Genomic DNA, 72,089 nt, shown 5'->3' on the forward strand with positions numbered 1-72,089 from the left:
TTCGCTCGCCGCTTACGCGCCTCGTCCACACTGGAATATTTTGTTTGTTCGCGGAAAGCGCAGCATGTCGCGTCCTCGCGAGAAATCTTTGGCCGGTCAAACATTTTCCCAGCATATGCGTCCGTTTAGCCAATCACATCGTTTCTATTTTGTTGACGCCCACTGATTTATACTAAATGAAAAATGGCGCCAGTTTGTAGTACACTTAGAAGATTAAAATTAAATAACGATATAATTGTTTCATTATTACTAAGTCATCATAGGAAAAAAACAAAATATAACCGAAGAGTTTGGGTTAGGGAAGTATTTGCAGATAGGGAGAAAGACGGTGATTATCACAATTTAATACCCAAGTTAAGACTGTACTATGAGTTGTATGAAGACCCTTTATATATTGAATATTGTCGTATGACCCCAAAACAATTTGATTTTCTTTTGAAATTGGTTAAAAACGAGTTGCAAAAACAAAATACACGTTTTAGGAAAAGTATCTCAGCTGAAGAAAGGCTCTATTTAACTCTCGGGTATTTTCAAATACGCCGAATTTGGCGCTGTCGCGGAAAATAGTGTTCGCGAATACCGCGCCTTCTACGACGGGAAGCCTACAATAGGCGGCGGGTCATTCAAACTTCGAATGTCCGTCTGTTGTAGATTTTAAAAAAGAGGAAGTACTTAATGTCATTGATTTCTTTAAAAGGGGCAAAGCCCCGGGTTTTGATGGCATTTCTATCGAATTTTTTAAGATTATGTTCTTGGTCTGTCCCTTGGTTTTCGTGCGCCTCTACAATGCATGTTTGACTCTTGGGCACTTCCCAAAAATTTGGAAAGTGGCAAGGATTGCATTGATCTATAAGGAGGGGAGAGATAGGCGGAACGCTCGATCGTACCGACCGATCTCTCTACTGTCAGTAGTGGGTAAGGTTCTTGATAAGCTCCTATCAAGAAGACTGTACTACTCTCTTCATAAGAGAGGTCTCATGAATTCAGCCCAATATGGGTTCAAACATGGCCGCTCCACGACGCATGCTCTTTATAACATCGTCGATTGCGTTAAGCATAACAAAGAGAGTGGTCTGCACACCAGTCTAATCTCCCTAGACATAGAGGGGGCCTTCGACAATGTCTGGGTTCCGGGGGTTCTATCAAGACTCCGACAGGTTGCTTGTCCAAAGAACTTGTATTATTTATACAAAAGTTTCTTAAGCAACAGAATTGCTTCGATTGATGTAGGCGGTAGTGTTGTTAGTAAGTCACTTACCAAGGGGTGTCCACAGGGTTCTTGTAGCGGACCTCTCCTCTTCAATTTAGTCATGGATGGTGCTCTTAGTCGGGTTTACCCGGCTGCGAGTGCTATTCAGGCCTTTGCAGATGACCTGCAGGCGATGGTTTGGAGTTCCTCGAGGCGGGGCCTTGAGGTTCTTGGTAACGAAGTTCTGGATACTCTCAATCAGTGGAGTTCAATTTATAAATTGAAGTTCTGCGCTAGGAAGACTGTTGCAATCACCTTTGCGAAAACAAAGGTGATGAATCGGCTTCCTATTTTTTCTCTTAGTAATGAGAGAATCCTTAATGTCAAAACCGTCAAGGTTTTGGGCGTTACCTTGGATCAAACTTTATGTTTCTTGCCTCACTTAGAGGAGGTTAAGAATAAGGTAACTCGTCTCGTTCAATCCGTTGCATGTTTTGCAAAGGTCGAGTGGGGTCTGGATTATAGAGCCTTGAGAGTGGTATATAAAGGCTGTATTGAGCGTATTGTCACCTACGGCGCTGGCGCATGGTAGCGCGAGATTGAGAACTCTTTGATGGTTCGAAAGCTCAGGTCAATCCAACGGATTGCGGCTCTCAGAGTCTGTTGTGCATATCGTACAATATCGACCGATGCGTTATTGGTAATTACCAACTTAACCCCGATAGAAAACGTTGTAAGTGAGGAAGCAACCATCTTTAGGTCTTTTTACCAACAGATGTGCGCTAAACACTGTGAATACAATGTCATAGGTGGAAATTTTCTTTACCCGGGCGACCCTTGGGCAAGGCACCCAGCCTCTCGTGTAGAGATTTCAAGTGGGGATGCTCTTCCCACTAATGCAGGTTTAGAGATCTTTTCCGATGGTTCGCTAACGGAGAATGCCGCTTCTGCGGCATTTGTGGTCTTCTCTAATGGATTGGAACTCATGTCAAAGACATTTCGTCTAGACATGAGTTATAATCCTAGTATATATTATATAGAGCTTTACTCCATATTGGAGAGCATTAAGTGGTTCGCTAGGGAGCGACCCCACGACGAAGAGGTATCTATCTTTAGTGATAGTTTATCTTCTCTACGAGCAATTGGAAATCCTTCCAACCTTAATGAAATGTGTGCTAACATTAGGGAGTTGATTAATAATCACGGTGCTAGAATCACCCTTAATTGGGTTAAAGCACACAGTGGTATTCTAGGTAACGAGAGAGCGGATGCGTTGGCCAAGAGCGCATTAACGAATCAGGTGATCCATTCTATTAAACCCGATAAGGGCAGTATTAAAAATATTTTGAGGGGCATTACCAAGAGACATTGGCAGAGTAGTTGGAGCGACAGCGATAAAGGCAATGTTACAAGGAATTTTATTCCTAACGTGGGCGACAATGCGATCAACCCTAACCACTTCTCAACGCAGATTCTTAGTGGTCACGGCAAGTTCCTAGCTACTTGCATGGTTTAGGTCATGTGCTCAGTCCTGCCTGTGTTTGTGGGTCAGACACAGGCAATTCTGAGCACTATTTAGTTAATTGTCCTTTCACTCTCCATCTGGTCCCTAGGGGCAACCTTGGAGATATGAATCTCACTGAAAAGATGGTTGTCTTTGAGAAAGTTATGCGGTTCTTAACTAGTAACTTCGAGGACATTTGTCCGGGTTGATACTAGTTTTTTATTGGTTTTATTTTTACTCGCCGTTTTATTAGTTTTTATTTTCTTCACCCTTCTCTTTAACAGGGTTTTTATACATGTTCCTTGTGCTGTGGTTTTACTTTTAAAAAAAAATTAAAAATAAATTGTGGGATGCGTGATGATGAACATGCGTGAAAAGATACAAATTAGTTTGTATATCTTGTGGTACCCCCAGTAGTGCCTAGCGGAACTGGGGGTATATAAATACTATAATCTGATGTCCGTCTGTTGTATGTTCATTATCATAAATTAAATTAAATTAGGACCACATACTTTTCAGATATTAGACTACGGGTGACAGCTATAGATCGCTCTCGCTGGAATTTCGTATAGGAAAGGCAACTGTTGCTGAAATAATTCCCGAAGCATGCGAGATAATCTGGGATAAATTACAACCATTGGTGTTGGCTCCCTTAACAAAATCATCAATGTTGAAGAGTGCCCTAGACTTTTTCAAGAAATGGAACTTTCCAAGTCGCGCGCGTGGGTGCTTAAGATGGAAAGCACGTTGAGTTGATAGCTCCGCCTAATTCAGGGTCCAATTTTTTTAATTATAAAGGCCATCATAGTACAGTTTTGTTAGCAGCATGCGATGCCAATTACAAATTTGTGCTTGTGGAAATTGGAAATTACGGTCGGATTAGTGATGGAGGTGTACTGGCTGCATCTGATTTGGGGAAAAAAATTGAAGATGATAACTACTATCCTGATCCTAGGAAATTTGAAGAAAATGGATAGGAACTGCCATTTTGTTTCGTTGGAGATGAAGCGTTTCCGCTACAAAAACATTTAATGGGCCCATATTCTGGAAAATTCCTTCCCGATGATAAAGATATTTTTAATTATAGATTATCTCGTGCAAGGCGATGCATTGAAAATGCTTTTGGAATTTCTAGTGCAAGATTTAGAGTCTTAAAAAAAGCAATCCCCCTTGAACCCCTAAATGCCGAGTTCGTGGTAAAAGCTGTTGTTTGTCTAAATAATTTTCTAATAAAAAATGATGAAGAAGGAAAAGATAATTATTACTGTCCTTCAATATTTTCTGATTATTTTGACGAAAAGGGTAATTTGGTTAAGGGTACGTGGCGAAATGATCCCAATAACAGTTTTTTAAGCTGCAAAGGCAGGGAACAAGAACGCACAAAAAAATATATTTTATTAATAGGGACAAGTTTAAAGATTATTTTATGGGTGAAGGACAGCTGCCTTGGCAAGGCCGGAAATAATTCAAATGCAATAATGGTTAGCTTCGATGTATATAAATTAATTTTGTATGAAAAAATTGTCATTTGTCTTCCCATTTAAAATTTCTGTCACCGTCGTTAATTTGAAATTTTATAAAAATAAGTATAATAATATATAAATGTAAAATAGCGTATATTTTCCATATTTAAAACTACTTTCACCTCTTCATCAATTAAATGAAATTTGATAATAAAAAAGTATTGTAAGTAGTATGATAATAAATAAATTGCCTAAATTGTACTAAATGGACCTAATATGATTTGGGCAATTTATTTATTAAGTTATTTTCAATACTTACTTTTATCACAATACATTTGTAATTAATTTGTTTCAATAAAATACGAGTAATATTAAACATTAGGTACGCAACCCTTCTTTGGATTCTTCATCGATTAAGTCATCAATGACTCCTATAATTTGTTGTTTTGCCGGCGTTGATTTTTAGATGTAAGTGATTTGAGGTCTTCTTTTAGACTTAAAAGAAATAACTCAATTGAGTCACTTTTATCTGGTTGTGGTAGAGTACATCCGTTGCCAATTTTTTCATTGTTCTCCTTGAAAATTTGGAGGAGAGTTTGTTCATAGGCATCCTTTTTTGTCACTTTAGATTATTTTGGCGGGTGGTTTATCCAAATCAATAGTGGAAGTATTTCCTTGGGTATTTTGTAAGGTATTTGATAATGTAGATGTTGGAATAGTAGTAGTAGAGGTTGAAGTAGCAGGAGTAGAGGTTCTGGAGGTAGAAGTAGAAGAACATGAAAAGCTAGCCGCAGCCGAAGTTGATCGGCTAGCCTGAAATTGTTTCTTTGATAATTCGAACAAGGACCCTCTCATTTCCCTACTGGTCACAGCCATAACCTCTTGGTCCTCGTCAAGGTCAGAAAGATTTTGCCACTCAAGAGTATGCGTCTCAGTTAACAATTCACCATTTTCAGTATTTAGTACTATGTTTGGAGCTTCAATTACACATGACATATTACTCGTTGATCTAGGAATAATAAATAATATACAAACTGTAATAGGGATATTATAAGTAATTAAATTATGGCATTAGAATATTACTTTCTTGGCTTTATGGTATCCTTTAAGAATTCCATTGTTTTTAAATGTTGCCATGATTCCCGTGGCGTGTATTCGCTCCCACTTAACTGACAAGAAGCTATTCACCACCGAAAACTACAGCTGCGCCACCTAGTCACACTGCCTAGAACTATATTAGGGTGATACGGGTAATGGCGTTATGCGAAAATGCGCATTTTATAACATCAATTAAAACATTTTACTAACGATTTTAGCATATTTTTTAAAGGTGTATATACGACATTTATTTATTTATTTTGACCTGTCAATAGGTATTGAATTCGTAATAGAGAGTTTAATAACACTATGAGTAGACCTTGGAGAATTCATACACGGGATCAATTTGAATTTTAAAGTTTTAAAGGTATGTAGGAAATTTATTGTTATTATCTTCTCATTAGAACAAGCCCAGATTGTTCTAATTTCATAGACTAGTAGCTTCAGCATTTTCAAATATGATGTATATTGTATTTTAAATAATTTTATTTGGTATATTAGGGAATCGCTCCATTCTTGGAATTTTTAAGTATATTGGAGAGTAGTCTACTCTTGATCCATAGAAGGTGTGCGGATGCTTAAAGGAAGTCCGAAAGTATCTTTGAAATTTTTTCTTTCGAACGAATAAGATGTACTTGTTATTATTGAAGTTACGCAATACAATCGAGCCAAACAAAAGGGGAGCCACACTCTTTAAAGTTAAAATTTGAAGTCAGTGATGGAAAACACAGCATTGAAAGTGTCCATTGTTCATGCAATAGTGGGTAAATATATTTTTTATTAAAACCCAAACGTTATTTTCTCACCATTTACTCGAATTGTAATATTTTTAAGGGCAGTATTACTACAAAAAGGTACTTCTGCGCCTACAATCCGCCATATTAATCGTTTGTTTTGAACAACAAAGTACGCGACAAACCAAGCTGCAGGGGTAGCGACTGTGGCGCCGCCTATACCCGTTTCGCTAGCGAATAGCTTTTTTTCTCTCACAAATTTATCCCTGAATGCCTTCCATCGCACTTTTAATTCCTCAACTGGAAAAAGTATAACAAATTAAACTTTTAGAAACCTTCAAATATTAAACACATAAATAAAGCCTTGACTAAGCTTACCAGTATATCTCATTCTTTCGGATATTCTAATCCACGCAGCCTCCTTCGATTGTTTTTATAAATATGGAGGCTTGTATTCCAAAGTTCTTGGAAACTTTTCACCTCATTTATAAGATATTCCTCATTAATTGATGGTTTTAAATTGTTCATAACTGTACAATTTTAGTTGTTGATTCTATCGAATAAAATAGACAGACCGTCACAGACGCCTTGACAATGAAGTCAAAAGGAACCACGTGATCAAATTGGACGCTCATGGGTGCATCTCTGGGAGATACGCGCGAGAAATTTTCAGCCCATATTTCAGTGTGGACTAGCCGCGAAAAAAGGATGCGATAACACGTAGTTAGCATAGGAACGAAGCGAGCGAAAATCCTCCGGTGTGGACGGTACTTAAGATCATTAAATACCCTTAGAGGAACATTGTGTCGTTTTATGACAAGTTTCTTTCTTGAATTCGCCAATAGAGCATACTGGATAATCAGTTATGTCAGCCATTTTCACTACTGGATCACAAAAATAAAATTATGGCATAACATCAACCGAAGAATGTGCGCGTGCAACAAGGAAAACAAAATCCTGAATTTTTGATAGATGGAGCCAGTGCGGCTCCATCTATCAAAAATTCAGGATTTTGTTTTCAAATTTGTAGGAACAATTCAAATATTTTTTTAGTAATACATAATAAAATACTCTAATAAAATAATGTGTTTTTGGAAAGGTCTCATTGCGTACTACAATAACAACTGTCGGACAGTTTCCATAAATGGACCCAAAATGGCACCCCCCTCAATTATTTGTTTTGCGTATATAACTCTATACTTTACGAACTATACTATTTACGTTAAATCGGAGTAGCCAACCGTTTTAGTCAGCCTACATTACATACTTGATGCGAGTTTTGACAAGTTGACATAACAATTGAGGAATTTATTCAATAAGTTGTAAAGGGGTACCGAAATGGTCTTTTACGAATTCAATTTTTCTGGGGTGTCATACATTTCGACATAAAAAATAACTACTTCATATTTTTAGAAAACACTTTATATTCGCTATTCGTATAGCTATAGTAACATTACTGTCAATTTTCATTAAAATCCGTTGACCCATGGTACCCTTGTTGCCCAATTCTTTGTGGAATGACCCCTGTCAAAAGCGACATAAGTCACTTTTGCCCCTGTACAAGAATTCTTTTTGTTCTAGTATGCTATCTTTTTAAACATGGGGTGAGCTTAAAGATAAGATTATCACTGTTTTCGAGATGATTGTCAATTATTTTAGAACTGAAAATTATAAGTTTATCCAACATTTAAATTATATCTACATATAAATATCACTTTAATCAGCGCTCCGCGGGCAATTAACCAATCGAATTTCGAATATATTGGTTTATTGACTAAATAAATGGCTGTGCTATTCCTGAGGATTGCACGGAGAAACAAATGTGATTGAAAGAAATAATTGTTAAGGTTGAGTAGCAAGCGTCTGGGAAAATACTTTTGACAGTGGCTTATCAAATAACACGTTCTTGAGTGGGATTTGCGCGAATCATTATCGTGGTGCGTCAAGTTCGGCTTATCGAGAATCCAAACGTCCAAGTACTTATATGTTGAATCAGTTATTGTCTATTTCTTTTAACTAGTAGTAACTCACAACAAAACTAAATGACTTAAAACTGAGTTATTCTATCAACTCTTAATTTGCTGTCGAGACGGATAAAGACATATGAAATGGTCAAGTGTTAAGAGTGAACCTGTTGGCACTGCATTTATATGAAATATACCTGCGTTTCTACTATTTAAAAAATAATTTCAAGGATAAAAGAGGTAATAATTCAAATATTTAATGCAGATAGAGGGTGAAAAAAAGCGCATTACCTTTCTAGTTGCGTATTTAATATAATGTTTTTACTACATATGTAGATAAAATTGCCAACTTTACATTTGCAATATCTTCTTAGCTATACCGGTTTTTAACTCATCTAAAAAATGGGGAAAAATAAACATTATTTTGAATGAAAAAGTAGGCTTAAAATTCCGTGTACATGAAAAATGCTGTCGATATATTGTACGGCTGTCGTTTCTGGGCTGAGGGGACTTTCATAGTCTCGAGTTTAGTAATCACGGACGATAAACGCTTATGTTTTTTTTAAATTATTGTATGATAAGATTGTTCTTTATCTCTATTGTTTACGTATTAGTAACCTTATGCCTTCAAACTGCTTGCAATGATATAAAATATCTTTTTGCATCTATTAATTGAAACGCCTCCCTTGAACTTGATGTGGCTGTAATTCTTCGATTAATTCGTACTATTTGGAAAAGTACATCAACCATTACCTTTCTGTGGAACTGAAGTAATTGATGCTTTTTGACAAGTACAAAGTGAGGCACCAGTTTTTAAATTAGTTTTTAGCTTTGTAAAATTTTGAGAAATTTAATTACATAAATATTTAAGATGGTGGACTGAACGGTTAATTTTGAAATATATGAAAAATATAAAAATATATTCGATAGATTTCAAAGTTTCTTCAGGAAGCTGGATATAGAGGTTAAACCACGTATTCTAAAGAAAATGCAATGAAGTTAGATTTGGTTTTTAATATTGTTTAATTTTGCTCTTATTTCCATAATACCAAAAAGAAAATTTTACTCTGATCATAGAATTATATTTCCTGGGAATATTAACGAGATTTAACTGGGAGACGCTCCCTGTAAAATTTGGTAGATGTCAAATTAAAAAAAAAATAGAAATATAATCTTTAAGTACGTGAAACATAAAATATCTATTGTGGAGTGGAGAAACGAACTACAGTTTATTACAAAAAAACCCGGTACTTACATGAAAAGACAAATGATTGAAACATATATCCAATAAATTTTTTTTTTAATGTGACTCATAAAATGTGTAAAGCGCTATATCAAAGGCTTCATTCGTTCACTTTCCAACTCTCATTTAATGTCACTAATGGATTTTAGGAAGCGCTTACCACTGTAATTTAATTTGTAAAATTCCTTTGTAAAGTCATTATTATTAGCATTTCATTGCGAATGGGGTATTCGATTGTTGACGGCGTATGCGTAATCGTTGAAAGTGAAAAATATTTAACAAGGGGATATTATTAAAACTTCTTCATAGAAGAATTACACATTGAAATTCATTTCCATTCCAAAGATGTTTAATAACGCTTTTTAAAATTGAAATAAATTTCCTTGTGTAATTATTCTCTGAAAACAAAATTATACTATAGTTTTTTAGCAATGAATAAAAGGATGTCAGATTTTCGGTTGCTCCGGACTAATCCTGTTTATAGACTTGCAACAATTTACAGCGATAAAAGAACCATTGAATTCGTAAAATTTTACCTAATTGGCGAGTTCAGATGTTCATTTTTACCTCTCCGAGGCGACAAGTCCCCTAGGAGGGGTATTACTATCACCGTGTCTGTCTGTGTGTCTGTGTTGCGAAAAACCATGTTTGCAGTTTAAAGGTTGGCAAGACCACCGCGTGACGGTGAACGTTAACGGATAAATTTGCGGTTGGGTTGGGTTGTCATTTCTTCGTTAACGTTCACCGTCGCGGCGGTTGCAACTCAGTTTTATTGGAAATTTTGTTATTGTAATGTTTAGGTGTAGTGTGGGAATGATGAGTTTGTGTTATGGCGGGTGTTGAGATGGTTGTGTTTGCGTTTTCTCTGTATGAGTGTTTTCTCTCCAACTTCTTCTTGTTGACTTTTGGGACGGGCCGAGTGCTGCGGGTTACGATAAACCTCTCTACGTCCAAATGGCAGGGTTTCCACCAATTGTTAACGGTATTCGTCTTAGTATCAATTTGCGAACGCACAGGGCGGGATTTGAACCCGAGCCCTCCTGCATAACAGGCGAGTGTTCTACCACAGAACCACCGATACATGTTACGGCTCAATGAATATTATAAGCTCAGCTGCTTAAGCGGAAGAGTATATTAATAGTTTTTAAAGTTTAATTTTTTTACGTATGAAAATGTAAAGGTCAAATCTTGTTTTAGCGCAGTCAGCAGATAGGATCGTTAAAGGGTAGAACCCGTGGGTGGTTCACCTAGTTAGTTTCTTTCAGTCGTATATTTTTATCTATTGTATGTTTAGCGTATTTAGTTTTCAAGCGTAATAGTTCATGTACGAAGAAAATTTCGAGTGGTATGCATCGTGCTCTTACATTTATGTTGGTCTGGCTTTTAACTGGGTCGTCATTACTTCGTAATTTATTTTAAACGTTTTCTCGACGGAGATGTTTAATGTAGTTCATCAATTTTGTTTATGTATAAGGACCCTAACTATTCCGTCTACGGTCATTTACTGTACGTTGTAAGCCGTGTATTGCTAACGGTAAGATGTTTTTCGTTTTTCCTTTCACATATTGTTTTCAACTTTCGGTATTTGGGTTTACATAATCTTGATTTCAAAGTATTTGGATTAACTTGTTTCTTTTTTGAATATTCTTTTATATTTTTCTATTGGTTATTTTTGTTGTTGTTTAGTACGTCTAACTCACTGTGTGAATACTTATTTTATAATATTCTGAATAAATTAAACTCTGTTGTTTCGTCTCAATTAATGTTACTATAATTAAAATGTTATACCAGGCGGGATTGAACCGGGATAACGTTTTAAGTAAATAACTCTGAATTGCGGAGATATATCTTTAAGGGTCATCTCGAGAAATTAATATAACTAGGGACAATTCTTCCGAGGAGAGGTATATTTTGGCTTGCCAACTTGTTTGTTTTTAAGGTGATCTACGTGAATTAAGTATTAACCCCCCCCCCAAAATAAAACAATGTTACAAAAGGAATACTAACACAAACATAAGAAATCGCGATATTATTGTAAAGTTTGTTTTAAAATATTATCCGGGTTTTCTCTCTAATATTTAAATGGAAGAAAACCATCGCGTCTTCATACTTAAAAGGAAGAAGCAGACGCCTGTAGGAATATGGGAGGGATTAATAATCCATAATCAGCTAGGCTTATACCCAATATCACCACCTACAATCGCTGCTAAGTGAGCGAGAATGGCGGCCATACTGAGCAGCAATGGCGGCGCGATTCTATATTTTGTGGGTAAAATCTGGGAGTAGTTCCTTGGGTATTTGGTGTGGAACACCACAGAGGTGTACCGACCTGGTTAAGGGGTTAATATTTAACCGGGTGCCCAGCAGGCTATCATGTAAGGGGTCGCCAAAACACTCCTATATTTATTTCAACCATTGATAATTCTGATTTTTCGTTCAATAGAATTTTAGTAATTCTTTATGAGGGAGGGGCGCCATTTTGAAACATTTTAATTGTATACCCAACACCTCCAAAATTGGTCGCTCCATTATATCGCTTCAGATAGCTCTGGGGCTATTTTGTGAATTCTTGCTTTAATTGTGATGGGGACTTCCATTAAGAAGGCGTTCAGGTAATATTATCTTCAAAGCGTGAAAGTTACTCTGACTTCTTAAGGGAATATAACCTGCAAAGCAATCTTTATGGAAGACCCATTCAATTTTCCAAAATTCCCTGTACAGGGGCATCAAACATTTTTAAAGCCAAAGGCAAGAGCGGCCAGAGGTGCAAACGTTGTTGTTCCACACCATAAACCTGGAGTTATATTCCCTTTAATTTTAAATTTTAAATTAAAGGCTGCCTTCCATTTTTTAGCGCCTATTTACTTTAGTTAATGCACGTTAGGTAGCGCCATGGTAACGTGTGGATTTTTACTTAATTATTAAATTGACAAGAATTGCGTCAACTCTCAATTCGAGCACTACAGTTTAAATGACGTAGTGCGCCTGAATTGGTTCGACTACGACCAAAGGCAGTTGAATACTTCTTACTTGATAAACCCCTGATATTAAACAAATCAAGTTTATATTAATTTTTAAATTATACACTCTCTTTAGAAACTTTTACTGGGCGCCGCCATTATCGCACAGGCAACGCTCTACCGCGGAAATTTAATCACCCTCCCCGTAGACTATACGGTAATGGCGGGTGATTAGGGAGGCGCGTTTAAGAGTATGCAGCAGCCACGTTCGGAATTCCTTAAGAGGCTCTTTAGAGTTACTAGTGGTGGTAATTGGATGGTATCTCGAAACACGCGCGCTTACTTGTGCTAAAATATTACCTTTATTTTTTTGATACTGCTTACTAGTCGAGAAATTCATTTTAACAAGATTTGATCCTCATTTAATTTCCAAAACAGGTCCTTCGAACTCCGTCCTTTTTAAAATATAATTCACATTAATAATTACTTTAAAGATAAGATCTGATATCGTTCGTAAATGGTTACTTGAATTCGAAAACACGTGAAATAAGAGTATAAAGAAAAGAAAGAGCTATAATCAAGTTAAATATGTTTGATTAAATTCGGTTTTATCAAGTTTTTGTTTTTAGCTGCGGCTGAAGAATGTTGTACTTAAGGACGGTTTTCTTTCTGATTGGACTGACATTTTCTTATGGATACGCTGAAGACGACTACGACTACATTGTCGGTAAGCACTAGTATTCATTTTCGGTTATTTAATTTTAATGCTTACAGCTTTGGAACCGGTAAATTTCACATAATGATATTATGCGTATACAATTGAAATATATTTTTAATTAAGAAATACTTGGTGAAAAAGCTTTTCAAATTACTTCAATCTTTTCTTTTCAGAAATAAAATAAAATTTGTAAAATGAAGTATAGGGTTGTTCACAAATACCTTTAAGCAAAAAATGATCTGTTTCGACAACCACTCTCCGCGTTACGAAGAATAAACATTGGAACCCCCCCCCCCCACCACGAGAATTATGTAAAAAGTAATCATACCACCCTTAACTATAATTAATTCAAAATTAAGACAATTAATTTATTATTTAACTTAAGTAAACTAAACATAATGTTGTAAATGAGAAAAACTATTATTCATTTTATTCATTTGCTAGCAAAACCTTAACGAACTCCTAAATGGTCGTTCAAACTAGCACCAACTCAACCCGTTACCCTTATGGATTCACCCCAGGGTTCTTAGCCACCTAAGTAAAGCTACGAAACCCCAAACCAAATTTGACTATGGCCCCGGGGAACTTTCCTCTCCTGCCCATGTAGCCGATCCACCTCTGGTTGTGACAAGCAGGTTTTAACCAACAGTGACTTTTTCAGTTGGAGCAGGTTCTGCTGGAGCTCCTTTGGCAACTAGGCTCTCGGAAATAGAAACAGCCAAAGTGCTTTTGATTGAAGCCGGTGGAAAGCCTTCCGAAAAAGCAGAAATCCCACTTTTGGCACTCGATCTGCAAGAAACGGCCGAAGATTGGAACTACACAACTGAAGCTCAAGAATTCGCTTGCCAAGGATTCCTGAATAAAGTGAGACATCAATAATTTAAAAAAGCTCTTCCAGGTTTATGTTTACATGTTTAAAAACAAATTTATCACTATTTACAAATGTATAATATACGCTTAGCTTGTAGTCCGACTTGATTTGGTAAGCTACTGAATAGATTTGAATATCTCTAAATGTGTTTATTCAACCTTCGATTCCGTTTTAATTGTTGCAATTTCCTTATGATTTTATACGGACAACTCTTAACGCAAAAATATTTTACCTTCGTACTATGAAGCACCTATTTATTTACGCATAAGAAGAATAGCTTTGTAGGACACTTTGAGTGGGTGTTATGGCTGAAATTTCATACGACATGAGAGTGAAAAGAAAAGTCACCAGCGTGTACCACAATTGGGTTGAAAGACGCATGCTTCACAGAACCAGAGATTTAGTTTTTATTGGTAAGGAGCTTACTCTTCTAACATGAGGTCTATTCCGAGCAATGTTAAAAAATCTACTCAATATAGTCGTTTTCCATAAGTATAAATAAATACATTCTTTGTACTTGATGTTTCCGATTGATGAAAGCAATATTTTTGCTTTACTGGTTTTATGTTACATATTTTTCATACTGATAATAACAAATTAAAAATGATATGAAATTGAAAATTAGGCTATATTTATGACTGACTAAATGAACTGCTTTGTTTTAGAAATGTTTTTACCCACGTGGGAAAGTGCTAGGAGGTTCCAGTATTTTGAACTACATGGTGTACGCCAGAGGGAACCGGAAGGACTTTGACGACTGGGCCGCGAACGGAGCGACCGGATGGAGTTACGACGACGTTTTGCCCTACTTCAAAAAATCGGAAGATATCAGAATCACCGAAAACATTGAACCAGGTATGTAAATGTGTATTAAAATGTATATATTATATTATGAGGAACTTAATAATAACGTTTTGTAATTATAGAGTTTCATGGCAAGAATGGGGAGTTAACGGTTTCTTCCCCAGTTTACCAATCGAAACTTGTAAACGCGTATTTAGAAGGTGGAAAAGTGTTGGGATATCCAACAATAGATATTAATGGAAGAAAACAATTGGGTAAGCGAATACGGTACATTTTGCATAATTAATTGAAATGGACTAAATAATTCGCGGAATGGTTCTCTCTGACCTATGTTATCGTTATTACTTTGCTTACAGGGTTCACTCCAATTCAAACTACAACCAGGGACGGATTTCGATGCAGTACCGAAAAAGCGTTTCTTCGTCAAGCATACCAAAGGAAAAACTTTCATGTCATTACAAACGCTTTAGTCACGAAAGTAAGTAAAACGTATTTGATCTAATTGACCTATGTTTCTACAAAGTGAAAACATGAATATTTAACTGGAATTCACTACGACAACTGGTAAAGATATATAAAAAGAATACTTTTGATACCTTATTTAAAATTACAACGAAAATATTGCTCTCGTTGTTTTGATAATAAAAATTTTACTTAAATGGAACGGTCGTCGGAGATTTTATCTCCTTTCAAATAGCTTTCAACCGTATTGTTCTATAATCAGAGTACCGAAACATTATGCAAAAAGTCGACACGGTTTGTTATAATTATGGCTTAGTGATGGAAGAATGCTCGCCTTTACATTCTTAATATTAATTTTTGTAAAACGTGTTTATTTGTATTTAAAAACCTTTATTTTCTCGCCACTAGGCTTAAGATATTTTTAAATTTTTTTATATAAATTTTTTTTAAATAGAAAATAATAATGAAAATATAAGCAGTAGAGAATCGAGTGAGAGGCTATCAAGCAATCCTTTTCCCAGTGAAATAAGTTGCGGGCATTCCGCCTCGTTTTATTGGTCGCAGGTGTTGGTGCGAAAATAGGCTCCGCCTTTCGCTACTGAAGATGCAACCAAAGGGTTATTATAGAGTTGAATATTCCTGTTTGAAATATTAAAATCATGAAACACACATTTATGTAACTAGTCGCTAGATGACTACGCTTACAAATCACAATTCTAAAAACGTAATATTTTTTTTAGTTATTAACATTGCTCTATTTTTTCTAGATCGATATCCAGGACAAAGTAGCTCGTGGCGTTTTCTATAAAGTTGACGGAGAAATCCGTCATGTTAAAGCCAGGAGAGAAGTTATCGTGTCTGCTGGAGCAATCAATACTCCTCAACTTCTCATGTTGTCCGGAATCGGACCCAAGGCACATCTTCGTGACCTAGGCGTACGACTACGAAGGAATCTTTTGAGAGTCTGAATTTAAACACCTGTTTTTATTAGGAATATTCGATTTAAATCCAGTGATGCTAACGTATTATACTTATAAATCCCTCTTAATAATAATGTTTATAAAATTCAGAGCTCTGAATGTTTTCTTGCTAACCAATATCGTCATACCAATTTACTTTTAATTGACCATTTGTACTTAGATTGATGTGATAGCGGATTTGCCAGTTGGTCGGAACTTGCAAGATCACGTTATTTCTTGGGGAGTTCACTACACCATCGACACTCCAGACGGCTTAGTTTTGTCTCGGATTCTAAAAGAGAACAGCACCCCTGGAACCGGTTAGTAATGAAAAAAATAAAAACTTTATCCGGGACTATTGTAGTGTATTTCACATAAATTTGCTCCCATCATTGTTATTATGAATAAAATATTAATTTTGTAATTTTGCACAGGATCTTGGACTTCGTGTGGTGGTGTTGAAACCATTGGCTTCGTGAGGACAAAATATGCCGATGGGCCTGAAGACCTTCCTGACGTAGAATTGGTTATTGTGTCTGCTATGTTGAGTTTCCCTCATCACAATGCTGAGGTAGTTCGTTTAAAATGTTACAAAACCCTTAAATCAGTAATTATTTTAAAATTGTAAAGATACTTCTCTTTAGCAAAACCTTAGAACACGGTTAGTGTATAAAGTCCTTGAACTATAAAAAAGTTACAAAATAATTGTTTTTCTTAGTTATAACAGAGAAATTATGTATTTTTTTAAACTGAACCTTGGGCCTTCTTTGTGAATAAATCTGGTATGAGGGTTTACCAACTTTTGATCTGTACGAAGCTTTAATTTAATTTTTATATTTTGGGTTTTCTTTCAATATTTTATTATTAACCTATTGCAAATCTATAAATTTATACATGTATATACTTTTCAGGTTAAAGGCTTTTTGGGGCAGTACGTCGAACGTGATGCGTTCTCCATCTTGCCCATAGTAATGCGTCCTTTGTCTGTTGGTAACGTTGCGTTGAGAAGCGCCAATCCAGAGGACAAACCACTTATCAACATGCCTTTTCTTAGCAACAAAGATGACTTAAAAACTCTCGTTGAAGGTTATTAAAACGATTTTACTTAATAAGGAATATTTAAAATGCATTATCGGTTAGGCAATGGTATACTTCAAATATATATTTGACCCTCCGTTCAAAAAGTACCAGCAACCTAATTTCGAAAGATAGTTTTGCCTGAACAAAAATGTAAAATTCCTCCGGGGACAATCAAATTCTTAAATTTAAAAACAGAAATAGGATATAATTGAATAAAGCTCATTTATATTAGTAAAAACGAGGACAACAACATGTTCAATGTAATGCCATAAAGGTTCAATTGAATCAACAAGATCTACTAAACCAATAACAAACTAGAATGACAACTACATTCCCAGTTCCTTTTCTTTTTTCTTTAGAACACTTTGGTTTTAGAAACGTTAACGGTATTGCTTTTTACCATTACAAATAAGATGTTTCCCAATATCCTAAACGTGTCCTCTTAATTTTTAATATAAATAGGTTTGAGGATAGCCACTGAACTTGCCGAATCAGGGCCTTTGAAACGCTTCGGAGCAAAGCCAATTGATCATCCAATTCCCGGTTGTGAGTCGTATCAGCCCAGCTCAGATCAGTATTTGGAATGTGTTGCTAAATTGACTTCGACCACGGTTTATCACTCGCTTGGAACTGCCAAAATGGGAGACCCTGAAAGCCCAGATACAGTGGTTGACCCGAAACTCAGGTGCAGTATGACATATAAAACATACTTGATTTCAAGCAACAATCCTAAATTGTATACTTCCATTCGTCGATATCAAGTGGGGTGGTAAAGTGGTTAGCTATCTCGCTGTGGTGTAGTATGTGTAAGAAGCTGTTGACTCTTGTGGCTCGAAAAGCTTGCCACCAAACTGAAGTTACTAGTTGACTTAGGCCTGTGGTTCCTTTCGTATTAGCTTAGCCAATTATTAACATTTTTGTTGTTGTTTTTTATTTTGGAAGTGTGAGTAATTATTCTCCTACTGCGTCAACCATAACTGCGAGTCTAAGGGTAATAGTAAATTTAGGAAGCTGTTGGCTCGCGTCGCAAAGAGGGCTTGCTATCAGCCTGCTTCGTAGTGCTTCCCAGCCACCTGGGATGAAGGCAATAAAAAACGCTAGATGATTTGGTCCTAAGGAGGCGCCTCGGGTGTTAGCCTAACTGATGATTATTTAATTAATATATTATTTAGAGTGGTTTAATCTAATCTGCCATTATATTGACTGTCAGACTATACTCCTACAAGTTCCCTCTACCTATTTTCGAGGGACGTCAGAACCCTCTTTGTTGTTTGAACGCACTTGTAACAATGCAACCAAGTTTTCTAATCGTTTTTTATTTAAAGTCGCTAGATGTCTTTGCCTAGGGTGGTGCCTTGGGTACTAGCCTAGCTGATTATTATACTAATTTTTATCTTAATAATTATTATCTTTCATTTGTGTAAAAAATGGTGACTATGACTTTTTTGTTTATTTTATTTCCAGAGTGAAAGGAATTCAAGGCTTGAGAGTCGTTGACACCTCAGTGATGCCCAGCATGATAACTGGTCACACGAACGCAGCTGCAATCATGGTTGGAGAAAAAGCCGCAGACTTGATCAAAGAAACGTATTACGAAACTCAGTCAAAAAATAAACATGATGACGAGCTGTAGGTTGCGTTAAGTGTGATCGATATCGATGTCTGGTAGTATTTTACCAGGAATGCATTAGCTTCTTCTTCAGTATATGTATGAATTTCTCGTTATACAGTAAAATCATATCTCTACTGATGTGATATGATTTAACTTAAATACATAATTGAAACTTGATAATAAAATTTATCGGGCGTTTGTCAAAAGGTATTTTTTATTTACCTAGCCAAGCGTGCACAAATATTGTTCTCCAGGTATAAATTATATAAGTGAATCCCGTTAATTTTTCGTCCACTCTTTCAACTTAGAGAAACACGTTAATTTGGTAACCATGATGATATATGTGGGAATCAGAAAAAAGGCACACGGAGCTAAAAGATACTTTTAGTTGTTCAAATCGAGCCACGTTCATTTCGTTAAATTCGTTTTCACCATTATATTATCTTTAAGTGTTACTATTAGTGCACTGGTTTTCAAAACTTTACTGACTTGCGACTTTGAGCATAGTATCGTTTACTGAATATCGAAAGATATAGAAAATATACAAGGTGGTTTTCTCAAGTTTTTACCGATATGTAATAAAAATAAACTACCTTAAAAATATTAGAAACTTTTAAAATTGTTTTGGGTTAATTTTAACATTTTAGGTACCATACTGATTAATGAGTGTATTACTAGAATAAAAATGTAAATATAACTTTCACCCATTTATTCTCAGAAAAACTTTAAAAGTGAAGATACTACTTTGGAGTTCGATTGTTGAGGTAATTCAGGTTTTTTCAAATTAATACTTTAGACTATAGAATATATTTCCGATTAATCCTTATAAATTATTTCGATTGTTTGATGTGCGTGACCTTATACTGTAAGCTTCGGATTCAACATCATAAAAACCCAACTGACGTTTTTAATGGACCAAGCACGTTCAATATGTGGGTATGTCTATAAGACCTGGGGTTAAATCTGAATATAACGGCAATCTACCAAAAAATTTTGAAAACTGCGATTCATTTTATGAAAGTAAGATGGATTCCACCATCCTCAATACTAACCAAACATTTCGTTAAAATTTGGTTAAGAAAAACCTTGGTTGAATTCATGTTCCACATCACGGCTGATACAGGTTGTTGATAAGGTGTTGATAGCGGGATTTAGAAGATAAATTAAAATTTTGAACCCTATACCCTCGATAAAACTTAGAGGCAAATTGTCGAGACCAATTAAATAAAAAAATTAGTTTATATCAAACAGTTTGAGAAAGATAATTTTAAATCACGAAGTATCCGTCATTGTATAAACCTTTTTTGGATTATGATCATGCTAGGTTAGTAAGGTAACCGATGAAGCATAATCTTAGTCGTTTAGCTTTAACCCAATTGGTTTTCTAATTATGTGCACACCTTCGATACAAGCGAAAGATACTAAAGTTTCCTTATTTCTTCCATAATAACCAAACTTATTATATAAACTTAATAACTTTAATAAGAAAGGAAAAACGCGTCGCATCGTAAAATAACTTTACAGTGACTAAACTACGAAATAGTTAATACATGGTTGGAATAGATAAATTATCATGGTAATAAAGTAGATAAACCAAAATAAGCTTATTTTTAGACATGGTTTCCACCATGGTTTCAGAGTTTTAAAACCACTGAACTCCGCCGGCCCGTTATGCTATTACGCCCTCCCAGGCTCCTATACTTTCGAATGGGAATCTATCTCTCTTGATTATTTACAATCATTTTAAACAGAAACCATGAGAGCGCTCCTCATCGCTCCCGACCATTACACTGCAAATTCGAATCCACTTTAAGAACAGCAAAATACATTTTAAGATCATTTTAAAGCCTAAAAATGATCTACAAGTGATTTTGAACGAATTTCATGTGATCTAACACTTTTAAAGTGATCTTAATAAAACGTTTTTCTCATAAAGATCACCTGCTATATTAAGATCACTTTTGGATTATAGAAAACAAATCGTACGATCTAAAAGTATACTTTTAATGAACGTTGGAGAAAATATATTGTCTTAATATAGATGATTTATTTGATATATTCAACGTCATACCACTTGGTTGTGGGTTTGCGAATTTGTATCACAGCACAGTCTCATTCTTATTCTTCTATTCAAAAACACCCCTCTTAATAAAAATAAATTAAATCTATGAAATAATATAAATAAATAATCTTTTATTTTACTGCTTTTTAATGTGATAATTGGTAAGTCAAGGGCGTAACCAGGATTTCTTTTCGCAGGGGGGGGGGGGGTGGAGGTCACAATTTTAAGGGGGTGCTAACGAAGGTTTTACAGTTTTTGTCACCAGCATTCCCGGGGGGTTTACCCTTAAAACACCACTTAACACCGCCTGTTATAAAAACTTGAATGCATATATATGCAATGTCAATTTGGTTGTATAATTTTAATTAACATAAGCTTATCTAAATACTTCCTCCACAGGTCTGTGTTAAAAAACACATGAATGGAAATTTTCCTTCTGGTGGTTGATATTTCAAGTTGAATAAAAAAATGGTGTGCAAAAACCATATAAAAATTAGCTATTGAAGTCTGTAAAAAGCTCTAGGAGGTTAAAATGTGTCTGCAGTGGAACTTTGGTTGCCAATTTAAAATTTGCTAATATCAGACTACTAAATTTGCTACATTTGTATATATTGAGCTAGTTCTAAGACATATCCAAATGGATTTTATTTCGCAAATTTCCTCTATATTGATATGTAAATTATCCTATTATAAGCTAATCAAAAACATAATCCCCTTCTCTCGCCATGAGATGTTATAAATCAACACATTAATAAAAATTTACCTTTGATGGTTAGTATCTATAAAAAAATTGTTTATAAAAACCGTTTTAAAGTTAATTTTTATAGTCTGTTAAAAAAAACATAACCCCTCCTACCCTTTTGAATTTACTTTTAATTTTTAAAATCGTATAATAAATGGTACTTAATGAAGTAAGTGTTTAAAGCAAAGACAAGTATCTGAAGTTACGTGGATTTGGCTTTCAGGTGACTATTTTTGACCTTTACGCCCTTTCTGCTAAGAGTTACTTTTACTTTGCCATCTTCAAGAAATATTTCCGCGGTATTTCAATTTATAATGTCGAGAGGTTTCTGATTTAAATATAAAACTATATTAATTTTATGTGTATTAAATAATTTTTTAAACACACTACAGGATAATTTCTTTGAAGTAACACTGTTTAAATACAGTAATTTAGTTGGCGTTATTTTTTTTGGCTATTTATAAAAAGTTCGTCGTCGATATTTTATTTTCTCGACTTCCGTAGCTGGCAACTCCGGAAATAAGGTAGTAGGTTAGAAGGTTATGGCAACATGTTAAGAAATTATTTCTTTCACTTTCTATAGTTCAGTGTGCCTCGTGCAGTCATTCGGTCGTATTCTGCATGACCCCGCAAGTAAGAAGGGAAACGCCTACTTGCTTCGGCCCTACCATTCGACGAGAGCTCACTGATTTCCCTCTTCTTCCCTTCTTGCTTGGCCAATTGAAGGGCTGCAGCGACGTCACTAGTGTGACGTGACTCTTGATGACCCATGTGCCGGAAATAACGTTAAAACGCCCTCTACTCCAAAATTAAGCGTACAGTGTCATCTAGTGTTATTTTAGGGATAAAATTTGCAATGCCATCTATTTTTCATTTTTTATTCCAAACTTTTGTAATGCCATCTTCTTACAAACCAAAAAGTAATAGCCCTAAAACAATGCCATCTATTTTAAATTTCATTAACTTTAGAACCACATCTTTTAGAATAATAACAATAATTAAAAATAGCCTTCCGTGGTAATCTTGTTTGAAATTAAAACAGAATAAAAATATAATTATTTTTGACAATATTTTTATTACATATTCAGCTTTAGTGTACAATTTATTGAATAAAATTTACATAAATTTACAGCCAACTTTGACCACTCAGTTGCGCGGGGAAAACGGAAGAAGAGCTTCGTGAAGTTACCAACAAGTGACGAATATTCTTTAGTTCGTTTACTTTATGGAATTATATTCTAGGAAGAATTATGAACCTGTAGGCCATATAAAATTATGCACCTATAAGCCATATCAAAATAGGAACCTGTAGGAGTAACGAACTAGTGATTGTATTATCAGTAGTTACTAAGCGGCTGGAGCTCTTTTCCAACAGCCAAATGTAGGCGGTGGTGATAATTACACCTTTTATGTTGCTATAATTGGCTCTATTCAAATAGTGATGGCTCTTAAATCAACTTATGGAAATAACTGCTCACCCATTCGCCATCCCTACAGGTTTTTTTCTCCCAATCACAAAAATAAATAGTTTTTTAGTATTGTTTGGAAAATGTGTAGACATTTGTGAAATAAATATTTGACTCAGTTCGGTTTTGTGAGATATTTTCGTAAGCACTAAGCAATTGTTTAAAACTGGGTGATGAAGACCCTTCTTATACTGTGGAGGAAGTGGAAGCCTCTATTCCCCATCTTAAGGAACCCAAATGTGAAGAGCTTCAGCGGCATAAAAGCAGTGCTCATAACTATAGGCAGAATAATCGTGGTTAATCTGCTTTGCTAGACCACAAAATTTCGTCATCTGATTTTACAAAAATGGAACAACCTAAAAACTGATGCAAGAAATAACAATACTGGTGGCGGATAATATCCAGATATACTTAAAAATGAACCACTTAAAAGAAAACACTTGTACATATTATTGCATAATTGTCGTATGGAGGAGTACCTGGTAGTATTTACATCTGAATAGGGGCTTTCTGTGAAAAATCTGCAATATATAAAGAGTGGTAATGATGCGATGAGATAATTGTTAATTGTTACATTCAGCCTTTTCAGTCTGACTGCATCCAGAGAGAGTGAGACATTCGGAAGATTAATGAAGCTTCTGGAGTAGGGAAAAAAATTTAAGTAAAAAGCAATTGTGATAAAATAAATATTACCTTTAAGTATAATGCTAATGAATTAATTGAGATTAGTGCTCTTGATGAAAAATATTCTTGCCAATTGTAACAGGACGGGCGAAATTTATCAAAGTTCGAAAAATTATGCAAGAGACAGCAGGATAAAATTATAATATCATTCGTATTGACGTATTTTTAAGCCCCAGCCCTTGTGGGTTAGGACACTAAGCCAACGTGCAAAGATATCACCCAAATATACATGCGAATGTGTATTATTGATGTGCGCAGAGTTCATTCGGTAGTACGCATCTGCAAATAAAAATATTTGTATTTCCAAATTAATAATGTAATCATAATTTACAAAGAGTATTGTACCATTGGCTCTTCAATTTTATAATTTTGTACCGGAAAGCCGCATGTGTTGATGAGCGTTACTGAACGTAGCCCAGTTTCGTGGTTAACTGTAAAAAAACGCAAATTAAAACCTTATGTTCAACGATTGTAACGTACATATTAAATACCTGCTTCTCCAATGATGCGCTTAGCTCAACATTCTCAATTCCATGCTACCTTCGTTAAAAATTTCTACTTCTTCCGCTAAGCCTATCGCTTCAATTCCCAAGACAGCAGCAATAACTCCCATTGCAGTTTCGGCAAAATTCACTTTACAAATGATATTAAAAATGTCGGAAAATTTTAACCGGAAGTTTGGAATTCAAAACAAGTAATACGTCACACTAAAGCAGCCCTTCAATTGGCCAAGCAAGAGGGGAAAGAAGAGGGAAATCAGTGAGCTCTCGTCGAATGGTAGGGCCGAAGCAAGATAGGCGTTTCCCTTCTTACTTGCGGGGTCATGCAGAATACGGCCGAAAATTTCGTGGTTTCTTAATTTAAGACTTCAGAGTGTAGATTTAAAATAAATTTAGTCATTATTTTCAATAAACATTAAACCTAGAATTGGACTTGGACTTCGCCAGATGATAAAGTAAGTTGTTCATATTTGTGTTTTTATTCTTATACTCAAATATTCATAGTTTTCCTTTGAACCGGAATAGGCAAACAATTTAGACTAAGGCCTAGTAGGCCTAATAGTGGGAGCGCATGGTAAATTGTGATAAATTTTAATGACACTCGCTTACTGTGAAACATGATTGATAGTCATGTATTTTCAACCATACTCTTAGGTACTTCATACAAATATTTCTAAAAATGCTATTTATTCCTCTTTTTAAAGAATATTAACCAATTGGTGTCGACATGGTGTAAGTATTTGAATATTTGTTATATGAAACAAAGTGTTTACAGCATCATTTGCGTAAAAATATGGATATAATAATGCATTTCAGGTGGTCAAGTTACACAATCTCACAAGTGTTTTTATTATAATGTGCTCCCACTATAATCGATTTTTAACAAATTTTATGCACTATATTAGGAGTTACTTCATTTATTCTTAAAAGTTATTTGAAAAGCTTTAATTTCTTGGAATTTTTAGTAATGAGAGATTGGTGTGATGGGAGTTATTATAAAAATCACAGATTAGCGGGTGCATTTTGTTTAAAAATTATTTTAAATATGGATGATGTGGAAACAGTCAATCCCATTGGGATGCATGGAAAAATCCACAAGTTAACGTTTTTTAGCTATGAATTAGCAAATATCCCACCTATGTTTCGATCCAAATTGTACACAAAACAGCTTCTTGCAATTGTAAAGTCATCTTATATCAAAAGGTTTGGTATGAGGAATATTTTAATCGATTTCATTCAGTCTATGAATGAACTTCGTAATGGGTTGGACTTAGGGCTTGAAGTCAATGGTTTACCTCATGAAGTAACCGGAATCTTATTAGGAACACCTGCAGATACCCCTGCTTCAAATCTACGGTGGGGTTTTAAGGAAGGTGTTGGTTTTGCCCGTAAGTGTTGTAGGACATGCCATGGTGCTAAACCTCAAGTTTTCCAAAACTTTACTGATGAATCTTTTACTATTCGCACAACTTTAGATCACTTAGAATTGTGTGAAATACTAGAAGACATTAAGTCAAAAAAAATCGCGATGAGTGGAGTGCTGAGTATGGCATTAACTGTCTTTCCTCATTATTTGAAATTAAAGATGTTGATTTATCTATTGCGACTCATGACCCAATGCATGTTTTATTAGAAGGTGTAGTTCTAGTGGAGCTTAAGTCACTTATTACATATTTAATCTCAGAAGCCAAACTTTTCAACTTAGAATGGCAAAATAATGCAATAAGCAATTTTAAGTACCATTATCTTGAATGCAAATCGAAACCACCCATCATTGAAAGCTCTCTAATAAATGGCATTGGCTCACTAAACATTTCTGCAGCGTCTTGTATGACATTTGTAGAAATACTGGCCCTAATTCTAGTTGAAAAAATTGATGAGGGATCTAAACATTATTTAATAAATTTTACACGCTTAGCCCAGATTGTGGTTGTTGGCACATCTCCGTATGCAACTTCGGAAACCATACCGCAGCTCAAGTTAATTGTTGAATTATATATATCTGAATTTCATAGGCTCTACCCAGATGTAAATATAAAACCTAAATTTCACTATCTCATTCATTTACCGAGACAAATTTCAATGTTTGGCCCATTAAGACATCACTGGTGTATGCGATTTGAGGCATTTTTTTCCGTTTTCAAAGGTCGCAAATGGGGCAGTTTTAAAAATATAGCTCTAAGCATGTGTAACTTTCAGCTATTAAGAAATTGTTTTAATCAACGATGCCCTAATGGAAGTGCAAACCTTAACTACCTATATGGTGCAAATGATATCTCGGTTAGGAAGTTATTTGATTTTTCCCAATGCACAGAAAACATGGTAGCTCAAATTACAACACTTATGGGGCCACGCAATATTTGGGAGGTTAAAGAAGCCATTGTACATGGCCGTAATTACAGGGATGGAAATTGTTTAATGATTAACCAAATAAATGAAGCTATACCCATATTTGCTCTTATTGAACGTATACTCTCTATTGAAAATGATATTTGCTTCATAATCCAAGAATCTGTTTCTGTAAAGTATGATTTGCTTATGAATGCATACGAGATAAATTTCAATGAATTAATTTCTTTAATTCTTCAAAAGGATCTACAAAATCCTTTTCCTTTGCCTCTAAGACAGTTGAATAATAAATTTTATGTCATAAATAAGTATACTTGTTTAATCAATATATGAAAATTATTAAAATGTAATCAGTGATAATATTATAAAAACCCATGTATATGTATTAAAATAAACAATGTTTACTTTTAATTATATTTATTTTTTAATTTAATATCTAGAAATAAATAGCTCTTCTTTGAAAGTAAAATGCAGTAGGTTTTAATTTATGTAATTACTGAATGCAATTTATTATTGAAAATTACCACCATGACATCCTACCTTGCAATCAATCACATGCAGATTGTATTACTTTTTTTAAGAGTTAATATTAACATATTTATCCAAAATAAATTATTCGTTCCCTTATTATTGGTTTCTTAAATTATCTTAAATTCCTTTTTGAAACCAAAATGACAATATAATTAGTCTTCATCTGACAAAAATTAATTTTTCACTAATTTGTTTTATTAATAGTCCAAATTGTCCAAAGTTAGCGAATTGGTGCCTATTATTGTCCATAGTATAGCACAGCTCCAGTCAAATTCAAAACTATTTTGTCCAATGTTTAACTAACTCATTTAATTTCTTAAAATAATTGTTTTAAAAATTAATGCAAATTTAATGTACCAAAAATAGTGAATTAAAAATTAATATTCTGTATTTATATTCTACATAGTGTTTTAAAATGGAATGTTACAAGGTGTCCATTCTTACCCTCACTCACCCTAATAGAGTTTCTAAATAAATTTGTTAAATTAAATTAATTGATATTTTCTTACAGATATGTTAGATAGTCGTAATATTGAAAGAGGGCATTGTAAGGACTGTGGAATAGAAGAATGCAAGGAATATTCAAGAAGCAAGGATGAAACTATAAATAATTGCGCTTACTGCTGCTGCTCAGTCACGAAGCATGAAAACTGTATACACATACAGGGTTAAAATATTTATCTCCTTTTTTTATTAATTGTGATTATTTTAGTGTCAAAAATTACACTGAGGGGAAAACAGATCAATCTGTGTCTAAAACTAATGAAAATGAACTCTCACCATTAATGAAAGTTACAGCAGCTGATTCTTCTTTCAATGCAAACTTTTTAATTGAAAATAAAAGGTATAAAATCCCAGAATCACTTCGAAAAGTAGAATTTCTAATATAAATTTGATCAATAGTATTCCAGAACTTTCAATAATTGATAAAACAGCTACGCATGAGCATGAAAGCTCTGATAATGCTATTGTTTTTAAAGAAGATGTCTCGGAAGTACATAGTACATCTGAAATTTCTTCTGTTTATGTAAAATGGAATACTCTAAAGGTTTGATATTTTAATTTTTTTTGGTTTTGTTTAGTAAAACATTACATTTTTTTTTGTAATTTAATAGATTGAAGACTATGGAATTCCAACTTTTTCTAGTTACATACAAGAAGCCCTAGAAAATGGCTCTATTACAAACCCGCAAACATGGAATATGTTCATAAGTGAATGCAGTTATTTCTACGTCAAAAACCCAAATGTTCGAACAGGCAGTGCGTATAGAAATATGGGTTCAAAACTTTATCAACTGTACCCAAGTATTAAGATGACTGGAGAACACCCATGGGTATGGATAAGTCTGATGAAACTGATATCAATTAAAATTTATATGAATCGTCCTACATTTAATTTTAGACTCAATTTAAAAATGCTCTAAGTCAAAAAATAAGAAAACAACGGGCATTGCAAAATATGCCGGTAGATGAACGAAAAGGATTTAAAAGATTAGCATCAGCAACTACTGATGGTCCTGGCATTGCAAAGAAATCTCAAACTAAAACTGAAAAAAAAAGATGTCTTCTAGGTAAAAGATTACTGGGTTTATTTTTCATAGGGAAAATTGCATGTTAAATCATAAAACGTTGTTGATCGATAGTGAGGAATTTCATGGTTTGTTTATCCTGAATATGAAGCCTCCTGGTTTGGTGTTGGCCACAAAGATATTTCAATTAAGCAAATTTTAAAGTTTTTGCTAGCATTCAGTGTAGAGGGTGACACTTAACATTTAATTAACAAATGAGGCCACCTCCAAATTTAGGGTAAATAAACCAAGGAAAAAATTGGTGGAAATCCACCACTAAGTAATATTATTTGACAATTTCACCGGGAATTACCTCTGCATAACATTGTGATTCAACATATTCAATTTCACATTTTAGTGGTTTTTCAAGAAACCGATTTAAAGGGGACGAAATAAACGAGGAAGAGCTAAAAGATACTCTAAAAAGCCTTAAGTCAGAAATTCAAAAATCCAAACCAGATAGTGGAGTAGTGAAAGCTATACTGAGAAAAACTTTTGTGAATAGAACTGGTCTAGTCAGAAGTGATACAGATTCTTCAGTTAATAAGGTTTATCCATGCTTTGATAAAGTTGAATTTGTACTCAAAAAAAACTAGTTGTTCACAAATGTTTTAACGTAATTTTCACTTTTTCCCTGAGGAAAACTCATAAGTGATTTTATCTTTAACGTTACTGTTCAACCCTTTTCCATAAATAATTTTTTTAAACTCTTTTTATTGTAGGTTTTATATGAATTCCAATTGATGTGTTCGATAGATGTTTTTGATAAAGTAAGCAAAAAGATATCTTAATTCTTAGATACTATTGCTGAATTTCCTGAAGTAAAAAAGATTAAAAAAGTACGTTTTATACAAATTACATTAAATATGAGAATACTGAAATTATGTTTAAATATTTGTTTCAAGGAAACAACTGATTGTCTACGTGTTTGGAATTGGTTTGTGTCAAAATCGGGAACATTTCAGACTAAAGGATCCAAAACATAATTGAAGAAGTAAAAGTAAATATATTGATTAAAATATCCTAGAAATTTAATTACAAATTAATTTTAAAATTTCTATTGTATAGGATTCGGAGTTTTTATCACAGTTTGAAAATAGGTCAAATGGGCATCCACTGTGCATTCTTTCAATTGTCAATGGGAAAGTTGGAAAAGTAGCTATAGTTGGAAATGGATTAAACATCATATTTAATGAAAAAGAAAAGAATATTTCCACAATTTTACTGACACTACTTTCCGTGTACTATATTTTTGAACTGGACTTCCCAAATGTTTTTTTGCAACCAATGGCACTGCTTGCCAAATGGGCTATGGGGCACAAGTACTACAAATTGTCCGCTAGGGCTTCTAAATTGGATTGTATGTTGGAAAGACATTTGGCAACTTTTTAACAAATTTGTTAAATAAATTTGTTAAACTTTTTTTTTAATAACACAATCATTTTAGATCAGTTTATTAAAAGATCACTTTGGAATCGTTTAAACTGATCTTATTTCATGGAATTTAAGATCAGTTACAGTTTAGGGAACATGTTAAGAACATTTTAAGAACATGCGACTTAGATCACGAGATCATTTGTGGTGCGTTTAAAATACAACTTAAGATCATTTGCAAAATGATCTAAGACCGTACATGATCTTAAATCAGTACCAAATTTGGTGATCTCAATGTGAATTTTGTCTGATCTTGAAGTGTTCTTTAAATTTGCAGTGTATCCAAAAGAATACGAAACCACTCATTTTCTGAGCTCGCTAAATTTACTGACGGGTAAGAAGAATAGGGAAATATCTTTAGGGAAATTTTAAGATACCAAAGATGGCGAAACTACCTCTTTTCCATTCTTTCTTTCACCCTGCTCGGCGAGAAAGGTAATGTTTCGAGTTTCATTTTCAGTCACGGTCATTTTGCCAGGGCGGAAAATCGTACCAAATTTCTTTTATGTTTTTAATTATTCGTTTGAGCTAACTTTTCCAATCCCCAAAACTATCAAAGAAAGGAGCGTGCCCATCACTGCATATAAGAGTTTCTAAAGCTTCGAGAAAGAGGTATATTTGCGAAGGCTTCTCCGAGGTAGCGCCTATGATATAGCATCTGCTACAATCAAATTAAAATATTTTTAAGAAAAGCTATCAAAATATAAGCAAACGATGTAAAAATTATATTAAAATGCCAGTACCAATATTTATAAAGTCAAAGTTACGAATAACGATAACTAATAGCGTATGCATTAGCCGCTGACTATCTAGGTTTCAATGGTTAACCCAACCGGACGTAGCGATAGTTTTTGGTCGCGAATAAAAAAGTGAGCAGTGTGTGAGATTTAGAGAGTTGTAGATTTGTCTCTTCCACCACGGCAAACTTTGGTGACCCATTTGACGAAATTCCGTGTGCAAGGATTTCGCACTGTAACGCTCGTGGCGCTGAGCTCATACCGTTTATTAACATTATCTTCAATGTTAAACAGTTGTTCAGATTGGGGAAAAATTTGTCTCCTGAAAACGTTTTCGTAACTTTTTTTACTAAACCAATTAGGCATTACAAATATACACAGCCTCAAAAAGTTAGTTACATGTAGCTTTAATGTAAAATGGAAAGGAGGGATTGTTCCTAACTCTTTTATTCCGATTTCTGGAGGCCATAGGGAAAGCGAATGAAATTTTCCTTTTTGGCTTTCATGCCCTCCCTCCCTTTCAGTTATCGAACTGTCCTTGTTTCTCGTGTCTTATTCGAAAGGGCTAATTTTAGTCAACTACCCTTTACCCACATCATCGAGTGACTATTCAACAGGTTCCGGACATATCGTGAGCCTCCACTTCCTACTCTACCCGCACAATTGTCACCCAAACGAAACTGCCATTTGACCAATCTAACTGGTTGGTACCGGTGGTACGTTCATCGCCATCGTTACTCCACGTTAATCACATACTCGATGTTACTGTTTCCGTCCTTGGTGGCTAACCCTTCCCATTGCCTCAACACCAACAATCGTTTTCGGAAGATCTTACCCATCTTTTTCCTCCGAAAGCAGATCTCATTGACTTTACAGAGTCACAACCATCAATTGCTGAAATCCGAACCTGGACGTTGCCGACTGTTAGGATAATTCAGTATTGAACCATGAACGAGTTATGTTTAGTATTTTCTTTATATTGCACGCAGGTATTCTACGACACTTCCTTCCCGGGCTCCAAAGTATTCCGTAGCAAAATAGTCAGCTCCTGTTTATAATTCCTTATACTTGAATAAATAAGTTTTTACTAATTATCTATATTATTATTTAACTAACAACAACATCCCTAACACCGACAATGATTTTGAACTGATCAATGTGGATCGTGACACTCTTCCATTAAGTGTGAACTACGACCCCAGTCGTTTTGCGCCGCCACAACTTAATCTATGGAAGTTACTGAATTTACTCCTTTTCAATGCAGGTCCGGATCACATCCTTCTCGTACTCATCCCCTTCCAGAACCTGAAACCTCCACCATTATCCTTTTGGGACCCGAAAACGACTTTCCCATGTATACCGTTCCCTAGAAATTTAAAAAAAAATAACATTTTTGAGGCCACATCCAACATTACTGCCCTTACAGTGTCAAAGAGCGTCGAGCGCTACGCCGCTGTGTTAACGACATTAACCTCCAATAACATGCTATTTGTTTGCCGCTGTACTGTTATTTTAAACGTTTCCATTTTGTGTAAGTTCCTCCTGTAGATATTATGTTGTATTTTTAGAGGGGAAGAATACAACGGACGGACGAGTTCATTTGAAATTCCCGCCTTCCCTATCAGATGGCGCTTCAGGAAAAATATTTTAGGAGGCAGCATCGTTAATAATTTTCCTATTGCGCTTAATAAATTTAAGATATAGGTGCGTATGGTATAACGAGTTTCATTGCTAAAGAGACTTACGCTTTAATAAAACCATCAAGTTATCATACCAAATTCATTCCGTTAATAATTATATATGACTATTTGAAGGTAGTATTATAAGTATATTGATATGCTTGGTTAGCGCAATAATAGATTGATAAAATGACTATGTTGAGATGACGAGGCCATGATCTACTAATCCACGTCACGATAGAGGGAGAAAGACAAATATTACTCATGTGTGCTTCAAGATGTAAGATTTGGGATCCAATGAGATACAGGGCTAAGATTGATTTTAATTGGGTTAGCAAATTATTAGAGCTTGGGGTGCATCTCGAAAACGTTTCTTTACATACACAGCAAATGAAATATCTTATTAGACAACTAAAAAGGGTACATAGGGTTAAGCCTGTAAAATATGCCCACTCCTCATATATCTGGTTTTTGGTGTCGTTTAGTTCCCTAAAGAAAATAAGTAATTTTTGTAAATTTATTTACAAGTCTCATCACAATCAAAAATAATTTTTATTTTTTTCCCCGATTTTCTAATCGTGTGTGACCTATTACCTTAAATGGAGTATCATTCGTTAAAATTTCTTAAGCCACACCACACACATTTGGTGGAAAATTGTTATTTTTACATGACTTTTAAATCTTTCCTAGCTAAAAAAACCTCTATCGTAAGACACCACCAAATACAATAAAATGATTTTGTTATTTTGTTATACATTGATTTTCCGTTACGTTATTTATAAGTAGCCCCTTTAAAGAGGAAATAAATCATTAGACTTCTTCAAAACATTGTGAAAATAGCAAAAGCTGCGATATAATCGAACTTAAAATTTTATTCAAAAAATTACTTTTATTCTTTATTAACTTTTTTATAGACAGTAATAATGGTGCAGCTAAAGAATGAAGTGTAATCGACTACAAACCGATGGGGTGTTGTGATTTCAATTACTGATGATGAGATTGGGAACCAAAATGTTCCAAAACTTACTTTAGTTCCGTAGAGAACTAAACGCCACAAAAACCAAGAGATTTTAGGGAAGTACACTAAACACGCTTAACCCACTATACATTTTCCATTCAAATCACCAATACCCGTAACCGCATAAATCAAAATCATACATGCTTTAAGAACACATTTATAATTTCTGATTGAAATAGCTGTACATCGGGCTATAATAAGAGTAACGTGTCGACTATTATCCTTACCTTGTGTTCCGCATGCGTACAACTAGAAACATTTTCGTAAACATATAAGAATAAAAATAAAAAACATGGAGTAACAGATTAGTAAATACAATAATATAAGACCACATACGCATTATAAACCCGCACATGTTCCCAAAAAAATTGTTTTCCACGAAATTATTCTTTCGGAAATTTTGTAGGCCAATTTATATTACTCACGTGAAATTGTCTTTATTCGTGGGGCACTTTGAGATGACTCTAGTACCGTTAATTATCTTCCTCGCGCATACGCAAATTCATTACTTGCGTTCCTCTCGTCATGTCCGTTTGTCGGCTGTTTATAATTTTCTAGAAGGATTGACATCAACGACCATGGTTCTACGCCACCCATACATTACAATATTCTTTCGCGGCTCAAGTCGTTAGTTAAGTCGTCGGTACTTGAAAATTCAAATGGAAACATAAAATCTCGTGGCATGCAGGGCTTGTCACCACCCTCCTACGCATTGTAACCCGGTCACCTTAATTAATGGCTTTAAAAGTCGCTTGATGACTTAGGCCTAAGGTGGTGCCTTGGGTATTAGCCTAGCGGATTATTATTATTATTATTATAAAGGACATATTTCTTTAAACAAAACTAATTGTCTAGCGTTGTTTTCAAACTTCTACTTGCGTAAACTAGACAAAAAAATAGATATGTGTAAACAATACAATTCTTCTGTTACGTAGAAAGCGGCGTTCGGACTAAACACATTTTTTACTTATTTTATTAGTGTATTAATATTAATGTGGCCACCAGACTAATTGGCAGCGAATGAAGCCACGTGAACAGCAAACTTTGGTTCAACTTTTTTGGGTGTACAATTTGTTTGAGATAAACAACTTTTAAACCAAGCCATTGAACTTAAGCTATTCCGTAACAGCACATTTGAATACTATAGAATCGACAAAGTGGACGTATACAATTTTGAAAAATTAAACCTAATTTCTAAACTTAAAATAGTAAACATTTAGCACACAACAATAAAAAATACGAATACTCCCACTGTAGGAAGCAAAATCACTAGTTCCCTTGTGAACTATTGCCATGGTATTGTGTCCCAGAAAAATTTAATATACACGCTTTTTTGGTGGTTGGTTGTGAACAGCTTAGGGTGACTAAATAATTGGAACACCGGAGATGATCAACTATTTTGGCATCAATAAAATTGCATAGTCTAAACGGTAGTTGTCCCTAAAACCAGAATTGAAACATTGAGAAACCATAAATATTAGTGTTTGAGAAGGGTGTATTAGAAAGGCTAAATTTTCGTAGCTAAATCGGAAGCGTCTTAAAGAGTCTTCAATGTTTTAAGAAAGTCAAATTTCGGAGCGGAACCGGAAGCACATATATTTCGATGTTTCGGAAACGGATAGCAACAGTATGAATAAATTTTGTCTCTGCAGCTCTCTAATACGCAAAAAGCTCGCTACACATTGCACTTCAAGAACGCCTAAGTCTCCTTTTTGCTTAACGCAGAATACGAATGTTATTTAGAGATATTACTGAACTCACAAGTGTCAGTGAAATGAGTAGTTTTCTACCATAGATCGGTATATTATAGTGCGCCAGCAAGCCAACTTATAGGAAGCCTAATACTTAAGCTCACAATCAGTAAATTCCGACATGCTAAAAGCAAATACCACAATTTGAACTTCTATAAAGAAATATTCATGTCTTGGATCTTAATTTTCTTCATTTCATTCTAAGTAACTTATATACGACGAAAGTGGTTCTTGAAATCGTTATTGAAATAAAATTATTATAATTTATTCCTCTTAATAAAATAGTCCTCAAAAAAGACATTTTTTAAAATCGTCCTTTAAATCTTGAAATAGAGACGTTGAAAGTCAAACATCCTGTGCGAAAACAGTCGGCCATAAGTCGGTTAAGAAGCGAAAAATAACATGTTTTTTGACAGTATGTGTTCACGATGAATTATCAATAGAGATAAACATGTCTCAGCCTAACTGTGACCTAGTGGTATGCGAGTATCACTTTTTGGCTATCGAGTCGAGTTCGAGTTTCAATTTTTTTTCTTTCCGAGTTCGAGTTTGAGCTTGAAAAACTAAGCGAGCTTACGAGATTTAATTTAACCCTTTTTTAAGAACCAAGTTTCTAACGAGTTGGAATATTCCTAACAAGCTTGTAATTTTAGGCGAGTTTTGAGCTTTTAACGATTTTTAACCCCCTGAAAGTTGTTTCAAACGAGAAAAGTTTTCCAACTTTTCACGTTGAGCTAATATTTGAGTAATATGAAAAAAACAGGAATATTAAATGAACTTTCAAAATATTTATTAGGATGCTATTTCTTAAAATTGGCATTTTTTAAAGATTTTGAGGGGTAACAGTTAATTGGAACTAAAACTTCCTCGTGACTCTAATGGACCAATGGCGGGAACCGAAAAAAAATTGACGTCAAATATTTTTAAGCGCCCTGATTGGTTGAAAATTGTGACGTCATAGGATTTTAAAGTTTTAATTTACAACTGAGCATGCGCGCCTTATAAATTAGCACTCAGCAACACTTAAATTGACTGACGAGTTCTTAGCGAGCTTGACCTTGCGAAACTTTGAACTTGAAAGATCGGCGAGTTTCCACAGAAAGCTTAGCGAGATTCGAGCCGAGTACTCACCCTAGTAACTGACTTTGGCATCACATTTGTACGAAAATACAAAAATGTGAATTATGTACTGGTTCAATAGAAGGTTAATTGGAAAATATTAACCTCAGTCTCAGAAAAAGCCATTTTGAATGGATCACATGTAGGGCACATTCAAATATATTTAGTTCACAGAGTGATATAAATGCATTCTCAAAGTTTATTTTTCAATTTGAAGCGTTTTCATTATCCATAAGTATATAAATACTACAGTTTTAGGTCAAATGTTTTATTTAGTTGCTACCAATGTATGGTAAATATAGATATATAAATTTTATTAACATTTTAAGACTCGGTTCTTATTTCATTTTAGCTAATTGTTTTTTGCAAAATGTACTAAAACTAGAGTATAATAAGGTTTACCCCCATTTCGCCCAAAATAGTTCTCCCAATTCCAATTTCTCCCAATCCCATTTCTCCCAATCCCATTACTCCCAATTCCCATTTCCCCCAATCCTATTCGTCCCAATCCCATTTGTCCCAAAATAGTTATCCCAAATCCCATTTGTCCCAAAAAATTTAATTTAATTAAAAATTTATTTTAATATGCAATTACATCAAATTTTGCCAATATGAATATGGTAAACCTAACCTAACCTAACCTTACCTAACGCCAAGTCAATTCACATATGGGCCCCTTCCTATTTTATTAGACAATGTCGTCAAAAAATATAATGCCGTCAAAATGTTACGCAGTATTTTTTTCGACATATCGACTCGTACCGATGAGATCTAAAACCGCGCAATTACCATATATTTGGAAAATAATGATTGGGAGAAAGGGGAATCCATATTTTTGGGAATATTGATCGTTGGGAGAAATAGGAATAAATTTTTTTGGGAAACTTGATCGTTGGGAAAAATGGGAATACATATTTTTGGGTTAAATGAACTCCGGTTCGGAGAAATGGAATTGGGTCAAATGGGACACCATGTTTTTGGGAGAACTGATAACTTTGGGAGAAGGTAAAATTGGGATAAATGGGAACATACCTATAATAAGAGACGATTAATTAGCTAACATTTCGGTGTTTAGGACGATATTAACAAAATCCATTGATCATTTGTAGGTAATTCGAGGTTATTTAAAATTTGCTTATTCAACAAATCATTTATGTAACGCTAAGAAATAGAATTGATAGCACAAGTTTTCCCAAAATAATTGTCTTTTTATTTAAGTTATTTTTAAAAATATTTTAAATGTTATTTAGTTTAACTATGATGTTTTTCAATTTTGAACAAATCCAAGGTTGTTTAAAAAAAGCGAAGTCAAAATCACCCAATCCGCAAACGCGTTTCTACACTTTACCATAGGTTGCATTAAATTGCTCTATTTTGATTCCGTGGGTTTTTTGGTAATTGCCAAAATTGTTATGATAACGACCAAGTAAATGCGCAAACGTTTCCTTTACCTAGAAATGACATTGAAATAAAATCCATTGTCTATTTCATTACACCGGAATTAAATATATTTTTGTACAAATTTCTTCAGAATTCCTTATTTTATTCATATTTACGTTATTACATTTTAATTGGCCTTCAATCTGTGTTTTGACGCAAAAGAGTCGGGAAGACAAGGCAATTTCAACTTACATTACTCGTATAGGATGTGAAATAACTGATGCGTGAAATTTCGAAGGTCGTCTCAATATCTTAATTATTATTTCGCTTTCGCGTGCCTTTAGCAACTTGAATCCCCCACTGCGTTATAAAATTGCTGTGAATTGTTTTACCAGAATTCACAAATCATATATCGTAGAGTAATTTCCCTAAAACGTCATTATTTAAAAAAACTAAAATTTCATTTATTTCTTTTTAAAACAATAGTGGTTTTCAACTTAATTCACGCCGCCATTACTCGACTATATAAATAAATTATATACTGATCAGATGTTTGTAAGAGATAGATCGAAGAGGGTACCATCTTGTGTGGTCGTAAATAAGAACGTTATTTCAATTTCATAGTGAATGATATTCAATATTTCAGTGTAGCAGGCTAGTGGTGATAAATAGTCAAGCTACAAAGAGCTTTTGCATAAGTGTACGAGGAGGTCGAATGTTTTACACCTTCTTTTGAAAGTTGCGGTTTTTTAAATTTGGAACCAAAGCATAAAGATCAAGCTGTGTTTGGCAAAACGACATTACTTACGTACGTAATATAAATATAAAAGTGAGTTATCTAAATATAATTAAAAATAATTTAATTATAAAACATAGAAATAAAGGTTTGGCTTGTTGTTGAGTACCCTTAGCACTCCTTATAAGCCTAGCTTATTAATACAATGCGCCAATTTTCGCATAAATATAGCAAATATCTCAACTTCAATTTAAGAAATATCAATTAAATTGGTGAAAACAAACCAATTTTTATGTTAATAAATAAAACTATGGAATGTAGAAAGCAATAGCTAGATTGTAATTATTTAAATTTGAAGGCTAAATAGCATGGATCTTGCAGGGCAGGGGACCCATTAATATTTCTACACATTGCTTCAATCCTAGTTTGTATTGGTAAATATGTTATTTTGCACCCCAAAACCACCGCAAATTTTTCGATTTTGACTACCGTATTAACATTGAAGATTTTGTGTTAATTTCACGCAAATGGTTGGTGATTTCAGTAAATACATGAATGGTAATAATAATTGTTATTGATAAAATCCGTCCCTTTAAAGATTTTTTTCTATACGATTTTGTTCTATCTTCGTATTTATTAATAACATGCCAGACCAATACCCAAGCACATCGCTAGGCACAAGTCACCTAGCGACTTTTAAAGCCTTTAAGTCAGGTGGCCGTGTTACAATTCGTAGGAGAGAGGCCATCCTTTCATGTTATGCGAAACAACAGCTCCCTACATTTACTTTTACCGTTAACCTCAGCAAGGTTTTATAGAAGGACCAATCTAAAGTTTCACTTCGTCATAGACTGGGTTGGGTATTTTTCTCGAGGGCCGGAGTACTAACCGAGCACAAGGGATACCTTTTCCCCAATTTATTTACATTTCTTATCATAAATCTGTTCTTCCACCTCCTGATTATCCCCAAATATGTTATTTCCTCAACGTATTTCACCTGGATATTCTTGACCACTATGGACTAATAAGAGATCGATACTCCTTGTCTTATGATATTTTGTTAATGAATCCATATCGATATTTATATATTATTAACTTGAAAATCGTCTAGGCAATAAATACGACATAATCGACGTTGCAAATAGCTTCTCTTATATCTGATTTTATATTAGAACAGTTAGCTCTCGGGTACGTAAAAACCCGTGAAATTATATGGGGACAAACCCTGTTTTCTGATGTTATAATGTTAATTCATTCTTTTATATTTACAGGTGTTTTAAAAGCTAGCAAAATGAAGTGTACCGTTATTTTACAAATATTACTAAGTTCTATGTTGAAATGTTTCGTTTCTGGCGATGACGAGCTGATCGTTAACACCGCGGACGGCTCCGTCGAAGGCATATGGAAAGACTCACCCAGTGGAACGCCAGTTCGAGTTTTCTACGGGATTCCGTACGCGAAACCGCCGTTGGGTGGCGCAAGATACAGGCCCCCCGAACCAGCGGAACCCTGGGAAGAAGTTCTGCAGTGCAAGAAACCGAAAGCAGCGTGTATGCAGAAACGAATTCCTATATTGAAAATCAACGAATATTTTGATGGTATTCTTGGAATTGGAGACGGAGAACCAAGTGAAGATTGCTTAACGTTAAATATATTTGTTTCAAAGGTATACGCCTCACTAGAAATTTTTCGAGTCAAAAATTCGTTAATATTTTTCAGTATATCAAGTTTATTTTAAACGAAACAAAGCTTCCCCAAAAATTAAATAGCCGTTACTGAACCTGTGTATTTTAAAGGTGGTGAAACAATGGCGAGCTGTATCGCTCCTAATTGAATAATAATAATAAGCAATTACAACAGTTATATTCGCCAGATAACTGTTAGTGAACTTGTATTTTTAGGGTAGTGAAACAATACGGCCTCTAACATTCCTAATTGTTTATATAAATTATTTATAGTAAGCACATACAACAACATTTATTTATTATTTATGCTCGCAGAATGCAGGACCAAAGAGTCCGGTCATGGTTTGGTTTCACGGAGGTGGTTTCGCCCTTGGAACGTCATCTTCGCCATTATTTGATGGAACAGTTCTTGCAAGCGAGGAAAACGTAGTAATAGTGTCGATTAACTACAGACTCGCCTCTTTTGGCTTTCTATATTTGGGATTGGACGGAGCTCCTGGTAATGTGGCACTGATGGACCAAGCGTTGGCTCTGAAATGGATTCAACGACACATTTACAATTTCAACGGTGACCCAGAACGAGTAACTTTGTTTGGACACAGTTCTGGAAGCATTTGTATAGGTAAAAAGGAATGAAGGGAAATATATTTTCTAGACGGAAGTCGAGAAAACATTTCCATACGAAGAAGTCACTAAAGGGTGTAGATTACGTCATCTGTTTCGGCATTGCTGAAAATAATACTTTGCGTTGTGACGAGGATTTTAAACCATTGGAAATTCGAAATTGACATTTCGAAACTAAAATTAACCAAAACCCTTAACCTAGCAATAGATTATCGAATTTCACAGACCATGATAAAGAAACAAGATGACGTAATTTGAAGCGAACAACATTGGGAACAGTTGCTTCGTTTAGTCGCTTCTTCATTGTTTCGATTCTTTAATTTTGGAAGCGAGGGAGGTATATTTCATTTGCGAAATTTAAAAAAAAATAGTTTGATAAAGAATATTTTCAAAAACAAAACGTATAGAAAGAATAGTTTGCAAAAAAAGTTTATATTGAAGCTCATTTTATATTATTAATTTTATTTTCTCATCTACAGGAAACCATCTTCTACTAGAATCGAGCCAAAACCTTTTCCATCGGGCCATACTTGAAAGTGGAAGTCCCAACGCCCCGTTCTCTTACCGTAGTTTGGAGCGACAGCTAAAGAACACGGAAGAGTTTGCGGCAAATCTGGGTTGTCCGTTCAATAGGGACAGCCTGCACGATACGTTGGAATGCTTTCTTAGCAAAGACGCCAACGAGTTAATTGAAAATGAGCCCCAATGGGGTTATTCTTACGTTTACTTATACACGCCCGTGGTAGATGGAAAATACGTGACGAAGCATCCTGTATTAGAACTGCACGATACTACACATTTTCCAAGAAAGCAAATTATTTCTGGTACGAACATGGACGACGCCTCGCTTTTCCTGACCATGAATTTCTTTTTTACTTTTCCGTTCAAGGACGACATTGAACCGCGTAAAGAGGACGTGTATGACATTCTTCAAAATATGTACGGGTTTGATCAAGCGACCTCAGACACAGTTTATAACACTTATAAGAACATTCCAGACGCCGAAACACCGCTCTCTATCGCGAATGGAATTGGGAATGACGCTCTTTTTTTCTGCCCGTCGCTGGAGCTCGAACAGTTTTTGCTTTCGAATGGAGATAAAGTGTTCAGATATATATTTCAGGAAAAATTGAAGGCTTATGGCTTCCCGAACTGGTACGGAGCTTTCCACGGATCTGAGATTGTCTATGTGTTTGGACATCCTCTAAAAAATCCAGATAAATTTAGGCCGGAAGACGTCGTCCTCAGTAAAACACTTATGAAATACTGGGCAAATTTTGCACGTACAGGGTAAGAAATTGTTTCTAAATAATTTTCATGGTATAAGTGACTTATATTATTTTAAAAATTTACAAAATCCGAGACAATTTTGGGCATTCTTCAAAGAAATTTTTCATTAACGGAAGTTAGTTTGGAGTTCATAACGATAGACATGTTATTCTGAAAATTTAGAAATGTGTAATTTATGGGCGGTGAAACAAAAGGGAGCTTCGACCAACTGTTTCAGTTATGGTAGATAATGGGTAAAATTGGAAAGTCAATGAACAGATGTTTAGATCCCAATAGTCGCCTTGACTTCAGTATTTTTATAAACACTAACATAATTTTAGTTGCCATTCATTTTCCGTGTTCATTCAGTATCTCAAGGAGCTTTCCGGCTACTCTTTAATAACGGCGCGCGAAGGATGCTCCGTGGCACGTGCTTAGTAGAACATGCCACTGAGGATGCGTCGCGTGCCGTTGTTACATAGAAGCCGAAAAGTCCTTCGTGTTCTGCAGCGCCATCTTCAGCATACTGTGAATTAACTGTCAGTTAAATTCTTCCTCTTTAAGTCTGAGATTCACAGGAATTAAAACAGGTTTTTCTTCGAACGCTACATTTAACATAAAATAGCTCGTCTGACAGCTGAATCCATGATGATCTTATGTTTTAATACAGCCTGGCCGTGGGGTATATATTATCCCCCTTAAAAAGGCGGCACCTTAAGTTAATTTCAATTAGATTTTGGCCTGTTCTTGTCCTTGATTCGAACATCAACCACTCGTCGTATTTTAATTCAGCTATTTTCAATAATAGGCCCGTCTCTATTTTTTTTTCAATCCTTCGTGAAATACTTCTAATGAGAAAATTATTGGCGCAAGCATAATAAACCGCAAATAATTTAATAAAAAGATATAACTTATTCAAGTTAGCGCTGAACACCGCGTCGATCCAACTTTTTGCTTCCTTCTTAAGAAAGAACTTTGCACCATTAAGTCGCCCTCACAAAAATTATTCGCCGCAAATAATTTATTTAAAAGATATACGAACCAATGGTTTGGTGCGTAGAGATCAAATCCGCCCCAAAGAGTGCTCACCGTCGCAGCGTTTTTCCCCGGTAGAAAATCAGCCATTACTTGTTTATATGTTGGTAAATATGCAGCTGTAGATACGTAGGGGCCATTACCGAAGCACATCTTTTGTGAAAGGATTAAAATGACGGTGGCCTTCAATGCAGATAGGGAACCGTAGCACATTTTTTGTGAAATAAGGAAACCTTTTACAAACTGTTTTGCATGGTACTAAAATTCCACTTTAAAAAAGCTCGCTAAAAAGATAGCGATACTATAATGTCAAATCGGGTGTATGCGGCACAGTCCCCAAAGCGGAAGTAGAGGCCTGTTAACGGGGGTAGAGACCTCAGAACGGGGGTAGATGCCTCAAAGCGGGGAAACAAAAACAATGAAAAGGCGTTTGCTGTTTTTCCTATTGCCGGGGTGAATTACAACACAACAATGCACATTCGATTTTTTTTTTTAATATTTTGGATACTTTAGATGATACTGAACATTTCTGTGTCAAAACTATTTTTCGGAAATAAAAATACGCTGAAATTAACGTTTTCTAACCCCATTTACCGTTTGTGGTATGGAAGAATACACGAAATATAGCGATTTCCCGTTTGGGGTGGCTGGGTGGGGACACGATATATTATTTTTTTCTTAGAAATATGTTATCTAGGTTGCGATGCTAGGCGGCCCATAGTGATTAGCAAGAACGGGGTTAGAATTGCGCAGCGCGCCACCAGCACGAAAGCGTAGTGAACGTTCGGCGCCAACACTTACAATTATTAGTTTTATTATTTTTTTGGTATTCGTCTACGAAAGTTTTTTACACTCGTAAAAAAAACACGTTTTAAAGACAAACAAGATGGGATTGCCCATATTATACTTTCCCCACCGCTGTAACGTATCAAACTTATTAGAAACTTTTATGAACATTAATTCATACCCATTATGTAATAGTTGAAAGATATTATAATCGCGTAGCAAAGGGATGCCGATCAAAATTTCCAACATTTAGTTTGTCTGGTCGGCTCGTTTCCCTACGTGAGAAGTAATTCTTAGAATAATCGACACGTACTCGGTTGTGGTAGCCGTACGGTAGACAGGACCAACGCTCTCTACGAGGGGCTAACCACTTCTAATTTTTCTGTACACCGATTACGTACTCAGTGATTACATAAAGCATCATAGTGACTACGATAATAAAGAGATTGATTACGGCAATTTGGTCTATTTCGGTGATCACAGCGAGTACAATCGAAACAGAGCGATTACAGTGAGTACAATTGAATACCATGATTACAGCAGTTTTAGATAAATTACAGTGAGTACAGTGATTACAGCGTTAAGGTTACGTTTAAAGCGATTACAAATTGATTGAACAAACTTGAATATAAAATAAATGATATTTAGAATGATTAAAGGGGCTGGGAACCTCCGATGCCTATTTGAATTTATCGGTGCGATAATTATGCTAATCATTCCCTCGGCGTAGCTTCGTCGTCTACTTCGAATTCTTACGATAACTAACAATGGGAAAATTAAATTTTTGATAACAAACTACTGAATTCCCAGTACCATTTTCGACCATTTTACTATTGGATACATGATAAAATTGTGAGAAAAAAATCCTCCCGAAAAATGATTTAAAACTTTAACCTTTGTTTTCTCAAAACTAAGAAATTTCGCAGTGAGTTAGTTTGAATTTGCACAGCCGACTTGGTTAGTATTAATATATATGCGATAAAGTTCTTAATTGACTAACCAGTTGCAAAAAATACAATATTTAAAACATCTCTTAAACTCGTTATTAGATTTCAACAAATTTTTTTCAACTAATAATCAAAATAAATATAAATTAATATTGTACCTTACATTAATTGACAAAACGACTATATAGGTATAATTATGCGACGTGTCTCGCTGTGAGTTTTCCTCGAGTTTTAGTGCATGTATGGGCTCTTGAGAGTAAATTTTCACGACGGATATTCGCGTAATTAGCCATACAGCTTTCTTCTCCATCAAATTCGCCCGGCCGAAGTTAAAAATCTTCACAGCAGAGAAATGCGAAAATTAAGGTGTGAAAGGTAAAAAAATACTTTGAAACAAATCGAGGTAACCAGCGAACAAAAATAAACTTAAACAGTATTTAAAGTTGCGGCTGCTTGTTTTTGTGCTAGTTTCAGCCTACTTCCAGGGGCTAGTAGGCCACACTTTGAAGCTCTCTGACGCTCTTTTAACTCATCGTAGGAAAACGGGGAAAACAGGCATACTTCTCAACTCACCCCATACAACTCCTTAAAATTTGTACATAACCCTTTGAAACATCCTGTATAAACCAAATCAGTGTATTGAAATACATTACGAAGTTAATTGTTTAAATCTCGCTTTATGATTTTGAACTATTAAAGTAGATGGCAGAAATTTATAGGAGCATTCAAACTTTTCGAAGTAAACCCTAAACTTTCAGGAAAACGGAAGATATAAAGGGGCATATATTATATCAAAAACAGTTCTAAGAACTGAAAAAAAAAAAAAAACGTTCAGAGCTCGCTAATCACCGTTAAGATAGATGTGCAGGTATGACAATAAATATAAAGAAGCAGAACTTTCGGGGTCCAAATGGGTCTGTAAACATTTGTGGATAAAAAAGGAGGAGGAGCTAGTGGCGATTTGACAGGCTGAATGACGTCATCATGGTTGTTCACCAAAAATATTTAAATACTGTGGGAAGTATAATTAAAAAGATATATGCCCCTTTAAGGCTGTACCATTGTGAGCTATAAACGTTTTTTTTCAGTTCGTAGAACTGTTTTTGATATATTCACATTACAACAGAAAACGCCAATTGGAGGACGCTTAAAGTACAAAGTGTAATAAGTTAGATCAATATGCATTTTTAAATATCTTATCTTACGTTTCTAAAAAACCAGTTTTCTCTTTTGTTTTTAGAAACCCAAACATAATGCCTAATGATGAGGAAATTGATGTCGACTGGTCGGAAGCAGTATCTGTTAACGGGTCTCATATACGGTTCTCGACGAACTCAATTTCTGTAGCACCATATTTGAATGACAGACTCTGCAATTTCTGGAGAGATGTGATCCCGAAATTAATTAAAGATGAAAACACTGGTGTTTTTACCTTTTTGAGACCGGAATAAGACACGTGAATGAAAAATCAATATTTCAAGGCTTTAACGTCGAGGAATAATAAATAGCAATTGTGTATTATTTCTGTATATTTGTATAGGATTAAACTTCGCACAGTTTGAAATCGATATTCCTTGCTTGAACCGAACCTAAAATGTCCGAAAGAAAAATTATAAGCTTTCATATTTGACATATATATTTTGGTAAACCACACCAATATCCTCAATCATATTCCGTTGCTATAACGGTTTCTCTTTAGGACGTCAGACCGTGTTTTTATCAGAATTGGAGATGGACAGTTTTACGGTCTGGTAACACTGCCCTTCTTCCTTAGAGACGAATAAGTATTGAACACATTGAAGTTGTGGGAAAGACCTCTCGTTTAAAGTTTCGGATTCATGTTATACGTATAGTTGACACATTCATGGATATCTCTTGTTTTACTTTTTATCTTTCGTTAATACAGCAAAAGGCAACACGGAGAATAAAATTATAAACACCGAAAATATCTGCCACCGAGAAAATTAACGCAGATAATGTCTACTCGTGGTAATCATACCTAGCACGCACTCAAACGTGTAGGAAAAAACCAGATGTTCAGCTCCCACAAATGTTTCATTAATGTTTTATGAATCGCACAGCTCAGAACACAAAAACCAATTCTTCAATATCGATATTTTTAGAATAACTGGAAATAGAATGTCTTAGGCTTATGGTATTTACCACGATGCTATGTAGGAAGAAACAGAGTCGTACTAAGTAGCGCGGAGTGCAAACAATAGTTCGGATTGGGACCTCCCGGAATAGCATCGATTAGCATTAGTTTAAAGTTCTTAAGTATTAGTACAATGCGGTTTTGTGAAGCTATATTTTGGTGCAAGTAGATGTTGTTATTTAGTCCATCTGGAAGAGCCTACTCAGTATTGGTATAATGGTAAGTGTCAGTTTTGTTCATTATACACGTGTGAAATAACATTTTTGGTATTCGTACCTAGAATTCGGTTAATAGTAAATTAACAGCAAAATAATTTAATGAAGGATTGGCTCGTTTAGGTCAGTTTAGGCGTTGCTAATATTACTTTAAAGGTCCGAAATTTAGGGTGCTACATTTTTACGACGCGATGACTTGTTTTTTAATTAAAATTCGTAAATGATGGCTCTCTGATGAGAGGTTTTAAACAAAATTAAAAAGTATTTAATTTATTGTAATGTGTCATCACATTTTTTCTGAAATTCTGGGAATTAAGCCTCTTAAGAAACGCTTAAGAAGTATACTTGACATCCCAAATTTCTGACAATGTAACAAACTAGTGACCAGAATTGTGGAAATATAATGCCATAAATGATCTGAATCAGCCAAGAATCAGTCTGTAAGTCAAGGAATATTCCACATTCATTAACACTTTTCCCCGTTTCAACTTCGTATTGTGCAATTGCAATTGCTTCGTTGGCTTTGCCATATTCCTGGGCGTCTGTAATCACCATCGGAGAATAAAGCAGACGTTTTACCATGTTTTGGCTAAGAGTTGTAACCCATCTTTTACATATAGTACCGAAATTGGATGCTGTAAGACGGTGTTTTCATTCTTACCGTAGTCAATTTGTTTCCCACCGTTGAATTTTGCTAACAGTGACATATAATTTTCTACCCAATTGCTCGTGTCCTTTGAAATAAGAAATGACCTTCAAATAAAGATTTCGTGGTACTTTCTGCAAAACATCTTTATCATGATTGGAAACTGAGCATGGTTCCCAAAACAGTGTTTAGGGAGCGTCCATAAATTACGTGAGGTGTTTAGGGGAGGGAGGGGGTCGAGCTGAATCTCACCCTATCTCACGTGGAGGAGAGGGAGGGGGGTTTCGGCAAATATCACGTCATTTTTCCCCGCAAGAAACAGTGTAAAATGACGAATTTTAGTATTTTATTGTTCGATTTTCTCACTGTGATTCTAGACTACGTTCTGTCTAAAATACTAGACTTAAATATAAATAATGAAGCAAATTGTTTTTTTTTTAATAAATCCAACGCAATCAAACACAGATTAACGTATTTACACTAAAAATGAACATCTTGAAAAATCTCACCAAGGGGGGAGGGGGGGTCGAAAAATCGCCAAAATTGCCTCACGTAATTAATGGACGCTCCCTTAGCGATATTGATGAGATCAGCTTTTATGTCTATGGGTGATTCCTTATTCTTGGCCGCGTGGAAAATAGCACCTTTGGCAGCTCTGGTCATTCTTATCCTTGCTGGATTCAACCACCTATTGAAATCTGCAGATAAAGCTGAGTGTTTGTAGAGGTTTTTCGTAAAACACTTTACCGCATGAATGGAACATCCAATCTTGGATACCGAAGTACCATACGAACGGCCCGCCGTAACCTTTTTTATACCGAGGAGTCACCGTCACCTACACATTTTCTATACTGCAATCCATGCATTGCTTCACTTTGTCGGAATCCTTCGACAAGAATGTCCGTCTCCATACTTGCTGACGGACCACTCCAATTTTTGTAGCAAACATACTTAGAGGTGTCTTTATTCTGTATTTTGGAAAACTCACAAGCCGCACAATATTTATTTCTGACGCCAATGTAAAGAAGTTTGCCAGTTCTTTTGCCAATAATTACTGCTACGCCAGAGTTAGCCGTATACCTGTGACCGTGGCTCCTATGTGACCATCCACCGTCAACTATAACCGTAATATACGGTTTTCCATTGATGTATATTTCTCCCGCTTCTTATGCTAGTCTAAGTTCTTCCCTGCCAGCAGCTAGCATATCTAAATAGAAAACCGGTTCCTATTTCTAGAAAGACAAAAAAAAACAAAAAAAAAAATTAATACGGATGATCGACCAAGCTGTACGGAATTTACATTAGTTACATGTGCAACCTTTCCTGCGGTTTTCATAAAGGCTTTTTTGGATAAAACTGGAAGTCCAATAAACGAAAAGGATTCGTCCACTTTTGAATGTCCTCCGCCGGTACTCATGGCACCCGAAACGATAGAGTCTTTTATCATCAAGTTCTTGACTTCACCATTTTGTTTTAATGGTATTGGATCAGATGTAACCATTTTCATTTCGTGACAAAATGGGCATTGATATATGAAGGTGGGATAAAAGCCGTGCTGCCTTTCTTCAAGTAGTTTGAATGAGCTTCTGGTGTCTTTGACGCAATGATGCTTTATGTCGACAATTCTTCTTGCTTCTAGCTCTTGCGTCTTTTCATCCTTAGTAGGATCAGGAGGAGTCAACTCGACCGACAAATTTGGTAGCGCTTCTGTTGACGAGAATTCCTTCGCGATGGTTTGAAAATCCAATTTACTAAGCGGAGTAGAGACTTGATTGTAGACGGTGTCATACAGTTAGTTGTTGATGGTACAACATTATTGGAATATTTTGGGGTACTAGTAAACCAAGATGGATTCCTAGTTGAATACGTTCCTTTGGAAATAGTTCGTGCGAGTAAATGCGTAGGGGATAGCGGGAACGACGTTTCTTCTGAAGTTGAGGCACCGCTCACATTATCGGAAACATTCGTTTTGGCCCTAGATAATGACGATTCTGTCCCATTATAAAAGAATGCGTCTCTATCTGGTGAATTCAGCATGATGTCGGAGGAAACTGTTATATCATTTGGAAACGATTCAATCATATTGGCGCTTGCACCCTTATCATATAAGTCCAGCGTGGCTTCCGAGGCAGAAGACACACATAATGTTTTAGTGACATCACAATTCATTATGACATTTGAGTACAACGAAATATCAGCATCACTAGCGGTGGGAATCCTACAGTTATACATAAATCTTTTCCATTTTATTTCTTAATAAAAATTCTTTATTATACTAGCAAAATAAATATATAATTATCCAGCGGTAGTTTAACTTACCCATGATTTAGTTAGTAAAACTAAGATTGATTATTAACCCTATTCCTAATAACTAATCCAATAATAATTTTAACAATTATAACAGAAATCAAAAGGGAATCAGTTTTATTTGTAGAAAATAACAAGACGTACGACGGTCAGAATACACACAATCCTTCTAATGTGTTAAGTTTGTTTGAGCTATTCACAGCAACCTGAAACGCCGGTATCACAACCAATATATATCCACGGTCCCACATAATTGTATTTACACTTATTTGTTTCTTCTAGTCATACTTTGAAAGCATCGAAGATTCCTTCGATCAGTGTCACTCTTATTTTTTACTTCGGATCACACTTATTTGTTACTACGAGTCAGCCGTTGAGTGTCACACTTATTTCTTCTGGTTATACGACAAAGGCTAATTCAATCAGTTTCATACTTATTTGTTACTTCTGATAACACTTATTGGTTACGTTGAGTGTCACACTTATTACTTCTGATCATATGTTGAAAGCGCGGCGCACTCTGAACGGCCTTGAAAAACGCTAGAGGGAAACGGGCGCGTAGACTTCTATAAACACGCGGATTTACGATGTTGGAAATTGCGGGGGTCCGTATACGCTGACCAAAAAACCTTACTTAGAATTAAAATTAAGGAACGTATTTGCAACTATAGATTATATGTAAACCACAGCTGTTAAAATATAACTCATGAAAATCGGACTTAAATTAAAGAACTGTATGTAGATTTTCAGGCGAAAATAGAAAACCACGAAAATTGGGGTCCAGTAAATTACCCTGAACACTATACTTCAATTTAAAATTAATTGATATATCCGAAGTTGTAGGTCCGCTGATTCCTAACCTATCTAATAATATTTTTTAACGTTATCGGAATTAATTTTAAATAAAATATATACCACGTAAAGCGAAATCACCTAAAATAGTAAATTGGGCTATCAATGGCGATATATGCACACTCGAATGAGATATCATTGACTCGTCTAGCCCTAACCGTTGAAAAGGTATGCGCGACACGGCGGCATCGGCTACACTGTACGTGAGACTAATACACACAAAGCCTTAGGATTGTGTGTAAAAACCGAGTAAGGTAACCAACCCAATGATTATTTGGTATAAAAATAACTATAGCACTCGTTCATTATACATCAAAATATTTTAAATTAGATTAATCGAAAAATTATGCTTACTTCTTATCCAAATTGTTCTTCCTAATATTTTGTTAACGCCTTTTCCAAGAATGCGTTTTACTTGGAGGATGCGGTTTCGCTAATCTACCCATATTGCTAATTACGTTTAATTATGCAAATTCTGATTTTATTTGATGAAAATAAAGTTAAAACGCGATATCTATTTCTAACTCGGAAAGTCAATTATAGAAAATATATGCAAGAGTGAAAAACTGTACAACCGTAAGCTAGCTGAGCACACTATGAGAAGCACAATGCTTATTTGTAGGTGTGTATGGGCTTCAGGGTCTCCCACTTCTAGCTGGACATATATTTCTTAGGAAAGGATTATCTCTCCAAGGGTCCCCCTTCGCTTGGCTTCGAGCGCCTTTTGAAAACTTTCACGGACCCATCTTCGTTCCGACCCTTCCCGTGATAAAATAGGTAGGCTTCAACATCTGAATAGACCTTACTTTCTTTTCGCCTTTGGTGATTATAACCGCTTGCTTCTCGAATTTATCTCATCTTGGGAAAAAAAATTAAAAGGGGTATTTCAAAGAATTCCCCTTAAAAATCTCCTAACAAGTTTTCGAGAAGGAGGGGAAAATAAGTTGATACTAACGCCATCTAGCGTAAGAGAATCGAAACACATCATAGTACTCTTCCCCCTTAAATAAAGCTTTTTTAAGTTTAAAAGTCACAGTAACGATTTCGGTAAGGGTTAACACCCCAGAAAGTGTCAAAATTATTTTATTATTTAACTTATGGTAATACCTAATATTTAATAATATTTCACATTATAATAGTAATATAAATTGAATCATTTTAATAAACAGCTCTGAATTAAAAACTACTGATTTTTATCGTTGTAAGAATGTGACACTATCTAGTAGAAGAACAAACCAAATAGTTTTGATTCCGATAAGAATATAAAATTATATAAAATAACTGAAAAAAGTTATTTCTTTTTAAAGGTTCCCAGATTTCTTTTAAAACTCAATATAAGTATTCATTTAAAATGTTTATTTATTACACTTAACTATTGATCTCTCAGGTAAGGTAAAAATAAGTTGCTTAGTTATAGCAGATCAAATGAATCATATCGTGCTTTGTATTAAAATAAACCAACATTTACAAAAAGAAAGAGCAAGTGGTAATATTTTTGATTCTAACATTACTAAAATATATTTTTTGTATTACTAAATTTATAAATCAGTTGGTTTATAACTTTAACTCATCTTTAACATATAATCACAAAACACCTTTAAAAATTCTGACTGCACAATATGACAAGTTAAAGAAAATGGGCAAATAAAATGAAAATTAATCAATATATATGTACGTTAACATTATTCTCCTACTGCAGTTATATAAAGAAACCTTCGGGAATCCTAAAAGGTGTATAATTAATCAACAATCAGCACATTGGTTTCCAAGAAACAGTTGAATTTCAACAAAACACCTATTTGATAAAATAAATAAGTAAATATCATTTACACTAAAATACCTAAATCCCAACAAATTAATTTATTCTGATCTTCAAGACACATGACAATCAATTGTTCAATACATAAATAATACAATAATTAAGATTTAGACTTTGTCCTTTTGAATCACGAACGAGTTCAACATGGTATAGTTCAACCTAAGAGTTTTTCCACAGGCTCTCGTCCTAACATCTACTTGCGAGCGCTCATATTTGAAAATCCTTTACAGTGAGCGAGCACTTTAAATTAGAAGTCAGGTGATCTTTTTCAGAGTGAGGGCTAAAATGAATATGCTCAGGCCAAGCTCACGGCGCGATGAGCGAAACTGGCCGATCGATGCGCTAGCACTAGCATGGCCACTTGTGAGCGCCACGGTCAAATAGTTCGATCACTAGAAAGGTGAGCGACCGGGTGGTTTGTTCGACTAAAACCGCTCACTGGCCGGGGGGCCTACGTTTCAAAATACTTGTTTTTTATCATCATAACTTTTTTTTTAATTGTTTTAATCAATGACGGAATGGATGTTTTTTCTTCATTTTCTCATAGATTGCTGTGCTCTGAAATTTACATAAAAAGTGAAACTGAGGGTATATACGAAAATTTACACAATACTAACTGCCAAAATTAATAATTATTTAGATTAACAGAGAACAAGTTGGCAAGCCAAATTGTACCTATCCTCGGAAGAATTGGCCCTACTGGTATTAATCTCTCGAGATAACCCTTAAAGATATATCTCCACAATTCAGAGTTATTTACTAAAACCCTGATCCCGGTTCAATCTCGCACGGTATACAATTTAATTATAATTAAAATAATTGAGACGAAACAACAGAGTTTAATTTATTCAGAATATTATAAATTAAGTAGTTACAACAGTGAGTTAGACGTACTAAAACAATGCACAATAATATTGAATATAACCCTATTTACAGAACAAGTTTATCAGTTAAATGTAATACGAAGCAAATTTTAATGAAAGATATATCTACAGAGGGTATTTGTATTTTTCTCGCTTACGAAATAACAACACAAAAAACCTTCTTTAAACCACTTCACACGAAAAAATTATAATTAAAGCCAACAATACCGCCCAAAAGCTCAACACAATCAAAAAATTGAAATACAAACCCAATCGACCACACTTTGGGAGCCAAAACGACCAATAGAAAAATATATAATAACAACCCAATCAATCAGACCAGAGCAGAGCAAAAATATTTAATAGAAAAATATATAATAACAACTCAATCGATCAGGCTCAGAGCAAAAATAACGCATAGAAAAATATTTAATAATAACCCAAATTATCAGGCTTCAGAGCAAAAATAACGAATAGAAAAAAAGTATAATAATATCCCAATCAATCAGACTTCAGGATCAAAATAGCTTATAGAAAAATATTATTACGCAGTCGAGTAATAAATTAATTCAAAACCAAGCAATAGAAAATCAAGAAGCTCAACACCTTACCATTCACAAATACGAATTTCCGACATTATTATAATGAAACTGGATTAACTTTAAGCCACGATGTAACCACTTGAAAGGTTCCACCAAAACTGAACGACTTCGAAAAATAAGCAAAAAAAAAACAATACCCAAGAATAGACAAAAAACAACGTTATCTCGATCAGTAAAAATAACATAAAACCCTTACTTTGCCTGAAACCCAGATTTGACCTTTAAAATTTCATACGTAAAAAATGTAGACTTTAACAAGATTAAATCAACGTAATTTAATTCGTAAAAAAACCGGATTAGGCCTTCATAAATTCATTCATAAAAAAATTCAAGACTTTATTAGCTATTATGCTTACGATGAGTGTCTTATTTTCAGTGAAGCTAAGCAGCTATCGGTGGTTCTGTGGTAGAGCGCTCGACTGCCAAGCCGAATGACCTGGGTTCGAAACCTACGTGGCGCATTTGTTTTTAATCAATTGAGAAAACGCTAAATTAGAATTTCTTCGATGCAATAATTAACAAGTGTTGGTGGTTCTGTGGTAGAACATCCGCCTGTCAAGCAGAAGGTCTCGGGTTCAAGCCCCGCTCGATACGATCGCAAATAAACACTAAGACGAATAACGTGAACAATTGGTGGAAACCCTGCCATTGGATGTTGAGAGGTTGCCATAACACTCAGCACTCGATCCGTCCCAAAAGTCAATAAGAAGAAGTTGGAGAAAAAAAGCGCATACATACCAACGACAAACACAACCGTCATAACACAAACTCAACATTCCCACCCAACACGTAATCATTACAAAAAAAATATCCAATCAAACTGAGTTAAAACTGCCGCGACGGTGAGCGTTAACGAAAAGCAACAACCAAACCCAACCCAACCGCAAATATATCCGTTAACGCTCACCGTCACACGGTGGTTTTGCCAATCTTTCGACTTCGTTCCCTAATTCCAAGCAATTGCGAACGCGGATTCCGAAATAATGCGTACGCAATGATTACACTTTGCTACACAAATGCGTACGCGTTCGCAGGCCTGACAGACATGCACGGTGATTGTATAACCCCTCCTAGGGGACTTTGTCCCCTCGGATAGGTAAAAACAATTGTTTAAAATGAACAGCAAACCGGGGATGTGTTCTTCATAATTAGACTTTCATATCTATATTGTACTATTTTGTAGTAAAAGCTTTTCTTCCGTCGATATATTGAATGGCGAAGCCCCTTCCAGATTGAATGTTATCGCTCTAGGTAACAGAATCATTGAAACCTCTTGTCTACCGAAATAATCAGTGGCTTACAGAAAGGGTCGGATTAGGGATAGTTTCAAACGAGACGATTGTTTTCCAAATATCCAAATCTGCTATCCACTAAGAGACGCCCCTGGAAATAATGATTATAATATAATTATTTATATTTTGCATTTACATAGATTCGAAGCATTCAATATGTTTTTCCAATTCTGATTTGTTAACTCTAGCAGGTTGCCCACAACTTTGAAATGGAGAGATAACTCAAAGAAAGAGTGAACAATGAAGATGGCGTCAACGGTCACCGTCGAGCTGAGATTGTGGCGGACGACCTCCCACAAGTACAAACGCCTCATTTTTTCTTGGGGAAAAAGGGGATATAAGACCTTACGAAGGTGCTTTTTGAACTTTATTCAAAGTGACGTGTAAGCAGTGTCAACTCAATGGTCGTGTTTGTACGTGGGCTTGCAAACCAAACGTTCCAATTATGATGTCAATTATAATCTGCGCCATAAATTGCCACATTTAATTTTGTTGGGTAGTTGGTTTTCACGGAATCTCAATTGATTTTTTATACAATCCCATTGGTATTTGTTTTTATTAAATATAAAATAGCTGTTTTCGGGATAACAATTTGAAGTAAAAAAATCTGTCATAATATGATCCAAATAGATAATTGTGGTTTTTAAAAGTATTTGTCTGTTTTTCTTACAAGTGACCTAACTGCCTTGACGACATTATTTACTTTTATAATGAACATTCGACTGATGGGTTTGGTATTATTATGCCCACTGTTTATGAAGTGTTAATGGATGTTTTATGTACAGTTAATTTAGGTTTTTTTAATAGTGCAAGCTTAAGATTAGACGACGGAACACACGTTTTTGATTGTGGTAAAAACTCGCGTTTGATAGTGCCCTTCTTTCACAATAAAAAAGATTTGAAAATGAGTTTTTATAGAACAGCAGCCAACACTTCAATTACAGTATACGCGCTGCGAAAAATCCGCCAATGAACGGTGAAAAAACAGCGTTTTTATCATTTCGAAAAGTGAATAGCTATCATTTAAACTATTACTTTTACACTGTTTTTGATGGTTTCTTATTAGAGTGTGAAATCTATTAAAATGGAACAAGGTTAAAATATAGGATAGATTTGGCACTGCATTAGTATTCTCAAGTTCTCAGCACCATCGCCAGGGCTGATAAGAGAGGGGGGAAGCTTGTACATATAACCGGGGCCCGTACAAGCTTTGGGGCCCCAAGTTTTAGCCCTTCTACTATACTTCTGCCGCGAAACATTGTAATTTAGAAAAATAAGGTAGCTCTGGGGGCCCGAAAGTATTGTTTTGCCAGGGCCCGGGCCCGTTGTCGTCGGCCCTGACCATCGAAAATCCAAGCCTCGGCGCTAGTTGGTGATAAGGACGACGGAAACTGGTCATTCTTTTTGAGATGTTAAGTAGTAAACGGTATTGTTGAAAATGGTAACTTAGCCTCTGATTTTCAGCAGAGGATGTACGCTCATCTATTTTTAACTATCCCTTTTCACATTCCAATTGGTATTTAGTGTAAACCTTAATCTATAATAGTGTTAAATAAGTATGTATAGTTAAAATTGTGAATATTAATATACGAATTGGGAAATATGTAAGTATATGTATAACTTGTAAATACACTAAATGTAACCACTAAAATAATACTACTAAATAACAATTCTAACAGAATATATAACTAACTAATTTACATTTCGGAAGAACAAATTTATTAGGAATAATTTAATTTTCTATATATTTTTACCCAATCGTGGCAAGTCAAAGATTAAGCCCACTTCAGTTCTTATAACAAAATGGTCAATGGGCCACTTCGATGTCTGGAGACCACCTGTGTTGCGATTTCCAAAAAGCTTGAGAAAAGTCGACCACTGGATCGGAAAGCATTTGGTAGGTGCAAGGTGCCATACAGCCATACGTTAGTCCTTCGGTATACTTTCCTGTAGTGTTTATACCGTTTATTCTAGCGTGCAGATAATGACTGGGAAGCCGGAGACGGCAGAGCTAGTGAATTTAGCGATGGAATAGTAACAATTTAAAATCAAAATATCAATTCAAATGTGTAAACATGCAATAGCGTGATTAACTGTTACGGTATATGAGCTTTTATTTGGAAATTATAATCTAATTCTAGTCGAAGAGGCTAATACCGTAACTTTTATTTCATTATTTAGGCCATTATTATTATACATTTTAATTAAAGTAGGCTAAGATTAAATTATGCTTTCAATAAACAAGAGGTTTTTAAAATCCATTGGAAATAAATATTCACAGGGTTCCATAAATTGTATGTACATATAAATTAAAATAATATAAATAAGAGATAATTAACCAATCTTCGTTGATTTTGTGTGTTAGTAAAAAGATGAAAACAAGTATCTGTGAAAACCATTTAGTGTTTTAAAATATAAACCAACCCTCTATTAATAGTATAAGCACTACTTAAAAAACCTCAACTGACCGTATAGAAAATAGCAATTAACACTTTATAAACAGTGGACATAATAATACAAAATCCGTTAGTCCAGTGTTCATTGTAAAAGTAAATAATTCCATCAAGTCAGTAAGGTCATTTCTAAGAAACATTTCATCCAAATACCGCAAATATTAAGCCTGGTTTTTTACATCACATTATTATCCTGAAAACAGCTATTTTATATTTTATAAAAACAAATAGTACAAATGTAAAAAACAATTCAGATTCAGTGAAAACCAATTACCCAACAAAATTAAATGGGGAATTTCTATGGCGCAGAATTCACTTGATATCGTAATTGAAATGTTTGGTTTGCAAGCCCACGTACAAACACGACACTTAAGATGACACTACCTACACGTCACTTTGTTATGTTTTAAAAAGAACCTTCGTAAGTTTGTATATCCCGTTTGTGCTCCCACCAACTAGCGGATGGCCATCCGCCACATTCTCAGTTCGACGGTGACCGTTGACCCCATAACTCTTTCTTAGGGTCATCTCTCCATATAAGCTAATATGAAACCAGACATTTCAAAGTTGTGGCAAATCTGCTAGAGTTAACATATTAGAATTGGTAAAACATATTGAATGCTTCGAATCATTGTAAATGCCAAAAATTAAACTTATTATATTATAATCATTATTTCCAGGAGCGTCTCTTAGTCGAGAGTAAATTTAGACGGTTGGAAATTGGAAAAATTCCGGGTTGGGTTGGTAAATCAGTTTCTCTCCCCCAACTTACCCTTTCTGTACGCCACTGATTCTTTAAGTAGTCAATAGAACACAATCCTATCAAAAATTTGGCTTCTTAAAGGGTCATGTGACGTATCAGGTGGAATTATTAAAAAGTTTAGGGTTTTCCACTTCCGCAATATAACGATATTATAAACCAGGATTTATTACTATCGATAGAAAAATGTTTGCAGCAACCAAGCCTCCCAGATTTCGGTAACATTTAATCTGTTAGGGGTTTCGTCGTTCAATTTCCCGACGGAATAGAAGTTTTTGTTATAAAATAGTACAATATAGACATGAAAGTCTAATTATGTAGATCCTATCCCCGGTTTGCTGTTTATTTTATACAATTGTTTTTCTTATTTTTATATTAATCTAAATTGTTATAATTTTTGGCAGTTAGTATTGTGTACATTTCGTATATATCCTCACATTTTTTTTTAAATTTTAGTGCACAGAAATCGATGAGAAAAAAAGAAAAAATATCCATCCCTTCATTGATTAAAACAATTGAGAAATAGGTTATGATGATAAAAAAATTGTATTTTGAAATGTAGGACCCCCGGCCAGTGAGCGGTTTTGGTCGAACAAACCATCCGGTCGCTCACCGTGAATGAGATCCGTCAGCTTTGAAACTGTAATTCAATCGCTTGGGTATATCTCTCTCGATTCTACGTCAGCGCTTTCTATTTGGCCGCTAGATGACGCAGCGCTCAAAAGCGACTGAGATAACGTTTTGGCGCTTGACCTGAGCTGGTTCAGTTGATCACTTGAACACTCAAACTAAAGTCGTCTGAGCGTTCATTTCGGAATTCGCTCACAATTTTAGCTCACCTCAGTCTACTAGAAGTTAAAATAAATTTACCACTACTCCAACGAAAATAAATTTTTCAAAGTTCTTTTTTTTTCGGTTCCGACAGTCGTATATGGTTTTTGCAACCTTTTTGGAAAATGAAATGATATTTTACAACGCGTATCGTATTGGTAAGGATAACGAGTACGGTCTAGAAAATATTCCTACCCTTGCTCGAAAATATTAATTCACTAAGGCGGGGAAAAATGGCGACACAGTGCAAAGTCGTGACGTTAAATAAATCTGAGAGAGGGGGTTACATAAGAAGGGAAAAGGGAAAGAGGAGATATTGGAATTCAGAATGGAAACGCTTTGTCTATAATCTATCACAAAAATCTTTATTTAACACTTATTTATAAAACACTAGATACAAAATGGGGGAAATCGGCTATTGTTCTTTTGGTATCGAGGGAATACGGGATTTTATCGTCTTTGACTGTCGTTAAATAGCGCGACTGTTGTGGATTACTCTCTTGAAAATTCCGCCATTACATAAGGCCCAGAATAGCTCGCAGCCTGGCGGTGTTTCCGTGTTTAATGCAAAAAAAATCGTTGGATTAATTTGAAGTATATGCTTTAATATTTAACGTACATTAATATCGATTAATATGCAAAGAAACAATTGCGTTGTATTTGGATGTTCCAATGATAATAAAAAGCTAACTAGGTGGAATCAATTAAGTTGCGAATTGCATAAGCCTTTGCTACATATGGACTGTCCATGTTTATTACCCTACTCAATGCATTCCTTTCCCAAAGATGAAGATTTGAAAAAGTTTTGGGTTAAAGCTATAAACGGTAAGTATTTTCAACCTAATAAGAAAACAAACAATAATAATAATCAACTAGGCTAATACCCAAGGCACCACCTTAGGCCTAAGTCATCAAGTGACTTTTGAAGCCATTAATGCAGGTGGCCAGGTTACAATGCGTAGGAGGGTGGTGGCAAGCCCTGCATGCCACGCGATCGAGCCAACAGCTCCCTACACTAACTTTTACCGTTTGTGAGTATAAACACTGTGATTGGTTAATATCTGTGAATTTATATATAATATTTATAGCAGATGTGCTCCGTTCATTTTGAAGGTGGTTGACCATCAGACGTCTGTAAAGTTTTTTCCAAACATCTTGGTTATGAAAAACCAAATATTAAGCAACCTCAGAGAGCTCTTAAAAGACACAGTGATGTTAGTGGAATTACTCCTGAGATAAAGGTTTCTAAAAAATAAAAATTGCCAAACTGAATACAGACTCCTTAATATCTGGTATTGCGAATGAAATAAATCAAGGTGCGGACATTGTCAGTCTAGGAAACAAAGAAGTTGAGACGCCTGAAATTACTTGTCAATTTAACTTCGAGATGGTGGATTCAAGCACACAGTATTTTCTTCGCGATGATCATCAATATTGCAAGAATACCAAGTTAAATCGCACTGTAGGTACTTAAACAGACTAACCGCAGTTTAGCATTAAATATTTTAAAACTTCTGATTGCTAAACTCAATCCAATATAAAACTGGCAATGTTTCTTCGTGTTGTAACTCTAATGAGCAGCTGTGACGTACCCTTCAAAATGTATTTTCCTCACCAAATATTGTTAGTGTTGATGTTAGGTTTACTGTTTGAAGATTTAGGTAGGCGGTTGGGCATATCAACTAGTTTGGCTAGTAATATTTTTAATACGTTGATTAGAAAATTGTCTGTATGTTTAAAACGGTTAGTAAATGGCAATGATGGTAAGTCGACGGAAATTTCCCTAGCTAGGGAAATTTTTACCCCTAAAAATCCAAAAAGGGAAAAGGGTAATCAGACTAAAAGTTTGCGAAATCTAGGGAAATTCGACATAGGATGATTTTAAAGTGATGCTACTAATCTAAATAATCACAATATTTAAAATAATAAATTTAATTTTATGAAAATATTAAAAGAGAGTAATCTTAGCAAGAAAGCCTAATGTTTTCTATTAACCTGGCAACCCTGCAATTTGGCTTTCCACTTTTTCGTTTTATTATCCCGAGTTCCCGACTCGTCTGCTCCTCGGAATGGTGACTGTGGTCGCGTGCAGTGTGAGAAATAAGGCACTATCACAGGCCAATCGCCAGATTAAAAATTAGCTGGGCCAGTTTAAAAATTAAATGCTTGGGGTGTTAGTGGCCCTAGTGACCACTTAATTAATTCAAAGTTTTTTCCCTTCAAGATTTTAGTTCATTAAAATAATATATTAATCCCTAAAATTGTTTGGTCTTTGCTTTTATGCTGTGTGCTTGGTTTTACACTGGATCCATCTGTGATAGTAGTGATTTTTTAAATTTAACATTGCTCAATAAAGACGTTTCTACATATTGCTTAAGCAGATTTATAGTTCTTTATTTAACCCTCCCAAATTTTGAAACACCCATAATAACTAACCTCCTAAGCCTATGCCCTAGCTCATATTGTCAAGAATAGATAATTTGACCATAAATTATGAAAGCCTGATTTTGAAGGTTAAAAATGGTAAGTGGACAGTGGCCAGTTTTTTAATTAAACTACCTAGGCTCTACTGGCCACAGGTCCAGTTTATAAAAATTCCTGGTTTATCAGCCTGGTCGCGTGGCGGGAATTTTTCCCGCTTCCCACGGTCCCAGTGCTGCGGGCGCAATTTTTCTTTCATTGTGGTAATAATAATAATTTTATTTATCAAGAGAGAAAGGGCTATGCACTTATTGAGTCCCGAATACATACAAGGATATATACGTTAGTAAATCCAACTTATTACTGTAGCTTATTCTCGGGTAGGTTTAAGCTTAATTTCGAATATGTATAAGCATATTTTCAGGTAGAGCTAAACCACTCTTATTTAATTAACATAAGGTCATTTATTTAATTTGCACAATTCAACGCCATTTACCTATAAAACAAAGAATATACATTCGGAGAAGCTACAAAGAGCAATAATGTCGGTAATTATTATAAAAAACCGGAAAATGCTAACATAATCAATCCCAACCTAACCTAACCTAACTTAACTTAACTTAACCTATCATTGTTAAATACGAATGTTAAGGCGTTCTGCAACGTAGCAGATACTATTTGCTGAGCCGAATAGCCATAACTCTTAGTCAGAAGACCGAGAGTCGATGCGGAGATTAGTCAAAATCAATTTTATAGGCCAAAACCTATGAGACCTACGATAACTCCCAATGCTCGTCTACTTTGGCCTAAAATCTAAACAAAGTACAAAACATTGCAGCTGCATCACGTGCTCCACGTGCTCAAAATGCCAAAAACCAAAATTATTGAGGTACATGTACTAATAATATTAAGAAATATTAGTATAGATCAAACAATCTATCAGTTCTACGTCAACCAAAATTAGTATTGGGGCAGAAGTAAACTACAGCCAAAAATTCCACTGGATCCTTTTGAGAGTTACGATAAAAACGCATATAAAGGGTTTCTTTCATATCACTTGCTTTTAAATGTGCAATTTTAGGATGAGCGCTGCCCTTCAACAGTTTTTGTAACACCAAAGTTATTGGTCCTGGAGAAACTACCTAAATTATGTATAAAGATAGCTATGAACTAAAATTTCCATTTCAAAAATTATAAAAAAGAAATTAACTAATAATTATTGAAAATTATGTACGATCATAAGTAAAATAATAACAATTAGTATGACAGTTCCTATTGTTTTAAAGCTAATTTTCTAACCGAACCTTTTTTCGACACATACTCTCTTCAAGCTGCGACTTGCACTCGAAACTTACCGATCTTGGTGAATACTTTCGTTTAGAATGAAAACATATTATAAGAAAGCACGTCCTGTAGTCGCGAGGGACTTAGGCTTTGTTTGGAAGCTCGCGTGTGAATCACGCTGGTCAAAGAAAAAACAAACTTGCACTCGTACCGCCGAGAAAAACCGTTTTTAACTGTTATCATTTACACCTAATTTACCCCGTATATATCGGAAACAAAATATTTCAGCTTAGATGGAAGTCACGCATATTTAAGAAACAAGGGGGCTCTGTGCGGATGAAACATCTTAATTGCGCAATAACTATGAAAAACAATTTCATTGTAAACCTCGTTAATTGGCATACTTATGTTGCGATGTTTCTAATGCGAGTCTATGGCAAACGACGAGAACTCACCGAGCCTGTTAAGAACAAGGTGAATAAGAAGGGGAATTCGAACACCCTAGAATTTATTTATCTACTTACATCGAATAACCGTAATGATAATTTTTCATTAACAAATAAAGAGTGATTATCCTGGTGACTTGCACATATTTCTTGGATTGACCGAGGCCTAGGTTAAACACGAGTAAGGGCATCGCAAGCAGCCATTGTATCTTGGCCGATTGCCTACAGAGGTAATCGAGGGGTCGGACACTTACCAAAATCCCGTACACTTCGTCTAAAATCGCCAAATCTTTTAACTCTTTCTATGGTAAATTAACATTTAAATCCCAAAATCACTTCAAAAAGTAATGATATTATCGCCAAAATCTCTACGAAATCCAGAAAAATAAACGTCAAATAATAGAAGAAATAATCTTTAAAAAAAAAGATAAGGCCTTCAAAATTTCATTCGTAAAAAAATTCAAGACTTTGAACTATTATGCTTACGATAAGTGTCTTATTTTCAGTATGGCTAAGGAGTTATCGTTGGTTCTGTGGTAGAGCGCTCGATTGCCTGACTAAACGGCCCGGGTGGCGCAGTTGTTTTTAATCAATAGAGAAATCGCTAAATTAGAATTTCTTGGATGTAATAATTTAAATCTTACATGAAATCTTGTTCTATTTCAATTAAACCAAAATTTCATACTCTATTAAATACGTTTCCGATAAAGCTGAAGGTCTACTTTTCAATGAAGCGTAATAAGCGTCGGTGGTTCTGTGGTAAAGCGCTCGACTGCCAAGCCGAACGGCCTGGGTTCGAAACCTGGGTGGCGCATTTGTTTTTAATCAATAGAGAAAACGCTAAATCAGAATTTCTTCGATGTAATAATTTAAATCTTACACGAAATCTTGCTCTATTTCAGTTAAACCAAAATTTCATACTCTATTAAATACGCTTCCGATAAAGCTGAAGGTCTACTTTTCAATGAAGCGTAATAAGCGTCGGTGGTTCTGTGGTAGAACGTCCGCCTGTCAAGCAGGCGGTCTCGGGTTCGAAACCCGCCCGATGCGATCGCATATTGATACTAAGAAGAATACCGTGAACAATTGGTGGAAACCCTGCCATTGGACGTTGAGAGGTTGATATAACACTCAGCACTCGGTCCGTCCCAAAGTCAATTAATTAAAAATGCTTTTATCAAAGCAGTTTAAAGGTAATTTATGGGGGGGGGTCTAATCATTTGTTTCGCTGCGACTAAAAACGGTATTTAAAGGCCTGTTGGTCCTGTAATTTCTCCATCAGTTTGAGATTACTACCCGTCATGGAGCGTTATCGATATACCACTGAAGATCTTGCGGACATTCATTTTACGTACGGACGAGCGGATGGTAATGCAAATGTTGCTCAACAATTACTGTTAACTTTATTTTGAAGACGAGATATTTAGGATATTTCTTTAGGCAATCAATCAAGACCTTGGCCGCCCAAGGGATATGCGCAATCCCCGGATGGAAGCGGATGTCCTGCAGGCCTTTCATAACAACCCTTCAACCAGCACACGTGCTGTCGCGCATTCCTTGGGGAACAATCATTCGTCCGTTTGGCGCGTTTTACACGATGACGGACTGCACCCTTATCACCGGCAAAATGTGAAAGATCTCAAAGCAACCGATTTCCCATTGCGCCTGGAGTTCGCACGATGGTTTTCCGAGCAAACCGCCCAAGATCCTGTTTTTCCAAGATCTGTACTGTTTAGTGACGAAGACACATTTTCCACGGAGGGCATATTCAACACGCACAACCAGCATGAATGGGCCCACGTCAATCCACATGCGACATTTACCCGTGGATTTCAAGAAAAGTTTAGCCTAAATTTGTGGGCTGGAATCGTTGGAGATGTGTTAATTGGTCCGTACATGTTGCCGCCAAGACTAGATGGGACGACGTACATGGTTTTCCTTCGTGACGTCTTACCTGACCTTCTTGAAGACGTCCCGTTAGCAATTGTAAGACACATGTGGTTTCAGCATGATGGAGCTCCGGCTCACTTTTCCTTGCGGGTACGAGCGTTCCTCGACGAGCAATATCCAGGGAGATGGATTGGCAGAGGAGGTCCAGTCAGATGGCCTGCAAGATCACCGGATTGAAACCCACTTGACTTTTTCCTGTGGGGGTGGATGAAGGAACTTGTCTACGAGACACCAGTGGAGACGGAAGTGGATTTGGTCGCAAGAATACACGCAGCTTCGGAAAAGATTCGTACCACACTTGGAGTGTTTCAGGCCGTACGTTCATCCCTTCTTCATCGCTGCCGACTTTGTTTAGAAGCTGGAGGACGACATTTTGAGCATTTGCTTTAAAAAATAAAAGTTTTTTGCACTCGAAAATTTAGAGTTTTTTGTGGTAGTACAATTTCCTACTACCCCTTTAAAACCGGCTTTCTATCTGAGTTCTTGTGTTCGTTGGAAGCTTACATTTAGGCGTTTTTAGGCCAAACTTTAACGCTCTCTAGCTCTTTTCCTATTCGGCGCAGAGGATCGCGACAAAGACAGTCATACATCTTTACTCGACCTCTATAACACCTCAAAGTTACTGTACTGACTTCTGAAACACCCTGTATTAGAGTTTGAATCATGACTAACAAGATGCTAGCCTGTGGTTTGTGACTTGGATATTAGCTTAGCTGATTATTATTTTATTATTATTAGAATAAAAATCCTGATCAGTTCTATCTTTTTCTGGATATTACTGGAAAACATAACACTCCCCTTATATAGTTGCAGTCTCTCACATCGCAATGGGTGGCGATCAATTCTACATTATTCATCAAATTAGGGGCTATGTAGTTGATAATATTCTTGATTAGGTAGATTACAAAACATTTATACTGATTTAATAGTGTATTTTCTTTGGTGAGTTGCAACAAATTAAATGGTCAACTTACACTTAATCCTTTGCATTTTAATATTTTATCAGTTTCCTGTTACAGTTTCAAGGCTCAAATTTAAGGAAAGGGTTTTAAAATATATACATTTCCATCTGATAAATATGAATATCAATTTGTGAAAAGGAGAGGAAAGTTGATGAAATGTAATAAAATATATTTGGCTTTTGAAAGTAATTGCAAAAAATATCTCTTAAAATCTAAAGAAATATCTGTACCTTTCTAGGTCCCAACTCCCCCCCCCCCCCATAAATTACCTTTAAACTGCTTTGATAAAAGCATTTTTAATTAATATCTGACTCTTTTCCCTGCCCTACAGGGCATATTTATTGTATAAATTATTATTGTAAATATAAGCCATAAGTAATCATTCAGTTACAAGATCCAATAATCCATAACTTAATATTGTTATTTGTAGGTCACTTTGAATAAACAATTCGTGTAATTGTCATTTCCGGTCACTCTGAGGTCATACTAGTTTTTTTTTAAAGTTTTTTAACTTTTCACTCTATGGTAAAAAATGTTAGCTTTGTAAATGATAGATCCTACACTTTGATTCAAGCCAAAATGTAAAGAAGCAATATTAAAAATGTTGAAGACTAGAGTTTCAATTTCATAAGAATTCTTAAAAATGTATCCATTAAAGGTAGGAGCTACAGAGATATCATAAATTTCACAATAATAATTCTTGATTAGGTAGATTACAAAACATTTATACTGATTTAATAGTGTATTTTCTTTGGTGAGTTGCAACAAATTAAATGGTCAACTTACACTTAATCCTTTGCATTTTAATATTTTATCAGTTTCCTGTTACAGTTTCAAGGCTCAAATTTAAGGAAAGGGTTTTAAAATATATACATTTCCATCTGATAAATATGAATATCAATTTGTGAAAAGGAGAGGAAAGTTGATGAAATGTAATAAAATATATTTGGCTTTTGAAAGTAATTGCAAAAAATATCTCTTAAAATCTAAAGAAATATCTGTACCTTTCTAGGTCCCAACTCCCCCCCCCCCCCCCCATAAATTACCTTTAAACTGCTTTGATAAAAGCATTTTTAATTAATATCTGACTCTTTTCCCTGCCCTACAGGGCATATTTATTGTATAAATTATTATTGTAAATATAAGCCATAAGTAATCATTCAGTTACAAGATCCAATAATCCATAACTTAATATTGTTATTTGTAGGTCACTTTGAATAAACAATTCGTGTAATTGTCATTTCCGGTCACTCTGAGGTCATACTAGTTTTTTTTTAAAGTTTTTTAACTTTTCACTCTATGGTAAAAAATGTTAGCTTTGTAAATGATAGATCCTACACTTTGATTCAAGCCAAAATGTAAAGAAGCAATATTAAAAATGTTGAAGACTAGAGTTTCAATTTCATAAGAATTCTTAAAAATGTATCCATTAAAGGTAGGAGCTACAGAGATATCATAAATTTCACAATAATAATTCTTGATTCGTGCCTTTCCAAATGAGTAGTTATCAAAATTATTTAAATTTAGTAAATTTCACTTTGCACAACCAAATCATTAACTTCAATACTTGATTCATGCATTTTTCAACTAAAATTTACCAGATTCGGTCTTGTCTTTAAAAAACAATTTAAAGAATTCAGTTACATTTCGAGTTGGAAAAAAACACAATTTAATCAAGTAATTTTTTCAGTCTCTAAATTAGTTAATTAAAGAACGAGTGGCATCTTTTTGAAAAAAATAAAGCATTTTGTGGGCCACAGTGTACATGTACTTTGCTTCCTTAGCACTAAACAACTTCATTTCTACTATAAAATCAATTTTAACTGAATAGGACTCACACTGTTAACAAAAATGGGGTCAAATGAGTTCAGTGCCCACTCTGATTTTAACCGCCTGTCACTAATTCATTTCCAGTCTAAAAAATATTAAAACTGAAGAAAAGGATTGGCTTTTCAACTGCAAATTTAACAGAATTATTTTCACAAAATACCTTAACACTAATCATCAATTATAAGTCACAGTTTTATATTCTAAACTTGGAACTCTTTTTAATTCAATAGCAAGCTAGATAGAGTTTCTACTTTTCAACAAATTACAAGGCCACTGAGCTGAAATAATATATATCCTACTACATCCTAGGAGGCCATCTAATGGCGTATAATTCTACAATCTTTGTTGCGCGAATTTCAAAATAATAATAAAACTTACCCTAAAGTTCTAAACATTAGTTAAAATTTTAAATAATTAACGTTAATACAATTGTTAAGTAATAATAATTTTCAATTAAATAAATACATCTCAACCAAATTGATTTATAAATAATACGTTTTTAAAAACCGAAAAGTTTTAACACTAGTTTAAGGCGACGTCGTGGTCCGCCATTTTATTTTGGAATTTTGTAACAGGGTTGCTAGCTCAGGAACTTCCCAGCCAATGAAAGCAGACTTATGTCAGAAATGAGACAATTTAGGAAAGCCATTGGTATACTCTTATTTACTGCCGAGTAAAACTTGTAAAGTATTGCATTTTTAATGTGTTAATAAATTATTGCTGACCATAAGAATAATGCCGCTAGCCTCCCTAATGCTGAATCTTGGGCAAGAAAAACCTTGAAAATAATTGTCTTTTTTTCAAAAAGTGAACAAAAAGTTATATTTTTTCCTGCCTTCCAGTGTACTATCGATTCCCATAGGAAATCATGTTCGGCCCATAAATAACTCTGACCGATAGAGTTGGAGAGAACGCACCCATAACAACTGGCGCGACGCGGTGAGCGTTAACGAAAAACAAATGCAACCAAACGCAACGTAATCGCAAATTTAGCCGTTAACGCTTACCGTCACACGGTGGTTTTGCCAACCTTTAAACTGCTAAAACGGTTATTCGACTGCGTACGCAGTGATCCAAGAAACTGCGTACGCAATGATTACCCTTTGCCCCGAAAATGTGAACGCGTTCGCAGGCCTAACAGACAGACCCACAGACCCACAGACAGACAGACACGGTGTATAACCCCTACTAGGGTACAAAGTCCCTTCGGAGAGGTAAAATCGTTTAAAAATACTTTATTTCAGTAAAAATGGAAGGAGCCGAGAAATTTTATGCTCCTTTGTGTTCAGCCAACTGCTATTCGCTTTAAGGGACGGGACGGCTCGTTTTGTGGTCGTGTCGGTTGAATGTTCTATTTTCTTTTTAAATATTATCAAATAAAATAAAATAATTAAAGATGATTATTTCTGGAACTAGTCGGTAACAGAATTGTCATTTTTATATTTGCTTTTTGTGCTTAATAATAATTTAATTGGGTGCATCCGCCTAGATTATATGTATTTATGATATATTTAAAAAAACGATCCCCTTTTTTCATTTGATGCTGTTCCTCAAGACACGTTTTCTAATTTCTACGTTATCTGTAATATTAAGTTTAAAAATATTATTAAAAAGTACAAGAAAAATGCAATTCAGTTACCGTTTAGGCTAAACCAAACCGAGTAGATCTGATCTTAACGGAACTGAGAGTATGTTCTTCTACACCTCTATACCCATTCTTCCTTCCCAGTCCATTAAGGAATTGATGATCAGGATTTTTCAAAGTTGTAGTGTTTTGTTTCTTCACCAAATTAATGTCAGTAGTCAGCCTATTTTTAAATTCCAAAGATTTTATTAAATATTGCTATTAACCCTGGGAGCTGCTACCTTGAATATCGTTCTGGTCAAGCCAATGGATCAGCTTTCAAACCGTGGTTTTTAAAAATATTTTTTTTTAGATTGGTATATAAACAAGTTATAAGAATTAGCTAAGCTAATACCCAAGGCAACACCAAATCATCTAGCGGCTTTAAAAGCCTTTAATTCAGGTAGACGGGTGAAATGCGTAGAAGGGTGGTGGTTAGCCCTTAATGCCACGCGAGTCAACAGATCGCTACACTTACAAAATTTAATTCAATAAGTGAGTGGTAACCTCGTTATTCGAATCTTACCTTTTTTACCGCACATGCAATCTGCGCAAATTGACTCACTTCGAAGGTTCATTATTTAAACAAAAATCAATTTTGAGGACGAACATGTGAAGTTTACGCAATATCGGAAAATAATATTATGAAACGAAGAAGCAGACTCAATACTAAATCACATAACGTGTCCCGTGTTGACTTAGTGAGGAGGCGCCACTGGCGACTGTTTTGAGCATGCTTTCCACCCAATGTACCAAGGACGTATATAAGGGGGGGTTTAGGAGGTTCAAACACCCCCTTTAGGACTCGATTCCATGCTTACGAAAGGAGCGCAGCATTAAGAAATAAACAGTAAGACGTAAAAATGAATTGAAATATCCGCAACGCAGCACAGTAAAATATATTAATATATTAATAGGATCATTAATATTATCATTTTCTCGAAAATATATTAAAAAACTTTGTTTGATACAAGTGCGGAAATGTCATTGTCACTCGTCCCGAGTCTAGCCAGTACTTTAAATATGCGTTATTGCTAACGAAAAATTTCGCGCTCGCGATTTCATCTGGTTGTGTTATAACCTGTCCCCCCCTTAGACTTTCTATATCTACGTGCAGGCTCGGACTGGCACCTAAAATCGGCTCGGGCATGGTAGAGACGCCGGACCCTACTAGACGCTGGCTAGACGGCCCAGATCGGCCCACCAAGAATTTGCCCAGACCGGCCCATCGGGAATTTGCCCGATCTGCCCTATGGCCAGTTCGGGACTGTCTACGTGCTTCCAATGTACTATTACGAATACTTACGAAAACAAAGTTATTATTCTTTGCGATCAATTTAACACGCTTTGAAGAAATTTCTGTACAATGAAACATAATATTTTTGTAGAATGACCTTTAACTTTTTTCTGATTTTTCAGGAATCCTGATAATTAATTATTTATTCCTCTAATTGATAAACAACTTCAGGTTAGAATACATTTAAATAAATCAGAATATATTTGATTTAATTATCTTGAAAATTAAGTGACGAACATGACGAAAAATAACCCGCTATCCACAAAAGCGGACGGAAAATATTTAATTATTTATAGATACATTATAAGTAGCGTGTGATTGTTCAATTTAATTTTCCTTATACATTCTTTTTAGACGTTTCGAAAATTGATTTGAATATGAATGTCAAATCAAATAATGAAACCACCGTTGTTAATTTCAGTTTACAAAAGGTAAGTTTGCTATTCGTGTTACAATGCATAGACTACAGATTTACCCTTAGTCACCTCTTTCTCGCCAACAGGTGGACCCTTTTTATAGCCAAAATTCCTATGATTACGAATATTTAGCATTTGAAGGGCTTTTAAAAGATACCATGTTCCTTCCAGCTACGGAAGTTGTCTTTGAGAATGAATTTAATCAAATCGGATTTTTTTCTTTTTAAAGTTGCTAGTTAATTTAAATTTGTGTAAACAAATTTTGTGTAGTTAATAATTAATTATCGTATTTCGATATACA

General features: G+C 35.1%; 3 protein-coding genes across 5 annotated transcripts; all 3 read left to right on the forward strand.

Moving 5' to 3' along the window:
• Positions 1-1,310: 1,310 nt before the first annotated feature.
• On the forward strand, positions 1,311-3,670 carry LOC149943291 (uncharacterized). The gene is made up of 5 exons (XM_090179612.1): positions 1,311-1,520; positions 1,587-1,740; positions 1,815-1,922; positions 1,999-2,589; positions 3,492-3,670. Exons 1-5 carry the CDS (start codon positions 1,311-1,313, stop codon positions 3,668-3,670), a joined length of 1,242 nt encoding a protein of 413 aa, XP_090035738.1.
• A 4,333-nt stretch (positions 3,671-8,003) lies between these two features.
• Positions 8,004-18,867, forward strand: LOC149943292 (glucose dehydrogenase [FAD, quinone]-like). Of its 3 annotated transcripts, none has more exons than XM_090178949.1 (12): positions 8,004-8,192; positions 12,785-12,882; positions 13,535-13,737; positions 14,410-14,599; positions 14,671-14,802; positions 14,905-15,026; positions 15,778-15,945; positions 16,151-16,289; positions 16,404-16,540; positions 16,881-17,055; positions 17,512-17,734; positions 18,514-18,867. In XM_090178949.1, the coding sequence occupies exons 2-12, from the start codon at positions 12,798-12,800 to the stop codon at positions 18,680-18,682; spliced, it is 1,743 nt and encodes a 580-aa protein (XP_090035075.1). In that variant the 5' UTR covers positions 8,004-8,192; positions 12,785-12,797; the 3' UTR covers positions 18,683-18,867. The 3 variants fall into 3 exon arrangements, with proteins under 3 accessions (XP_090035075.1, XP_090035074.1, XP_090035076.1); XM_090178948.1 differs by lacking the exon at positions 8,004-8,192 and adding an exon at positions 8,653-8,750; XM_090178950.1 differs by lacking the exons at positions 8,004-8,192; positions 12,785-12,882; positions 13,535-13,737 and adding an exon at positions 13,885-14,157.
• A 19,403-nt stretch (positions 18,868-38,270) lies between these two features.
• On the forward strand, positions 38,271-46,245 carry LOC149943293 (acetylcholinesterase-like). Its single transcript, XM_090178396.1, has 5 exons — positions 38,271-38,510; positions 39,689-40,083; positions 40,418-40,724; positions 41,206-42,016; positions 46,004-46,245. Exons 2-5 carry the CDS (start codon positions 39,709-39,711, stop codon positions 46,212-46,214), a joined length of 1,704 nt encoding a protein of 567 aa, XP_090034522.1. The 5' UTR covers positions 38,271-38,510; positions 39,689-39,708; the 3' UTR covers positions 46,215-46,245.
• The last annotated feature ends 25,844 nt before the right edge of the window (positions 46,246-72,089 follow it).

Source organism: Leiobunum rupestre, chromosome 6 (assembly GCF_980474605.1).
Source record: "Leiobunum rupestre chromosome 6, qqLeiRupe1.1.hap1, whole genome shotgun sequence".
Lineage (NCBI taxonomy): Eukaryota > Metazoa > Arthropoda > Arachnida > Opiliones > Sclerosomatidae > Leiobunum > Leiobunum rupestre.

Bases quoted from the DNA above. Each gene is read 5' to 3' on its own strand.
- LOC149943293 (XM_090178396.1), top strand. From the start codon at position 39,709: ATGAAGTGTACCGTTATTTTACAAATATTACTAAGTTCTATGTTGAAA. The intron at 40,084-40,417 runs GTATACGCCTCA...TTATGCTCGCAG, and splicing joins TAAATATATTTGTTTCAAAG to AATGCAGGACCAAAGAGTCC. The intron at 40,725-41,205 runs GTAAAAAGGAAT...TCTCATCTACAG, and splicing joins TTCTGGAAGCATTTGTATAG to GAAACCATCTTCTACTAGAA.
- LOC149943292 (XM_090178949.1), top strand. From the start codon at position 12,798: ATGTTGTACTTAAGGACGGTTTTCTTTCTGATTGGACTGACATTTTCT. The intron at 14,600-14,670 runs GTATGTAAATGT...TTGTAATTATAG, and splicing joins CACCGAAAACATTGAACCAG to AGTTTCATGGCAAGAATGGG. The intron at 16,290-16,403 runs GTTAGTAATGAA...AATTTTGCACAG, and splicing joins GAACAGCACCCCTGGAACCG to GATCTTGGACTTCGTGTGGT.
- LOC149943291 (XM_090179612.1), top strand. From the start codon at position 1,311: ATGGATGGTGCTCTTAGTCGGGTTTACCCGGCTGCGAGTGCTATTCAG. The intron at 1,923-1,998 runs GTAAGTGAGGAA...ACAATGTCATAG, and splicing joins TAACCCCGATAGAAAACGTT to GTGGAAATTTTCTTTACCCG. The intron at 2,590-3,491 runs GCAATGTTACAA...TTAATTATAAAG, and splicing joins TTGGAGCGACAGCGATAAAG to GCCATCATAGTACAGTTTTG.